The 66,039-nt window shown below is 38.1% G+C and overlaps 6 protein-coding genes across 12 annotated transcripts in view; 5 read left to right on the top strand and 1 right to left on the bottom strand.

The window, feature by feature from the left end:
• The window catches only part of LOC119553534 (collagen alpha-1(I) chain), a 12,986-nt gene extending 10,265 nt beyond the window's left edge, over positions 1 to 2,721 (top strand). For 2 of the 5 annotated variants that reach the window (XM_037863960.1, XM_037863959.1), the window contains exons 8-12: positions 1 to 71; positions 137 to 199; positions 264 to 323; positions 385 to 492; positions 554 to 2,721. The exon at positions 1 to 71 is cut by the window's left edge. In XM_037863960.1, coding sequence (XP_037719888.1) covers positions 1 to 71; positions 137 to 199; positions 264 to 323; positions 385 to 492; positions 554 to 2,127 — 1,876 coding nt within the window. In that variant the 3' untranslated portion in view covers positions 2,128 to 2,721. The remainder of the gene's footprint in view (positions 72 to 136; positions 200 to 263; positions 324 to 384; positions 493 to 553) is intronic. The other 3 variants (XM_037863964.1, XM_037863961.1, XM_037863962.1) reach the window with 3 other exon arrangements.
• Positions 2,722 to 5,367: 2,646 nt separating this feature from the next.
• Positions 5,368 to 7,407, top strand: LOC119553553 (shematrin-like protein 1). 2 transcript variants are annotated; one of them, XM_037863994.1, is made up of 4 exons: positions 5,368 to 5,504; positions 5,575 to 5,680; positions 5,926 to 6,225; positions 6,784 to 7,407. In XM_037863994.1, the coding sequence occupies exons 1-4, from the start codon at positions 5,472 to 5,474 to the stop codon at positions 6,807 to 6,809; spliced, it is 465 nt and encodes a 154-aa protein (XP_037719922.1). In that variant the 5' UTR covers positions 5,368 to 5,471; the 3' UTR covers positions 6,810 to 7,407. The 2 variants fall into 2 exon arrangements, with proteins under 2 accessions (XP_037719922.1, XP_037719921.1); XM_037863993.1 differs by lacking the exon at positions 6,784 to 7,407 and having other exon boundaries at positions 5,926 to 6,451.
• A 4,698-nt stretch (positions 7,408 to 12,105) lies between these two features.
• On the top strand, positions 12,106 to 31,202 carry LOC119553541 (RYamide receptor). 2 transcript variants are annotated; one of them, XM_037863978.1, is made up of 8 exons: positions 12,106 to 12,486; positions 23,721 to 23,925; positions 24,815 to 25,017; positions 27,120 to 27,268; positions 27,348 to 27,469; positions 27,541 to 27,767; positions 27,853 to 28,044; positions 29,775 to 31,202. In XM_037863978.1, exons 2-8 carry the CDS (start codon positions 23,853 to 23,855, stop codon positions 30,450 to 30,452), a joined length of 1,644 nt encoding a protein of 547 aa, XP_037719906.1. In that variant the 5' UTR covers positions 12,106 to 12,486; positions 23,721 to 23,852; the 3' UTR covers positions 30,453 to 31,202. The 2 variants fall into 2 exon arrangements, with proteins under 2 accessions (XP_037719906.1, XP_037719907.1); XM_037863979.1 differs by lacking the exon at positions 12,106 to 12,486 and adding an exon at positions 18,429 to 18,566.
• Positions 31,203 to 33,023: 1,821 nt separating this feature from the next.
• Positions 33,024 to 42,296, top strand: LOC119553540 (fatty acyl-CoA reductase wat). The gene is made up of 11 exons (XM_037863977.1): positions 33,024 to 33,108; positions 33,484 to 33,857; positions 33,973 to 34,101; positions 36,211 to 36,330; positions 36,959 to 37,057; positions 37,536 to 37,692; positions 39,037 to 39,226; positions 39,887 to 40,030; positions 40,478 to 40,597; positions 41,740 to 42,003; positions 42,152 to 42,296. The coding sequence occupies exons 1-11, from the start codon at positions 33,084 to 33,086 to the stop codon at positions 42,261 to 42,263; spliced, it is 1,734 nt and encodes a 577-aa protein (XP_037719905.1). The 5' UTR covers positions 33,024 to 33,083; the 3' UTR covers positions 42,264 to 42,296.
• Positions 42,297 to 47,444: 5,148 nt separating this feature from the next.
• LOC119553548 lies at positions 47,445 to 48,791 on the top strand. The gene is made up of 3 exons (XM_037863986.1): positions 47,445 to 47,611; positions 47,703 to 47,777; positions 47,925 to 48,791. The coding sequence occupies exons 1-3, from the start codon at positions 47,581 to 47,583 to the stop codon at positions 48,716 to 48,718; spliced, it is 900 nt and encodes a 299-aa protein (XP_037719914.1). The 5' UTR covers positions 47,445 to 47,580; the 3' UTR covers positions 48,719 to 48,791.
• A 16,287-nt stretch (positions 48,792 to 65,078) lies between these two features.
• Positions 65,079 to 66,039, bottom strand: part of LOC119552549 (mucin-5AC) — a 21,527-nt gene continuing 20,566 nt past the window's right edge. The window contains exon 3 of the mRNA XM_037862169.1: positions 65,079 to 66,039. This exon is cut by the window's right edge and continues 96 nt beyond it. Coding sequence (XP_037718097.1) covers positions 65,079 to 66,039 — 961 coding nt within the window.

Genomic DNA, 66,039 nt, shown 5'->3' with positions numbered 1-66,039 from the left:
CGGCAACGGCGGCAAAGGAGACGGCGGCGGTGTAGGCCCCGGCGGCCCAGGCGGACCTAAGGGACCTGGCGGTAGAATCCTTGCTAGATATATAATCTAAAAACATTTTTATTATAATTTTAAAACCGCTTCTCAGGCCCCAAGGGACCCAACGGACCTAACGGACCTCCCGGTCCTCCCGGCCCACCCGGACCACCTGGTAAGTTTTGGGGAACTTTTGATGGAAACTATTAGCATTAACAACCTGTATCCTAATCTTCTAGGACCTCCCGGACCCAAGGGACCTACTAAGCCCGGACCTTTCGGACCTCCGGGACCACCCGGTAAGTTAAAAATTAAGTTCTTTAATAAACATGTTTACTAACTTTTTGAAAAATATTTCAGGCCCACCTGGACCAACCCGTCCTGGACCTTATGGACCTCCCGGCCCACCCGGTCCCACTCGTCCCGGACCACCCGGACCCCCCGGCCCCACTCGTCCCGGCCCACCAGGTAAGACACCTTAAAGGTAACTTCCTCAAACTGATACTTAAAAGAAAACCGGAAATTTCAGGACCTTCTCCCAACGATCCCCGTTACTCGGACAAGGAAACGCCCGGCTACCTGCCCCCTCAGCAACCGGGTAAAATCTCCAAACCAATTCCATCCTACTCACAAGTCATTGAACCACCAAAATCAGTTTTTAAGCCGAATTACGAACACAACAATGATTATGTTATTAAGAAAGAACCCGTAACGACAAAGCCACCACTAACCTATATTCCTCCTTCTATCCCAATCACTCCGAAACCCTATGCTCCCGTTCCCGCTCCTGTTCCTCAACCACAACCGCCATCCCAAAAAATAACGACGACGATCGTACAGCCAAAGCCAAAGGTCCCGGCTATCATTATTGAGAAGGATAAGCCACATAAGAGCGTTACGACACCGCCAGTGACAACGGGTAATATTGAAAACCACACGTACCTACCACCACCACCCCCGACTCCGAAATACGTGACCAAGACCCCGACTCCGACCCCTAAACAGACTCCCATTCCGATTCGTTATGAACCCTCTCCACCAAGACCTTTCGAAAAGGTGGTGGTTACCTCACCGCCACAAGTCCAATACCATACGCCACAGGTCCCCGCCGTGGTTATCCCCAAACAACCCGTGACTGTTCCGTACAAACCCGTGACACGACCTCCACCCACTTACGTTGAACCCAAAGTAACGCCACGTCCATCTCCCCCATTGCATGTGCCATCGATATCGATCAGCGATCAGTCCTGTGTTTGTAACGCCGATAAGACGCACTCATCGAAAAGCACCCTTACCTCAACCAAAAGCACCACCACCACCACGAACTCCTATCCCAATCCCGCCTCCGTTGACTTTAACAAACAATTTTCCGGCTTCAATGGACAAGCAAACTTCGGCAGCATAATAAACGCCATGTCACTGACCCAATTGCCGGTGATACCTCAGGCCCCTGGCCAGCCGGCCTTCTATCCGCCGGACAAGATCCCCAAGGGAGCTATTATCGCACTAATGCCCGTGGTGATCCTGCCGCAGGAGTACTATTCCAACTGTGATGAGAATTCGATAAACCAACACTCGAACATCGATCCCTTCCCGCTGGGCGTTCAGCCGGGTGCATCCTTTAGCCTTCACTCGGTGCTGACGGGTTCGGCGCCCAAGGATCAGTGCATGTGCCCATGCTCGTGCACCCAGAATCTGCCGGGAAGACTACACAAGAAACGCGAAGCCAGCGATGCTGAGTCTCCAGTGGAGGTTAAGCCCGAAGCTGCTGCCTCCGAGGAGGTGAAAACCCTGATCGATCCCATTCCAGGCGCCTCGGAAGAGGTCAAGGTAAAGGTCGAACCTGTGGCCGCAGCCCCCGAGGTTGAACCCAAGCCCGCAGCCTCCGAAGAGGTCAAAGTACAGGCCGAGCCCGTTCCAGCAGCCTCCGAAGAGGTCAAGGTACAGGCCGAACCCGTTCCAGCTGCCTCCGAAGAGATCACATCTAAAGTTGAACCCGTTCCAGCAGCCTCCGAAGAGGTGAAAGTAAAGGTTGAACCCCAAGCAGAGAAAATCCTGGCTGACCCAAAACCAGAAATCAAGGCGACTAGCGAAACGAACTAAGACAAGGACAAGAGAGAAGACCACCCCAAATCCCTATCCCAGATCCCGGCTTAATCCCATCCTAACCCAAATCCTTCCTCTCCCAAGAACCAGAAAAAAACCTAACCTAGTCTAAGTGTTTTTAGTGTCTGCCAGGCAGGGCCAATCAGCATTTAAGAAGGGTAAATCGAATGGAGAGCCCAGCTAATGTGTTCGCTTTCTTGTGTTATCTATATGTAATTCGAGTTCGATGATATTGTTTTCCCACACTTTTGGTAAATGCACTCCAGACCGCCTGTCCACGACGAGTTTCGGAGCTCTCTGTTGTAACATCTCCTTAAAACACTATTTGTAATCTAAAATACTTCCTCTAAGAGAGAGCACTGAGAATTGGCAAGAGATGAAAAGAAAAGCGAAAATTGTTTTGTGACATGTTGTTTATTATGCATTTGTGTATGCTTTTTATTTTTTTATGATTTTGTTCAGTTTTATTTCTTTATGATTTTTTATCAACTTTAGTTCTTAGTTTATTTAATGTCTACTCTAATAATGATTGAGACGGAATAATGAATTGTTATGTCAAAAGAGAAATATTGAAATTAAATAAAAATTAAGAAAAAATGCATCACGGCTTTATTTATTTATTTTGCGGAAAATTGTCATTTCTTCGGCGCCTGTTATGCTTCGATTGGATTAATTTGGAGAAGAAAGCACTGGGAAAATTGGCCAATTATTTATTTTGGGTAAATGAGGTGACCCTCATCATCTCCTTGTGAAACCTTAGACGAGGCCCAAGGTCTGACCTACATATTTGTCCACGAGCTCTTAAATAAAGAAAAATGTACACATGCTGCCATGGACAAATTGACTTGTGTTACAGATTTGATGCCACTTTGTAGCCAGGTTCCGAAAAAAGAATACCTTTACCTCAGTCACATTTAAAAAGAAAGCCTCGAATATGATATACCTACGGCGCTGTTACCAAATATGTTGCATACCTAAAAGGCGTATGGTTAATTTTAAAATATACAACCTACAGAAAGTTTGTTGTTATTCAGTGGCGCCACTAAGTAATTTTGGGTATCTACAGTACTGCTTCACAGTTATGCCTAAAAGTATACTGACATAAAGGAATTAAGTAGTTATCTTTAGATTCTGATTTGGTTTTAAATTTAAAAATTGCATTGGCTTTATTTAGTATCTATATGTTTAGTAAACACAATTGAATTAATTTTAATGAACTCTTGTACTCATTTTCCAATTTAAAAATGTAAATTTAATATATATAAATATATACTTCTTTTAAATGATCATTAAAGACTAATTGTAATGTATTTTAAAACAAATTTTTATCCTGTCTTTAAAGATTTAGTATCTTAAAAAAATCCTTTTGAAGTTGGATCAGAACCTAATTCATATTTATTGCTTAAAAAGCACGCCTAGAAAGCCCATCAGACCCCAATTTTGTTTTTATCAAGATTAATTCTCCGTCTAAACAAGTTCAAGAATCCAATTTGAAAATGAAATCTTCATAAAAAAAATAAGTGAAAATAATGTTCATTATGACTGGTGTATGCCGCAATCATCGGCGTTTGGCATCAACTAAAAGGTATCAAGAGGGTATATATGACTTGGAAATTTTTGTTAAATATTTTCTGGATCATTCATAAGCTCAGCTTATAAAGTCAAATTTTCCAGGGTTCAGCCAAGTCGACTCCTGCTAATTAGATTTATCTGTCGCTCAAGTTGCGTAAATGGCTGTTGGCAAAAATATCTGCTAACGAAATTTCCCGTTTGCAAATATGTAGGTATAAGGCTCTTTTCTTCTTCGATTTGGAGTGGTGTTGAATGCACGAGCAAGTCAGCTCCTGGAAAAGACCCTGAAATCAATAGACGAAGAAAAACAGGCAGTGAAGCCAAAGTGAGATGGAGGCCTTTGTTTATTTTTTGTTATTCTGCTGTTTTGGTTCTTTGTTGCTTTGAAAGGCATCAAATGGCGTTTACGGCAGTTAAATACCTTTAAGGCTTGGAGGGCTCGGCAATGTTTGCCTGAAGCTTTAAGGAGACAGAGGTGGGATACCTTATTAGCATTTATTAAATTACTTTTCCTCAGAAAATGGAATTTAAATACAATTCCACAGCAAATGATTTTCTTGATATTTTGACACGTGGATCTCGTTAAAGAAATATTTTGTCATGAATGCAAGACAAGATGAGCTGAACACATTTTTGCTTGTAACAATTTTACCTTGAGTTAATGTGTAACCCAGTTTTGGGATCAATTTTACGACTCTGTTAGGTAAATAGCCAAAACGTTGCAATACCCGCATGTCGCAAAATACCCGATACTTTTCACACATTGCTATCTTTAACTTTAGATGTGAACTCTTCAGTTGACTTAGGGCTTAGCTGGAGGTCAATATTCGGGTAAATACAAATACATTTTTAGATAATTTCCAGGCTTTCTAGTTCGAGTCGGAACTTTGGCTTTATGAATGAGACCTCAAGGTCTCTTTAAGATTATGTAATATTTTCGGTTCTGTGGGTTGTTGTGCCACGATTACCGGCGATTCTGCTAGAGAATAGCGCTAAAAAGAGTTCACAAAGTCAAATAAGTTAAATATTTGGTCAGCAAACTCTTTGTGGATAATTGGAATTAAAGATATACTAAACCAACACGAACTGGCCCGCAGCGTTTACGTATTCTCATTCATTTCGGGATGGCGGTAAAACTTGAAAGAAATGCGATCTGTGAACTAAGGGTAAATATTCAATGGTTTACCGGGGCGGGGCTTTTCTCTGTTTTTATTTTTGTTTGTATTTGTTAAAGTTTTGCAAAGGCAAATAGGTTAAATTAAACTCAACTCACGCACTGGCAAGATGGGGCATTTATTTTGTCACCTGCCTCGTGTAATTGAGAATAATACTCGTATTATTTAATAATCATACATAATCACTGGCATCTGACTGCCGCTCAGAATGGAGTAGAACTCTTTAGGGCTGGAGTCGATTCCCACCTGTAGATTCGCTTTGGCCACACCAACGTGTCGTATGAGTAATAAAACCAAGCTTGGCTTCCAAGTGAGATACAAAAGTGCGAGAAGTGCGAGAGTTGGGGGCTTTGTTTGGTTTTTATTTTTGTTTTTTTTCGCTTTTTGTCTCAACAACGTCGACAGCGACTTCAACTTGAGCGTAGCAACTCAGCCGGAAAATGAAAAATATAAATTGGCCCCTCGTCTGAGAAACAGAATTATTTAACGTCCAACAACCGGGCCAAGTAGTTGTCTTGGTTTCCAAAGCTCTCCGGGAAGTAACTCCGCTGTATTCAGATTGTTTTGTTTTAAAAATAGTACAAATCATCCGGAATGTCTATCATCATCAAGCTATTTACTCTAATGGTGAGTGCTCTGAGCGATATCTAATTTGCGTAAATACCCAAAAACAATGGCCCTTAAAATGGCATTTCAGTTGGCCGTAACCGGAGTCTGGAGTGCGGCCCTACCTGAAAACCAAGTGGCAACTGCGGCCAGGACAACCTCCGGGGATTTGGCCACCGCCGAAACTTCAGCCAAGTGTGAGTATGGGAAATTGAACTTAAATATTTATAAGGAAAAAGGTTTTAATAAGAGTTTCATATTTATTTTACCTGAATTGCTATCAAAATTCGTGATAAACTCAGTGGTCTTGAATTAAAATGGTATAACATTGGTCGTGAACAACTTAATATTGCTGCTTTCTAAGAATATCGTATACCTATTTCTTTCATTGTTTTTAAAAAACCTTACTGATGAATATTTTCGTTCATATTTTTTGTTTTAGTGCTAAATCTTTTTGGAACTGGGGCTGGCTCTGGCTACCCCAACTACGGCTATACCTACAATCGCCCGACAAACGGGTATTATCCCGGATATAATACAAACTACTATGGTTCATCCTCCTCGGGCTTCTATCCTAGCACGGGCTATGGCTCAGCCACCTATTATCCCAACCAGGGGAGCTATGGATCCTCGAATTACATCCCAACACAGGGATATCCCCAATATTACAGCAATAGTTACCCCACCACGAACATTCTGGGATCCCAAGGAGGCGGTTACGGTGGATATGGCGGTTACGGAGGTAATGGAGGTTTGAGGCAATACTCGGGCTATTGGCAGCGGGATTATCAGGGCCAGCGGAATCGCGGTTATGGCTACTATGATGATACAGATCGTTTTGGCCTGCCCTTTTCCAGAGACCGTGGTTATGGCTCGAACTCGTATCGTGGCTATAACTAAGTATCTGCTTTCTGTCTGTCCCTTGTTAATGAATTTTTGTTACCGCTTATTCCTACTAATAAAAAAACACTACTATATCTTGACTGCTACTAATTTAATGTGTAAGTTGTCGCTGTGTAAGTTTGCTTGGCGCGTAATTAATTTGCTTCTAGGTTACATTTCCATGAGGCATTCAAATTACAAACTGCGGACACGCCCAATTGCACACTCAAATTTGCCCATTTGTCATTCGTTCATATTCATGCTCTCAGTGCGGCTAAAAATGTGTTTTGTTGTCTGAGCCTCAACCGAAGCCTACAAATTAATTGCATTTTTGCAGCTTCTACCCGAAAGTTGACTATACTTATTTTTATTTGGCCGCATCGCGTTGCCAACTTTTTTCTGACCTTTTCATTTACAGGCTATGTGCGCACCACTTTCGGCTAAAACCGCCAAGAACTAAACCAAAATGTTACACTCCAGCAGCACGCATCAAAATCAACACACAAAAAGATCGTAAAACTTATATAAGCCATTTATTAGGAACCACATCACAACTCCAAAGACGAAATAACCTCTGAGCCGGAATATTTGGCGAGCCACTTAAACATTGCACCGCCGCCCAAAAAGTCAAGTCTCCTCAAGTTTTTGCGGGGGAACAAAGTCTGTGCAACATCTTGACTACCAAGTCTTAAATTTTAAGTAGAGTAAAGCCATGTTTATGTTTTCCCCTTCGGCAGCTTCTGCAAGCTCGTAAATGCAGTGGAGCGAACTTTTCGCCGGAATTTTCTGGGGAAAAGTGCCCGAGTCCCTCTGCCAGTTGAGCGTGTGTTGAGAGCAATTTGTGATAAGCTAATAGATTTCCCTTGTTAAATAAAGCAAAAATTCCAAACAAATTTATGTGGGGCCATGAGAAAATTAATTAAGCTGACGAAGAGGTGAAGATAAAATTTCAACAAAGAAGCAAAGGAAATTTTCTTACTAAAGATATAAGGCTTCTCATTGTTTTGGTTCGAAAGTAACAAAACATTTCAAAAGAAAACAGAGTGTTAATAAAAATATATGCAAACGATTGTCTTGTTCAAAGCAAAAATATATAATTATAAAAAAAAACCATCAAAAGGAATTCCTTTTTTTAATGGGTATGAAAAAAAGGTACTTAAAATGTAAACATAAACAAGCAGCAATGACAAAAGGCTCTGAAAAGAATTCCCTCACATGCTAAATTTTTCCATTCATACAATCTATGATTTTTTAATCTATTTGTTCTTTCATTTGTCTTATTGGCTGGTTCCATTGAATGCGCTGCTTCCTTCCGTGCAGTCATAAAAATTAAAACACGAAAAGAAACAAGAGATACAAGATACAGATACATAACTCGATGTGTAAATACGAAGTAAATAAGCATTTCATATGGGATTTTTCTCAAATGTATCGCCAAATTGTTTAGAATAGGTACGGAGGCACAAAACAAAGTTCCCCAAGTCATTAAAGAACACAAGTTATGATCAAATGAAATTGAGAGAATACGATTTTGTTTGTGTTCTCAGTTTGTTTTGTTCTTCATTTATTTAACACTGTTTATTATGGCAGTGCGCTGAGCTCCACATTAAAAGCAAATAGAAATAATTAAGCGGCGCAAACTACAATAAATAAAAATAAGAAAAACCGATAAAAATATCTGGCCCGCGGGGGCAATGAAAACATTTATTTGCCGCGCGGATTAAATGCCGCAACAGGCATTGAAATCTAATGTTAACAACATTTTAATTAACGAGCAATGCCAGCAAATAATGCAAAAATTATTGCACATAATTGCTGGATATTGGTTAAATGAGCACCGCGTCAGTTTGTTCAGGGCAAATATTTGACTGGCATATATATACCAATTTTTTCGCCACTACCCGCCGACGCAAAAAGAGGAAAACAAAAGAAAATTGCAATTTCTGTAGACATTGCTTACACAATCGACTCAATTCCCAAGCTAAATATTAAAGGGTGAGGGGAAAACTAAAGGAAGTCCAAGGAATCTTCCAAGTGGAATCAAAAAGAAAAGGGTCCACTTATAGAAATTGTTGTATAGCTTAAAAATTTCACCCAGCAGTCAGCAGAAAATAGTCTTAACGAAGGGCGTGGGTTTTCGCCACGTTCTTATCAGTCCCGGGGAAAGTCTTTCACTTTCCTTGCAGTGTGGGTTGCGGAAAATGGCGCAACTTTTATATGGCAGTTCATAACTTGCCACAGCTGCTGCTGCTGCTTGAAACCAAAACTAAGACCAAGTGTGGTAATTACTTGGCCAAACTTCCAGCACAAATAGCGTGTGAAGGTGGCAGAACCCCAACGAAATAGTTCTTAAGGGACAAAGTTTCCTGCTTTGCCAACAAAGATTTTCTATTCTCGAACTGGGTTCAATGAAAAAGTTAAATCAAGATCTTAATCCACACCTTTAAGTGCAAATAGCTGTTAATGGGATTTCATTGGAACTCATTTTCATGCACATCAAAAACACTTGGCAGGTTGCAAATTAAATTGCCCAAAAATTTGATAGGCAGCTAACCTTTTAAGCAAATTCTTGGTAAAAAAGGGTGAAAGGTCGTTCTTTAAAATTTATTATGATCCCATATGTACTTAGGCTTCCGTTTCGCAACTGCAGAAAGGGTTGGCATCAATTTGTAAAACAGAATTATTTAGCAACTTTGTTGGGCTGCATAAAATAGATATATGGCAAAGACCTTAAGCCCCTGAAAATTAATGGCTTTTCAATGCCAAGAACAAAGAGAAATTTTGTGTTTTAAGCACCAACAAAATGGATACTTTTACTGCCGCCATATAAACCAGTGCTAATCAATAAGTATTTGCTTTTTTATTTCTGGGCGTTGCAAAGCTTTTGCTTTAAATTATCTATAGTATAACCAAAAACTCGCTTTCATCGGATTTTTGTTTAGATCGTGGATTTTGGCTAATTTTATAAAGAACGTGCCCAATTTTTTCACCTAAAGCGAGTTCATTATATGGCATGCTTAACTATTTAGCACCTGAAAAAGGCGCCACGTGCTTCAGTTATTAATCCGAAAAAGGTGTAAGTCCAAAGATCACAAAAACACAGCAACCAACCATAGGTTTCCAAGGGAAAACGTTGGAAAACCCATTTTAGCCGACTGATAACCCCGCAAAAAACAATCATATATCTGCAGAACACACAATCCCCGAACCCAGTCTCTAATGATAACTTTAGCACGTGCCGTCGGAAGGAAGCCAGACTATAAATGATTCAAAATCATTATCATGTCGCACTCTCTTTTGTTTGTGTTTCCCATTAACAGAAAACAAGGGGAGTTAGAAGGAGAAGGGAGATCGATAAACAATGTGCAAGCGAGAGGCAAAATCGCCACTGGCTAAGATTTAAGCTATGTAATTTATTACACATAAATCAAAACAAATCGCTTGTTAACATTTGCCATTCGCAGCGAAGTGGAATTTATGCATAAATGCATTTAATTATATGCGTAAAAAACGTGGCCCCAAAACGAAGAAAAAATCAATGATTGGTGGATTTCATTGGCGATTTAATGGGGAATCCAAAATGGATAAACCTCAATTTTGGGGCATTTTCGTTCACTCGATTTGAGGAAGAGTGGAGGCCATAAAAAGCACACTTCACAGGCCAAATAATCAAAGAGCAAAGCCAATGCCAGACAGGTGAATCAATCAATTTGTGTTGTGTACATAAAAAAATGTGAAAAATACTTTATATACTTATTTATATTGGATTTCAATGATACTTCGACGATGCCAAAATGAAAATGTTTTAAAACAGCGTCGGTGGGCAATTTGCAAATATATATAGTCGGTATATCAAGTAAAGTAAGCCAAAATAAAGCTAGGCTATAATTAAATTAATTTAAATAATTAACAGACTTTTGGCTAAGCAAGACCTGTTGCTTAAACTCTGTTTTGCGAGTCGAAGCAAACTTTTGTCCCGATGATAATGCGAATTTAGCTAAATTAGTTTGTATTTAATTCAATTCGCACACGAGCTCTAATGGACGCCATGATGCCAGCGACTCGAAATCTGTTCAAATAACAATCTTAAGTATGTGTGGAACCTGGCGCGGGAACTTCGGATGTGATTTTTGTGAAAGAAAGGTAAACTACAAAATATTCAATTTTTTTTCAATGGTTTATGGGCGGGGAAAAATCTAGGAAAATATAGTGGTTGAATGGGATGCTTAAGCAACCTTGTGCCGAATTGCAAACCACTTTCAAGTAATTGAAAGGCAGCTAAGATGACTACAAATTCATTTGTGGACTGAAAGGTAAATACACTTTCTGTACTTTCTCTGCAATTCTATGCAAATTTCCCTTTAAAGTAATTGAAAGGCTTTCCTGGCTTGGGAAAGACTCATCAAATATTTAAGCACTGTTTAAACCAAAGAAAGGCACACATTTCCTTTGTGCATTTAACCTAAAATCCTATTAACCTTTGGCTTCCATTACTGGTGGCTCTTAGGATTTTCCCCATTCTCGTTTTCTATCTGCGAAAATCATTGCCTTCTGGCCTTTCTGTCTTCTCTATGCGAAAATCACTGCTCGTTTGGAAACCCAAAGGTGGGTCAATGATGGACATTGTCTTGCATGTGTCGGCCCTGATGAGTTTTTGTTCTCAAATTCAATTTGTTCAGCTTTAAGGGCATTTGGCTACCCAGGAATGTGCTGGGGATATTTTCAGACCAAAATTTCCTGAACGTCAAAGAAAACAAACGAAAATGTTGCAAGCACACATACCTAAAACAAATATTTCAAAAATTATTAAAGGTAGAGAAATATTTGTATAGTATCAGAGCTATTGGTATTTATCCAGCTTATGACCAAAATATAGATGTCTTAAATTCTGTTTCAAGAAAGCTAATACCTTCTTTAAACTTAAAATGATCAGGATATTTATATATATTTTTATAAATATTTGTTAAGCATCAGAGTTCCTTTATTAATTTTAAAAGGTAGTTGTATCTTAAGTTGTATTTATAGCCAATCAAAACATCCTTTAACATGCTTCCATAATCACTTTTGTAACCCAAATTTGACTTAGTTGTAATGGTTCTGTCTGCCCCCAAACCCTGAAAACAATTTAATCATTTAATGCCAAGTAGTTGGTCTAATACTGGCAAACAAGACTGCTTGTCTGGGAGCGATAAAATCAGAGGGCGGGGAAAACTCCACTAGAAAGCCACTTAATACAGAATTAAATGGTAATTACTAATTCAACAATGCGCAGACATTGAAACTTTCACTTATCTGTATCAATTTTGCCGAGGGGGTGGCAATAAAATATTTAATTATTATTTTTTTCTTTTTTTTGGGTGGGTGGCAGCTCTAATCAGTGAACAAATATGCCAGTGAAACAGTCGAGACACGCCCAGACTCCCAGCTGAATTGGTGTTGGATTTTTTATTGATTTATGTTAACAGCACCGCGAAAACAAGGTAAATTGATTAAGATTTCTTGCCGGGCTGCACCTGAGTTTGAGTATTATTTTGTTTGGTTTTTTTCTGGTCATACCTACTCTGACGTATGCGTAATTTCTTCGAGAGATAAAAATGAAATAAACTGGGGGCTGTGTCGGTGTGTGCGAGTGCGCCTGCCCCTCTTTTGTATCTGTGTGGGAATCAATAGAAGCCGGCACGCAAAGAAAAAAATTAACAGGCTGCCGAGTTCCCATTGCCATTCAGTTGGCTCCGGGAGCTTTTATCGTGCGGTTGTATCTCGCGATCGAAACTGTATCAAACAAATAATCAAATATTCGCGCGAATCGCTGGCCATAAGTTTTAAAATTCAATTATCAAATTTGTTTAACTCAGCCATAAGTTTCACAATTTTATATCAAAGTTAACCCCTTTGGAAAATGCGTTTGTCTGAAAGTATAAATAATAATATAAACATAGATACAGTTCTCTATTTGCTCGCCTGCTGATTATGACTGCGGTGTCAATATCAAAATAAGCAGAAAGCTAATTGCATTGGACAGTAAAAAAAAGGACCGTCCCATCAAATGAGTATTAATTAATGTATGCATTACACAAAAAGTGCATTTAAATACAGCAGAAGAGTAATTAATTTTTGTGGGGTAAGTTGAGTATGACACGCTCATCAAATGGGCTTCCGTTGCTAAAAAAAAATGGTTAAAATTCCATTATCATTACAATTAAGAGCATTAAATGCACACTTTGTTGGCATATTAAATACTTATTCAACGATGCCAGTTTGGGCTCGCCCCAATAAACAAATAAAAAATCTATTAAAACCCCATACAACCCGTCGATTTGTTTGGCAATTGAGCAATTTAAACGTTCTCCCAGTCGTCTAGTAAATTTTTGTGTTGTCTGCGAAATTTATCAATGAAATTTTAGCATCCAATAGACTTTGATCACGTGGGACAATAAAAAGAGCGTTGAATATAAAGTGATTTGTTTACTTGCGATAATCAAACATACTGCTTGGAAATGTTCTGCTGTACCTGGAAATCATAGGGTGATATGTGAATGATATGATTCTCAATTAAACTGACTGAAAAGGCTAAAATATTTATAAGATTGCGAAAGAGGAAGTCTTAATTGAGTATACAATTTCCCAGCACCCAGTTGGTAAATAAAATATTTCCTTTGCCAGGGCAGACACAATCCTTTTTTTGGTTCCTAATGGTTGTGCTCGTCATTGAGTATCTCAAGTGTCAGATAAGAAAATGTGGAGCCAGCTTCCTTAGCTGACTGTTGCCTTTCCCTCAAATGTCCGGCAGCTGGGTAAAGCTTAAATTTTTCAACCTCGACTCATTCTCAGTACCCATTACTTATTATACCTTGTTCCCAGGACCAGAGAATTTCAATTAGAGGTGGCACAAGGTTATTACAGGTGCGACAAACGCAGCCTTGGCGGGAAAATTAACCAGCAACAAAGGTAAAACAACACGAATAATAAACAGAGCAACAACCTTCTCAGTTAAAAGTGTAAAATGTTTATAAAACTTAAAAGAGGTCGCTGTTATTTTACAGTCATTTTATGTGTCTCGCAAAGGGTAAACTCACTTTTGAACATTTTTAAGCCAAGAAACAAACATGAAATATCAAAAATTGCAGGTGAGAGGACACAAAGAACAAATGGCCTTTTCCTGTTCTGTTTGTGTTTTCTTCTTGGTAAATGATGATAAAATGAAGACAAGGCATTTACTTTTCTTTCTTAGCCAAAAATGTCTACCATTTCTTTTGCTAGGTATTTAACCCTTTGGAATTCGGTTGCTAATTGCTAACGCACTAATTACTAAAGATTATTATCATGTCTGTTTATAATGTTTTTCGTTGTTTTTGTGGCCAAAGTGTTTGATTAAATGTATTTATCTCAGGTTGGCTTCTGTTATCGTTACCCAGGCAGCTTTTCGGTATATCGCATAACACAATTAATTACATTATCCTTGGAGCTTAAAGGTCTGAAAATTCTGTGGCAGCCCCTTGTTTTATAATTTACAGGGTTTATTAATTTCATTTCGCAATTATGTCCTGATTGAGCTGGCAAATTGAAAAAGAGAGTGCTTAAATTCCCTGGGGATGATGCTTTTAATTTTCACTATGTTAAAGGGCTTTATATAGTCTACTTACGTGAGCTGCAATATGGAATTTACTTTAAAAAGGCAGCTTAATAAAGGCAGGCATATTAAAAATATATTTGTTCATTCATCCCTTTGATGGGCTTTTCTCCGCATATTTTCCCCATTTTTTATGTATTTTTCCCTTAGCCTTTTGTTCCAGTATTACCAATATTGCCATTACTTCGCCACACAGGAGATTTGGTCATTTAAAGGAATTCCAACAGAACCGCTCATCAGATAATGATGCTTTGTCAGGTTTGCATCGCTTAATTGGACCATTGGGAGGGGATTTCCCATCTTCGGGGGCTTTGTTGATTCACCTTTTTTTGTGTGGGACCTCTTGACATTGCCATTGTTTGGCGAAAAGGTCAAGGCACTGTTGGAATTTGCAATGGCAAATTGTATTAGATGCGAATGCCTGCTCAAAAATTAGCCGAACTTCTGGTTCTGAAGAAGTTCAATTGAATGGAGCTGAAGCTCAAGATTGTTGCAAGGTTCACTGAACGGGTAGCAGATGCTTTGGGTAATTAAAGAGTTCACTTCAGGGATTCAAGATATGTGAAGAGGGCTTAAAGAAAAGTTTAAAGAACTTTCAAGGGCAAGTTTAATCACAAGTGCACAGATCTTCAAGTGGTTGCAATTTTACAGATTTTCAAGTAAACTTGAAAACTTTGGAAAGTCCTTAAATTAATTTGTGCACTTTCTGGAAAAGTTTTCAATTGCGGGTTTCTTGAAGCTTGACAACTTTGTGTCTACTTTGTTTCGGTCGAAAGTGTTTAGGGGCTATTATGGTTTTTGAAAATTAAATACCTTTTTCAATTGTAATACTTCAAACCGATTTTTCTTATTTATTTATGAAAGTTGATAGTAAAGTTTACAAAACTAAAATGAGCAAATGGGGTTGTAAGTACATTGAAATTAAATAGTTTTTCAATAATCTTAAAGATATTTTATATTTTTTGTTTTATTCTAGTAGATAAGTACAATTTTAATCATTTTAAAAATATTATTTTCTACACTTTCCTCCAAGTGTTTTTATCTATCAACAGGCTTCTGTTTACCGTCTGTCAAAGTCCCCGTATGCACATGCCAACACGAACTTAGCCGCGTAAATATTTCTACTTGTTTCTACGCTTGTTGACTTTTATTGGAAAATTTTCATTTTTCGTTTTACTTTAGCGCTTTTCGAGAGGAAGGGTTTTTTCCTGTCAAGCTGAAAAAAAACACATTTCGTTGAATAGAGCTCTTGAGCAATGCAAATTTTTCACCCCCTCTGTACTCAGCGAGACCCAACTTAAAATGTCTGCAAATTGTAATACAGCAATTATTTGCAAATCTTTGACATTTTCGTGCCGGGGATGAAATCTTTTCATTGTCAGCAGTAGAAACTTTTACTCGACGCGTCTTTTCTGCATAAATTTTTGCTATTTTTAGTCGAATGAAAATCGCTTTGAGCAGCTGATTGTCTTTAAGTTAAAATAAACTTGGCCTGAAATCCCTCAAGTGACGTCTTCCAACTTTCTTGAGCGGCAGGCAAAGCCTTAGCACAAAAGTAAACAGAAGTGCATTTTAGCCTGAATTTATTATGAACAGCCGCAGTCGTTATTATTAATACATATTCAATGGATATTGTAAGATACTAATAATAATAAATATGCCAGCTGCCTTGACGTTGATAGACAGCATAATAAAGCTTATTTAAAAGGGCCCAAAAGGACATTTGGGTTTGGAGAGCAGAAAGTGTAGGAAAATTGAAATTTAATCCATGCAAAGTGCTGCAGGGCAAATGGAATAAACCAAATGTATTACAACCTGTTTGTAATTAAGACATTTGTGGTTATATAAGATATGAAATGATTCCTAAAATCAACCTTAAGAGCTTTCCTTTCTATTTACGGAAACCATTATTTCCATCAAGTGATTATCTTCCATAATTAAATATTTATGGTGAACCATGTTAGGCCCAGGAACAGACGTATTCATTGTTGATATCATCAGTTAATGACTTGATTCGCCAAAAGAGAAAGATCCATCAGGTCTAGACAGTTCGAGAAATAGGTTCTATTAATATTTATAACATTAGGACAATAATTAGTTTCATTGAATATTTATATTGTGTGGGTGTATTCGAGGGTACAAATTAACCGACAATAGGCTGTGAAATTTGTCTTTTGCCTGCCTGTATATGGCTGTATTCCACAGAGGATTGAGTCTGGGGTACCTTTTCGTCACCTGAGATGTCCGATTAGATATGGGGATTTTGTACGGACATTTGTTTGGCTTTCTGGCTGGGAAAACCACGTGCAAAGTGGTGTCTGTGCCGCTTATGTGCATTTATATGTGCTGATTAACTTGATTTAGGTCTGTCACTGCCATTGCAATCCCTTGTCTGGCCAAAAGTGCTGTGAACTGTGAACTGTGAGCAGGCCAAATTAGATGCACTTCAATTGCTTCGTCGATTGCCAAGTGGTGCAAGTAATGTGTGCCCGATATGCAAATCTGTTTGAGTCAACAAGAAATCCTTACATACACAATTTTCCTTATCAATCAAGTAAATCCCCAATTCAATTAACTGAGCAACTAGATGTTAGCATGTGTGGTAGTCAAGTATTTTTATAATACTCCCTTGCAATTCCAAATATTTTAATTAAATTCTCTAGAGCTTGTGATTGGCATGTTTTGTGTACAGTATTTTCAAATTATCTTGCCGCAATAGGAATTTGTTTCACTCGGAATACACGAAATACCAATCAGAATGGGGTAATGGGGGTCAAGTCTGGAGTATGGCAATCTCATGCTGAGTGGGTGTGAAATGAAATGAAATCAATTTTTATCGGCTCAAATATGTTTCAATCTAATAAGCACACTTCAGCGGCAACATTTACGGCCTATTTGCACCTGTCGTGTGGCAATTTCGTCGGCTAAAGCCAAAAAAAGATGCATTTTAATATGGGACATCAGACACTCCCCATAGACAATGATTTTCGTTTACCCCGAATCATTCTAGACAGCCCATGATTGCGAATTTGTGTCATATTCATTTTCAGACCTGTCCAATGTTAAATTATCTTTAAAGTGCGCTCGCAACAGAACCTGATCCTCATCAAAAGGATTTCTATTTCGTTTGATTAAACTAGAGAATCTCGCACGTGTGCCCAACTTTTTCGTTTCGCTTTTTTACCCAGCCTTCAATCCCAAACTTTTACCAATTTAATTAAGAATACATGTCCTTTTTTTTAAAGGGTTTCACATTTTAATGAGTTGCGAGCAAACGTGTTCTGCTTGACAAAAATGTTCCACCCCAAAAGAGGATACCATACGAGCAAAAAAAAAGTTATTCTAGACATGTGTTTAAATATGGCTAAAAATGTAAAATAAAACCCGAAGCTACATGAAAGAAAATACATATCCTGTTCAGGGAATTGATAATTGCAATCAAATATTTCCGCAGATTTCCGCAATTGATTCGAAATGATTTCTCGCCCCCGCAGTTGACATTTATAAATGGGAATTATTCTGTTGTGTGCAAAGGAGCACTTTTCAGATTATCTGTTTTCAATTTCCGCCACATTTTCCACAGAATTTGCATATGTTTCGCAAACACAACACAGAAAAAATGGGAATAAGAATGGTACAAATTTTGGCATTTTCCTTCCGTTTACTCAGCATGATATGTAATTTAATTCCCATTCAGAAAACGCGGGCGTGCCATAAAAGGTGTGCATATACGGTGTGTATGCAAATCAGAGTGTGTTCAGCCATTTGGATTTAGTGGTCGACGTCAAGGTGAAGGGAAGCGTTAAAGTCGATGACATGGAAATGCTGCGATAAGTGGAAAAATGAGAAATGAAAAACAAGCTATTTTTGGTAATACCAAATTTGTTTGACTTATTTTTCTGTGAGGGTGTGGAAAACGCTCCTTAATTGCTTATTACTTTTCTTGCTAATTTTTCACTTAGCCTCATCAGCATAAACTTGTCGGCTGAATGGAAATGAGCATCATAAATTTATAGGTACTCTTATATCTATAAGGAAGGGCAAATACTCTTTTTTAACCTTACTTTAGGCCAACTTTAAGGGCCAAAAGGAACCTGTTCGATGGCCAACAGGTTTGAAGTGCAACTTGTTGTGTTTTGAGTGCCAAAATCCCCGACTTGAGTTTTCCTTTGTGCCCGCCCCCTCGTTTTCTTGTCCTTTTGCAAAATTCCGGCATCGGCTGGAGTTCGTACTTTGGGGTTCGTGTGCGTGTTGCCAACAGTTCAACAGTTGTTCCAGCCGAATAAGAACCTGCTGCCAACAGTTGATAACGGGAACTCGCGCGGTCTGGATGCTTAGCTGCCATCTCTAGAAGGAAAATATATTAGAACACCCTGTGAAAGTGAATTTAAAGCCCAGGAATAGCGTAATATTCAACCCACTCGCCTACGGACTTTTAATTACGTTTTCACACGGAAAAGTTAATTGTGGCCCAAGGCAATGTGCACCGAAATAAAACTATATTAATAACAATTTAACCGGATTTCTGGTTGGAGAGAGTTTCCTAACTTCCGGATTCCCAGCACCTGCGGGTAACACACACATTTATTACAATTAGACTTTTCATGCCGCAGAATGTGTCCCCCTTTTCTCTCATCTTTTCCGGTTTTTGTACTTTCTTTCCTATATCTTGATGAGGGGTTTCTTTTATTGGATTATATTTTTGGCAACAGGATGGTTGCGTGACTTGGAAAGGGTAGTAAAATCCATAGCATCAAAAGTTTTGATAGTGTTTTGCTAAGAAAGATTCAAGCAGGACTAATTTTATGTATTGCCTTTTATAGCCAATTAAGTATACATTGATGTGGATTATAAGAAAGTGTGTTAAGAACTTTTTAGGGTTTAATGAAAGACACCTTTATAGTGCAATCCAGGCCAGAATAAGAATTGCAATTCAAATGATAGGGATCGATAACAAAGGTTGCAACCTGCTTAAAAACATTCGGTATTTTATCAGGATAAACTACTATTGAAAAACCGCTAAAAATAAGATATAAAATCTGAATCTTTTTTCCGCCCTAAAAAATCAGTGTTTTGGCTGGCATGATGCAAAAAAAGGTCAAAATAAGGAATGTCGTACCTCATTGAGCTCGTAATTTAATTTCCAATCGATTGACACTAAAACCTGAAAACTTAAATTTTTTGACATTTTTTGCAAAAAATCATGATGTAACCCCTTATGAAAAATGCAAAAATTGGTCAAAAAATAAATTGCCCAAAAAATGATGGGCATCTTTAGCCTGGGTTATGAGCTGCTCAAAACAGTCGTTCCTTGGGCGCTCGGTCTTGGTTTGACTAAAATATGACAGAAAACCCGTATAGAACAGGTAATTTTTGACCAAAATCAAACTCCTTATTTATAGCAATATTTTGGGCGACACTGTGCGAAATAGGGTCGGAAAAAGAAGTGGCCATAACTAGGCAGCGAAAAATAAAAAATAGCTCGATTGAGGGTCCTAAATTATCTTTTTATGCTCCATTGAAGGGCCCAAAAATGCCATTCCTTATTTTTTTTAGAAAAATATAAATCATAACATAATAACGATCTGATAACAAATCCCTTGTAATTTTCGAGGTACCCTTTATAATGCTATTCTTGTTCATTCAAAGGTCGTGACCTGTTCAATAATTGCTTACCACCTCCGTTATTTTTTACGGGCCATGTATCCAAAGGGCCAAGACACCTGGGACTCGTTCTTTTTACAGCATCTCCATCCTTACCTATAATGCGCAATTACATGCCGGACCACAAAAAGCAATCATCGGTGGTCAGACATAATTTTGTTATTAAATTTAAAAGAATTTGAGGCCTGCTAATTTTAGTATTTGTAAAATGTCTTTGAAAAATGGCAGGGCAGCCGCAAAAGGGCGCATAAAATTGACAGGATATTACGCAAAACAATGTCAAAGGACGGACGACCTTAATGGGGGACACTTAACAAGGTCCTTTGATAGACACTCCCGGGTGAGATAGCCGAAAAGAGGAGAGGGGAAATTGTAAGCGGAGCCAGTTAAATGAACTGTGGGGAAGAATTTGCCCCCCAACGGCGAAAACAGAGCACTTTATCAAGTGTTTCCAACGAATTCTTAATGTTGGGCGGCCAGCCTTTTTGGTCAGCGATTGTGCGAAAACATTTTATCTTACTTTGCGCAAATTAGTTGGCAGTCTGAAATCATTTACCTGCCACCCTAGGGCATTATGCTAAATTAATTTTTAATTGATTCGCCTTTGAGTCCAGGCGACAACCAAGTTTCAAGTGGCCATCCATTTGCGATTTCCTTAACAGAGGGTCAAATAATTTCCGGTCTTCGTCTTAAACTTGAAAATGTCAATCCCAGGAAAATTAAGTTTAATAAGCCTAGCGCGAAAGAAAGGCTTAGATGTCCTTCAAAAACAATTAAATTAAATAAAGCCAGCTCAGAGAATTTCCATGTCAAGGGCTTATCTGAACCTTTAGTGACATTTTCCAAAGCGGCTGAAATTTATCACCACTTCTTTGACACATTAACCAAGAAAAAGTAGCAATCTTAATTACAATCCTCGCTCAACCAAGTGATTATTTATTAAAATAAGACTAGACAGCTGAAAACATTTGTCCCAAAAGACCAATCAAACCCAGAATCCGTAAACACACGCCGTCTAAGTTCAGGCTTAAGTCCAAAGTCCGTTGGCATTGTAAACAAAGAGACACACACGACCCCTGGAAGTTACACGCTCAGTTCTTATGCCAAAAGCCAGGCCCTTTACCTCACTCACAGGTTCAAATAAAATATATAAGCCAGAAAAGGAGGTACATTCGTTGGAAAGAAATTGGGGATACCCTTGCATTTAAATGGCTCTATTAAAATGGGTTAAAAGTGCCCCCGACATCTACATATGTATATAAAGCTATCCAGGAGAAACACATAATCAACGACCAGCGAAACATGCTAGTTATAAGTAAAAATGTCTTTAACTTTTGATTATAATGATGCATTTTAGTTTTAGTGATATATTTTTGGCTCGTTTTCTTTTCAACCTTATATTTTATTTTAAAAGTATAGATTATTTTACATATTTTTGGTCTAAAATGCTAAGAACTCACCATTCGTTAAGTCTAACACAAGCTTAACTAGTAAAATTAATACTTATATATTTTAATATAAAATAACCAACTTCCTGACAAAGCCAGTGTACCCTTAGAAAAAGTGTTATCAAGCGTTCGCCTACAGTTGCGCTTTTATTGGACATGTTGTCTTTTCATTTTCTTTTCCTTTTTCATTATCTCTGATGCCTTTGCTGGGCTATGGTACATATAATCCTTGCCATAATGTGGCTGTAGTTCCCCGGCTTATGCGGCGTATGCGCAATGTTTGTGCTATTTTAAGGAACAGGACGTGGTAGCTGCGTTTCCATATTACATCGTTGTCAACTGGATCGCTGATGGGCTGAAAGCTTAACGCTGCGCTACACGTTGCTATCCAATATGAATTTTCACTTTGATGTCCTACGCCCCACTGTCGGTCTAATAGGATACACTTTTAATAATATTCGCTGCTTGTACAACAATTTCCATTCAAAAATTTGTTATTCAATTCACCAGGCACACCATTCCTCAGGTTTCACAACTCGCACGCACGTGCGACCCGTGTTTCTTGTTTGTGCCAAGTCAAAAGTCTGTAAATTTTACAAATTAATGGTTTGGTCCTGGGTGACATGAATCCCTGTTGCTTTGTTCTCGAGTGTGCTTCAAGTGAATTTCATGGGAAATCTACGGCAGCACTTTTCATGCCGTCTGGTGTTTCCAACACGGAGAAAAAAATTAAGCCAATGAACGATTTCATGAATAGCAGGTAATATTTATTTTAGTGTGACCATGTACTCACCATATTTTTAACCACTATATCAATACTACATCCACACTGAAACCTTTTTAGTATAGAATTAGTATCAAGAGCTTTTGTCTTTAATATTGTTATTGGGTAACCATTTAAAAATTTTGAATTGCCATTCTTTTTTTAGGTGTACAATATCAAAGGCGTATATATACCAACATATACGTCAGCTTAATGACCCGAAAATCTTTGGGTCTCAATTAGTTGACCATCAAAATTCAAGCCAAGCTCAACCGATACAAATAAAGAGCGATTTTGCTTTGACGTTAATTAGAAAATCTGGGCGTCTCGCATGGCCAGACTAATTGCACTCGCTGTAAGCATAAACGGTTCCGACAGTTTTCCCGATTTTTCCTCCTCCTTTCGCCACTCGAGCCACTGAAAAATTGTATACAATTTTTCAAAACAGCTCGCAGCGAGTCTTTGCATAGGACACCCACACAAAAAACCACTTTATGGTTTGTCCTTGAATATGCGCTGATCCTTTGAGCTGATGAAGCGCCAACTAAATGAGTTAGCGGTGGCTGTGGTGGTATACCACATACACAAAACAGCATATGGAAATTTCAACAATGAACGACAGTCCCCATCTAGTTTTCAGTCGAAAAATCATATTAGGTCCTAAGCTGGCCTATTTTCTACTGCCTCCGGTTAAGCTTCGTAAATGGTTCTAATTTTGGGATTTTGGGCTGGCAGTTAAAGAGGATTAGAAAGCAAAATTTAATTCCAGTGAAAGGAAGCTTCTAACTTATACTACCATCGAGTACTGCCCATAATACCTTCGAAAATATGCTCACATATGTTAGGTGCAACTACAAAAGAAAACAAATTTACGAGTGGTTTTATCAGAGATTTTGTGGTCATGCTTTAGGGTAGTTCCTTGTAGTTTTTGTGGCCGGAATAATAAAGGGATAAAGCTGTTGCCTGAAACGATATAATTTTCTATGCTATGCTGTATTTATAACAAAAAATAATATTTAGCTCTATATATAACTTTATGTATTATTCAAGAATTTTGTAGTCTTGAATATTGTTTAGATGAAAAAATGTTTATGTAAATTTGGTATTGCCACTTTAGATAAAACAAATTTACAAACAAATATTTCTGTATTTAATTTTTAAATTTTATAGTGGTACCTACAAATTTGCTTCAACTATCGGAACATCATTCTCTAACAATTCCGTCAGACGTTAAAATAAACATTCAGTTGCCCAATTAATTAACAAGTCTTCAATGTGTTTACACAACAGAAGATTTATTAACAAGTCGCCACGATGTTAACAGTTCGATAAATGGCCAATTAACCGCGCTGAGAATCCCATTCACAGTCATTCAATGAACTTTGTCAGTTCTTGTTTGTTTTTTAGGAACCACCTTAAAACGGTTCGTCCGACATATGAGCGTTGGCGTGACTCTTCAATAAAAACATGAAAATATTATTGGTGATGGCAAGGGGGCAAACTGTTTTCATAAGAAACAAAATGCTGTTGCACTGCCCACGGTAACAAAGCTGGAAATGCCGAATTCCGGTGCACTTTCAATTATACAAAACAAACTTTTGGCATGTGAAAGCTGACAGGTGATTCCACCTGAGCCATTACTCATGTCCGCCCACCTCAAATTGGTCAGTTCCTTGAGGGAAAAACTGAGATTGCTTGTTTGGCTTTTCGATGTTATGGTTGATCATTTGTTGTGCTTGCTGTCTGCACTCTTGATTTACTCCGACCACCGGAATTGTGGGAGATAACTTTTTACGAATTTTCCGGATACTTTAAATTAATGTTGTAATTTATAACTCTCTCTCGTTTAGATTGAAATGCTGCCCAGAAGCCCCTGAAGATGTATGGCACTACATAAACAAGGAAAAGTCGAACTAAAGTGCAAGGTTTAGAGGATATAGTGTCCTCGTTAGGATAGATAACCGAAACAAAGGGCTAGTGCCATGGCAATGGATCTAATCGAGGAGGAATCCCGCCTGGAATTCTTGCCCGGGGCCGAGGAAGAAGCGGAATTTGGTAAGCACTTCCCTAATCCCTTTGAGCAATCGGGGACACGACTCATCCAACTGGATTAAATTGACTTGACGTATCATCAATCAAAAACATTGACAAGTTTGTTTTTGTTTTGACAGCTCGCCGTTAGTTCTTTGATCTTGAATCATTCATGAGTTTTTTTGGGGTGGCGAATTAAATTCTAAATTTGGTCACTTAAATTGACTGATGTTTGATGTGAGGTAATGAAATCCATGTCAGAGCTAAAGTTCGACTATCAATATTTCATCTAAATCCGAACGTGGTTGGCTTTATAAATTTTCCCTCTGGTTTTATAAATGCGTTTCAATTTCCTTGACGTTTGCCACTCAGCAGCAATGTCAATGTCGTCTGCCCTGCCACCAAACTGACTGACAACTGACACTTGAATTAATCTGCTACTGTCAGGCCAGCGGGATTTTTCACAAGTAAAGCACTGAAAATCTAGGTTCTATAAAACCAGAAGCCCGAAGGTTATTCATGCTTAAAGATAAGTAAAATGGTCAATCCGTCCTCAAAGTAAGAATAATGTAACCTGAGGAATGCAAATTTAACAAGGAGCAAGATTAAAAGGAAAAAACGATTGCCTTTAGATTTTCAATTCCAAACCTATTTATAAGTACTAACAATTGTTTTTAATAATATTGTGGTCATATTTTTTAAATGAGAAGTCTTTATAGACATATATATTATACCATAGACACATACATTCTTTCTATCAATTTAAATTGGTTTAATATTAAGTTATTGACAATTTCGTAATCACAGAAACATACCTAAAATAAATATATTAAAAAAAAAATAGTTGTTTTTAAATTCTCCCTTTTTTTCTGAGTGGAGATAAACCTAAAGCCTAACTATTTTTCATTCCCAGAGCGATTGTACGCGGCTCCCGCTGAGATTGTGGCCCTGCTGTCCATCTTCTATGGGGGAATCAGCATTGTGGCTGTCATTGGCAATACCTTGGTCATCTGGGTGGTGGCCACCACGAGGCAGATGCGAACTGTGACGAATATGTATATCGCTAATTTGGCCTTTGCCGATGTGATCATTGGCCTCTTTTGCATACCATTTCAGGTGAGTTGCAGCCGCCATGGTAATTATATTACAGGTAATTAGGCTTATTTTACCAGGGTTTAAATTGCATGCATTAAACATTACGTATACGCAGTGTTGAGCTGGTAAATTCATACATGCATAAATCACACAAGCCACCAGCATTAGCATTAGTTTTCACATATTTTCGCCCTAGATTGGTAGTCCTTAATGGACTACGAAAACACGCAAAATTTTAAACCACACAGGGCGCCAGAGAGACATCAATTTCAGCCTAATCCGGCATCAATTTAATTTCCGGACAGCGAGCTTCCATGTTTGGAATTAGAAAATTGGCACAGCCTCATACCCTCTCGTTTAAATGGCTGCGGTAATGGAATATTACCTACTTCAAATTTTAATGCGATTTTCGGTTTATGTGTTAATGGGATTAGTATTCCGTTTAAGCCACTGAAAATAAAGTGCTAAAAGCCAAGTGAACAATTTTCTAAGCTCTCTTTTCTGGCGGCAGGCAATGAAAGCGATTTGCATTTGTATGTGATACAGGGAAATTGTATAGCCATTATCATGGTGTTATTGAATGCGAAACGTAAACAAAGTTTGCTTTGAAAACGCTGTTTAAGCGGAAAATGGTCAGAGATCAATAAGCAACTGAAATTTGAATGAAATAATAGAAACATTACTTAGTATTCTACCCGTTTCTCAGATTTTCACACTTTCATTCAAAGCACGATTTAGGGGCGAAATTTTTAAGTCAAACACGGTTGTAAACTGGCAAAATAATTATTAATAGGCAATAATTATTATTAATTGTTGATAAAATTGTAAACATGATTGAAGACTTGAATATAAATTAAAAGTATAATTAACAATACTATTATTGAAATACATATTAAAATAAATAATTTTCTAACTTTTTACTGAGTTAACAAGAATAAATAAGAGCATATTTCCTTGTTACTTTGAGCACTCTTTCATTCATCATTAAATCTGGCAAGTTAATTAGGCACGCATAATAAAATATGTGTAATTTTTAATTCAATTCCAGACATTAATATTACTTAAGAGAAAGCTCATTGCAAACAATATTTACAATCTTAATGATACTTTTTAATAGACCACTCAGAAAACCTCTAATGAAGCTCCCTTCCAGCATTCCTTTGAACTTTGAACTTGACTCAAAGTCAGTCTTCACTTTCCGCACTTAATTTATATTAATCGCGGAATCAAACAGACTTGTGGTCCTGTCATAGCCGCCAGTGAGTGTCATCAATAAGCTGGCGGGAAAATTGCAATTTGCGGCGGGCATTGCGCGGAGTGAAAGAAGAAAGCGCTTTCCTCAAATATCCGCAGTAACCACACACGTTTTCGCCCACTCCCACGTGAGTCATACCCCAACAACTGAACGTAGATTTTGGCAATTTATTTGCCCACGAAATGTTAGGACAGGGTCGAAACAAAACACCCTCCACAGGTTCCTGTTGTTTGCGGTCCAGTGTCCAGTGTCCATTAATGATGTTTGCCATGTGACTTGAATAGAGGCGCAATTTGGGCTTGATTTAATCATCGCACATCGCACCGACAGTCACACGTGCCTGCCCTTTTTCTGTGCACTGAAAACATAATTGATGACTGAGAAAATAATTATATTAGCTTTTATTTGGTAGAGAATGTCGAGGTATTTTAATAATCTTAATCTACTAACTTTTAATATTCAATTTTTAGACTGATCAAAACGAGTTAATCCATTTATTTCAAAGCTTTTATTAAATTTAAATTTTGAAATATTCAAATATAGTTAGTTTAAGCATTTATAACTTCAACTTTAATATAATTATTGTTCTCATTAAATTAAAAAATAATATCTTAACCTTGATACAAATATTATATAATAATATCATGCATTTCAATACCTATAAAGTAATGAAATCTCTTATCAAGGTACCTAAAAGTATGCTACAATATATTATAACTTCATACTTTTAGAACTTATGGTATTTTAAAGCACCTTATAAAGCTGTTCAAGAGTATGCTACAACATATTTTATACGCGAAAAAACGCTGGTTATTTATTACCACTTGGTTCTTTTAAAACTTGTTTTAATTTATATTTTTAATTTCAGTTCCAGGCTGCCCTGCTGCAGAGTTGGAACCTGCCGTGGTTCATGTGCAGCTTCTGCCCCTTCGTCCAGGCCCTGAGTGTCAATGTATCCGTGTTCACGCTGACCGCCATTGCAATCGACCGACATCGGGCCATCATTAATCCACTCAGGTGAGTCTGGAGGTCGAGAAGACCTCCAAAATTCAATTCGAAATCGGCAGAATCATTATAAATCGGCTTACACACCCAGGGCACGTCCCACAAAGTTCATATCGAAGTTCATAATCGGAGGAATTTGGATGCTGGCTCTGCTGTTTGCCGTGCCCTTTGCCATAGCCTTTCGGGTTGAGAAGTTGACCGAAAGGTTTCGTGGTAAGTCAATACGATTTGCATGGATTCAACGGCCAGGACCCAACCAATTTTCCCATCGTTTTCACCCGCAGAGAACAATGAGACCTTCAATGTGACGCGGCCATTCTGCACGAACAAAAACCTATCCGATGATCAATTGCAGTCGTTTCGGTACTCCCTGGTCTTTGTTCAGTATCTGGTTCCATTCTGTGTCATCAGCTTTGTCTACATCCAGATGGCTGTCCGTTTGTGGGGCACTCGTGCCCCGGGCAATGCACAGGATTCCCGGGACATAACCCTGCTGAAAAACAAGAAAAAGGTGAGTTTTTCAGGGGGTTGCTAGGGGGAATGCGAATGCAAATCTGGTCGCAATTTAATTTCCTCTTTTTCCGTCCCACTCGCAGGTCATCAAAATGCTTATTATCGTGGTCGTTATCTTTGGACTCTGCTGGCTGCCACTGCAGCTCTATAATATTCTCTATGTTACGATCCCGGAAATCAACGACTATCACTTCATTAGCATCGTCTGGTTCTGCTGTGACTGGCTGGCGATGAGCAATAGTTGTTACAATCCCTTTATTTATGGCATCTACAACGTAAGTGAGATGATGATGGTGGTGATGATGATGATGCGGATTGTATGTCCTGTTTACCGGGCTCGAATTTGCATTTGCCCGCCTGGGTTTTGATTGAAGTCCTTTGGCTCGAAACTGTTCCCCAGGGACACGTTTATTGGAGACGCACTAAAGGGATTTGAGTCTATAAATGGGAACTAAGTTTGCCAGGGAATAGTGGGGATTGATGGGGGATTTAAGGCAGTATTTGGTTAGTTTTCGGCATCTAAGTTGGGGGAGTCAAATATTGACATGAGATATTGTGAAAAAGGTCTTTGCACACGTGAGAATACCTTTCAAAGTTTGTCTCGATTTTGCAGACCTTTTCCTTTGTCAATACAAGTGTCATAATGCCTAAGTGTTTTCTATCTTTTATTTTTATAAATGAAGAATTTGACATAGTTAAAAATTACGTGTTCAACAATCATTTCAAAATATCTTGAGAACTAAATCCTGTTTGGATCCAGGTGTAAACAAACAACATATTTCCCAGAATTGCCCAACTTGGCAACTTCTATTATCTCATCAAATCGAACACAAACATGGACAAAAAGCAAAGAAAATGTTTATGAAAGTTTCAAAGAAGCGTCGAAATGAGGAAAATTCGCGTCACTTAATTTTTATTGTGCACAAATCGATTACTTTGTTGATTTTTCGAACATTTTTCATTCCACTGATTTATTAGCATCCGCGTCACATTTTACCAAATATAAATTTAAGCTTACTTTGAAACAATTTTTAATTTCTTTTTGCTGAATGCCAAAAATAGCTGACACAAAAAAATACTTTGTCAAAGTTAATTAAAGCATCGCTCCACTGTATCCAATAAGCAAACACCTACAGTCTGAGCCGCAGGAATTGTGAACCGCAAAATGTAGGCAAATCCACAAAAATCTTCGGAATGCCAAAGTGGCAAACCGATAAAGCGAGAAAAACCCAACGGCTGTTTGCCTTGACACTTAAATTGTCTGTAAAAGATAGATTGAGAGCGAGCTCTGCGAATGGTCGTAAACTTTTTCCTTTGCTGGGTGTGCGTGAAAACTTTGTCAACAAATATTCCATTTTACTGTCAGCAAAGACAAATGGCATTCGGCGGCGGAGGTGGAGATTTTTCTAGACCACGTTCATTAGGCAAAAAGTGGCAAGTTTCGGCTCTCTTGGCCATTTTCCTGCCACTCCAGTTTTTAATTAGCTAGAAGGAAGGCCAGAAGTTGAATTTTGCTTTCGCAGCGAAAATAAATATCGAAAAACTTGAGATAGCTCTTATTTTTGTGGATTTCATAAAGTTTTTAAGGAAGATAAATAGTTTATTTTAGGCATATATTTAGATTGTCACTTTTGTTTAACTATCATAAGAGTTTACAGTGGTTTGCTAACAGAAAATGCAAAAGTAATATGGAAAAGTAAATAAAATAGTCTTAAGCACACATTTTAAAGTAATTATAATGGTATTTGTTTTATAGTAATAATAAGGCATTAAAGGGATTAAAATTGTAGAGGAACTAGTTCATACAGATGCTCACAGTTTTCATTTTAGAACTGAAGGCTTATTGCATTAAATTCATATAAGCCGTTTAAATTCCAAAGATGTAGTTGCTGGAAAGCTGTTAACTATTTGGAAACACTACATGCGAAAAACCTGTCCGGCTTCAAAAGAATCCCCCATATATTCAAATTTATATTTATACTTGATGTTTTTATTCTCTCTACAGGAAAAGTTCAAGCGGGAATTTAATAAGCGCTTCGCCGCCTGCTTCTGCAAGTTCCAGACGAGCCTGGACGCCCACGAGAGGACCTTCTCGATGCACACCCGCGCCAGCTCCATAAGGTCCACCTACGCCAACTCCTCGATGCGAATACGGAGTAATCTGTTTGGTCCGGCCCGGGGTGGGGTCAACAATGGGAAGACGGGTTTGCATATGCCACGGGTGCACGGGAGTGCTGCTAACAGCGGGATTTACAACGGAAGTGGAGGGCAAAACAACAATGTCCAGGGTCACCATCATCCGCATCAAAGTGTGGTTACCTTTGCTGCGGCTCCAGGTGTTTTGGGCACGGGAGGTGCGAGTGCTGGTAGTTCTGCCTCAATGCCTCCGTGGCGCAGGAACAATTTTAAGCCCCTACATCCGAATGTGATCGAATGCGAGGACGACATGGCACTCATGGAGTTGCCATCGACGACGCCGCCCAGCGAGGAGATGGCCTCCGGGGCAGGTGTCCAGTTGGCCCTGCTAAGCAGGGAGAACTCCAGCTGTATTTGCGAACAGGAGTTTGGCAGCCAGACCGAGTGCGATGGCACCTGCATCCTCAGCGAGGTGTCACGGGTCCACCACCCGGGCTCCCAGGCGAAGGAGAAGGAGGGAGGCAAGAGCCTGTGGCAGCCGCTTTAATTTAAACTAGAGTGATTAAGTTATAGCCGTGTTCCAATGACACATTCTGTGAAAAAATATAGGTTGAGCAGGGCTAAAAATACAAGCCCCATAGGATACGCCATTCATATCCCCAAAGAATTCAAGTAGATTGTAGAGAAATAGCTAGAAAACAACCGTCAAAGTCATATGCCTTTGTGTATATTTTTCAACCGAACAAAAAATACCTTCTAATAAGTAAATGTGCCATTGGAACATGTCTACTAACCTCTGTGATTTCGTCTTAATGAATTGTGATTACAAGTCCCATTGCTGATAATTGGTTCGCAAAAGGATATGTATTGAATGAGTGTGAATGCTGGTCGTCAGCCATGTACAGTATTATAAATAATTGCAACTTCAAGTTACGTTCCTTAAAGCATAATATGTATATTCAAATTTTAAACACGCAGAACTTTGTCCAAAAACATTGTGTTAAATCGATTGTTTAACGTTCTGTCAAAGCCAAGATTCACCAACTACCAACAAAACTAACTTAAATAAGCACCGGAAATCAATTAAGTAGCATTAAATTAAATTATTAAAATAGTTATTTAACAAAAATTTGATTATGTATTAAAACAAAAGCACGCAGCTGGAAGTACGCAAATGGAATGTACAATATTTGTCATTAAAAAAAAAACAGAAAGGCTAATTAATGTAATTATTATTGTATTAAATTACCAACCGAAAACGAATAAACATTTCGAGTCATTAAGCAAACCAGTAAAATATACGAGTATCTCTCTTTTGTTTTAATTACAATGCAGCACCATAATTACTGTTTATAACTATGGGCCATCAATTGTATACATTTAAATGGGTTTATATTTTCAGTTGAATTCGCTACACTTAAATTAACTGCCAGAGGAAGCTTTTAATCCTTAAGGAAATTGACTTTTGAATTTAATTTGTTTGACTTGAGTGCTTTTTACTTGAAAGATTTCCAGTTAGCGGAGACTCGAACCGGAAATGGCCAATCAAAAGCACAAGATGGTCCAAAAGCGCAGCGAAGGCATAGAAGAGCTTTAACCCTTAGGTGGTCCCAGTGCTGGTGGGAGTTTTATATGTAATGTAAAATTAAAAGGTGTTTTACTTCAGGTTTGGCAAAGCTTTAATACCCGAAAGTGGCTTTGATAAAGTAACACATCTTTTCAAAAACAATAACTAAAAGAAAAAAACTTGAAACAATTCAAACAACTTTATTTAAGACAATAGCTGCAGAACGTTTTCTTAAAGCTATTAAACTCTAAGACGTTTATCACAACTTAATAAAGTTTGATTGGGCTCTTCACATCTCGGCGTAAATGCTTTTTTTATGTTCCCAATCCCAAATGCACGTTTGAGTTTTTTAATTTTTTAACTTGGCGTTAAAATATTTTAAGCAACATTCTTCATTTACCCAAAAAACATTTTTCTTATTTTGGTTTATTACAGTTACTGTTTAATGTTCGATAACAATTTGAAGAAGAATTCAACATGCTAAAATGGTCCCATTTTATTTAAATTATAACTCTTTAAAATGCCATAATCAGCCCTTTAACGATTTGACCAACCGTTTTCCCTAATGCCAACGCAAACAATAGTAGACTGAATGTGGACAATGACAATTTCCCACAAATATATGACGGCTGCAGGAACAACCACAACTAAGAACACGCAATGAGGTATGTAGACATGTGTGTGTTCGAACAGTGAAAAAAAAATGTTAAAATACGTGTAGCATATGTCTGCAGAAACTTTACTATACTTTCATAATGAAATTCTTGTTATAAATATACGACTATTTTTATATATAAATACCTATGTTAATATTAAACTAAAGAATTCTTATGTCTTTATAAAACGTTAAAATACATTAATTAACAAATAAAAATTATGTTTATTAAAATAATATTTTTAAATATTTATCTACTTACTGTATATTACTTATAAAAATAGATGTTATAAAATTTCGATATTTCTTAATAGTTAACATAAATTGAAATTGTTATTTTGCAGTGAATATGGCTTAGTTGCACCTCATTTTTCGCCTGCAGTCGAACAACATATGCTGTGCACTCTCTCACGCGACGAACAAGGACTAAATGTGACGGAGGATACGGTCACGCACACACAGACAGGCACCTGCACTCACACACGGCCAGTTGGAAGGACACATGGTCACATGGACACAGCCGCATTGGCTGTTGATAATTGAATAATTAACATTGTTTAAAATGGCTCAACAAGCGGATGGAAGTGGAGTGAAAGAGCAGGTTGAACCGCCGTCTCCCTTTCGCCAGACATCCGGCGGTCCGGGTCAGGTCATCAGGTCAAATGCAACCACAATGTCAGCCATGCCCCGCAGCCCGCGTTTCGAAAAATATATACCACAGCACAGACTCATACACACAAATAGATATAGTGTAATTGGGTTAGAAAAGGTATATATCGTGTGTACTTCATATTAATATAATTGACTGACGGTGGGAAAATCTTTTCGATATATGTCTGCCGTTTATTGATTAAAATCCCAGTTTTTAGCCGCATTGAAATTGAAAACTTGTCAATGTGCTTTTTACCCTTGAAGTGAACGGTTCAAATTTTGGAGAAGCAATACCATTTTAAAACATGCCTGAGGCAAATCCTAATAAAAGTGAGTGAAGATATACATTTTATATCATTACTTTTAAAATAAATGTAGTTAGTATTTATAAGGAAATGATTTGATATATCAATAATTCTTGAAAACTGAAGATAGTCGGCAACAATGCGTGACCTAAATATAACGATTTATATTTAAAGGTTGGTTTATTGTTGATTTTTCCATCCATTGTCCCTAATTGAAATTCAAAGTTAATTTAATGTTATGATATGATATGACCTTAAATTCTAGTTTGTCTCAAATGAATTTGCTATAAATTGGAGAATTTGATATAAATAGTTTGTCAGAAGCAATCAATATCTTAATAAAAGCGCCTAAACGGCTGTTTTGGACTTAATAGACCGGTTAATATTTGATTTTTAATAGGTTCTCGCAAGGCCTTTTCCTCCACCAGCTCCTCGCGACGTAGCAGCAATGGGTGTGCTAGTGGCCATGAGGTCGAGGAGGAGGACGAGGAGGAGCTGGTCTTCCAGGAGGCAACCAGCAGTACAAGAGCAAACAGCGCCGATGCCGATGGGAGTGGTACACCTTTCACCACTGCCGCGGCTGTCAGTGCGACACCGGTAACGGATTTCTATAGCAATGCCACCGTTCTCATTACGGGCGGTACGGGTTTCGTGGGCAAAGTGCTAACAGAGAAATTGCTACGCTCGTTTGGATTGCGTAAAATTTACATGCTGATACGCAGCAAGGACAACATGAGTGTGCAGGAGCGCTTGCAGGGCTTTTTCAATGAATCGGTAAGTGTCAGGACAGGATGCGGGAGCCTATCAGCTCTCCATCCCATCCGAACCCGTCCTCCGGCCAGGACAATGTCGGATAAAAAGCGAACCCATCCAAAAAAACCCCCAACAGATATTCAATAGGATGCGCGAGGAGACGCCGCAATTGTTGGAGAAGGTGCATCCGATACGCGCTGATTACAGTGCCATCGACCTGGACATTGATTCCGCCGACCGAGCAATGCTCTCGTCTGAGGTCCAGGTGAGTAAGTTTTGTTGATGTTGCACCTGCCAATCCCCTGCCACTCCCCAATCACCTGTTTCACCACTACTCCTCGGTTGGCAATTCAATCAATGGGCTTTTTGTGTGAGAAACTTTCATGGGCCTTTGTTGTGTTTGCCTATCTGGATGGCTCCCCCGATTCCTGTCTGTTCGTATCTGTTTACACTAGAAAAACTATTATCTTATCTTTGAAATTACCTATAAGTAACTATTAGGGAAGTGACATTTCCAGGAACACCAACGGTTATAAATTAAGTATCATATATATAGTTAAACTATGCTTTGTTCAATAATCTATATCATTTTATTTGATTTGAAAAACTTCTGGATTGTGTTAGCAGTAATCATTAATTTTTAACAAATATCGTTGTATAAATATTAGTCCACAGGGTTTTTGAACAACAAAAGTAAGAAAACTAAGAAGTAGGTGGTGAATGATTTAAAATAAATGCATTATTCTAATGCATGGATTTAAGAAGCAAGGTCTGAGAAAATTTTAGGAATTATAGGAATTCCTAACTAGTAAATTATAGGATCCATAAACTGAGTTGTTCAATTTTAAAAAACCAGTTATAAATGTTTTTTATAAGATTAGGTATTTTAGGTTTGCTGCAAAATATTATCTCATTATAATCTTCAAGTATAAGGGAATTGTTTTAAGTTTTTTTAACCTTTTGAATTTGACATCTCAAAATATTTCTTATACAAAATATACGTTTAGGAATTAAGTAAATTTTAAAACGAAATCCTATAGATTTTTCCCAGTGCCCCTCTGGTTATCGTAAGCTTCCCCTCGCCGTCCCCAGTTCCTGCATTACGTATACGTAAAACGTGGCATGCCAAAGGCAGGCGCAATGTTTACGACAACACCAGCCATGCAGTCAGTTTATTTCTTTCGTTTCTCGCCCTTTTTTATTTTTTGCTTTGTTTTGCTGATCACAAGAGGCACAGGATATGTATGCATGTGCATCTATATAAATATATATATTCTACTTTTCAACAAAAATTGAAAAAACCCGCCGCCACGTAAAACTGTGAAAATGTATAGGGGCATCAGGCATCCTGGCGGTATTGCTCTGTTGCTCCTCCTGCTGTGGGTTATAAAACACAATATATAAATAAATGAAAATTCCTGTGCATGCTTCAAGTGCTCGGCATGCGCGAGCCATTGTCCTGCCATCCAGGAGCATCCGCATCCGCATCCCCATCCGCATCCGTTGGTCGTTTTTATTTTTCCTCAGTTTCCCGTTCGGCTTGCAAAACATTTTGCATACAAGTCACTCAGGCCTGGACGGTCTGCTTAGAGTCCGCTAGCACTGTTTTAAGCTGGAATTGCTTTGTTGTCGATGTTCAATGCACGCGTGCCACTGCAGGACTCTTGCAACCGCGTCCTGTTTTCAGGACCCGTTCAGGTCCTCGCCATCTGCCACAGCTTCTTTTTCTGCATTTTGTGTGCTGACTTTGAGGTTGTCGTAGCACGCAGGCCGAACATTCCCCAACGGATCGGTGCTTTGGCGGTTAGCAGTGGTGAAAGGGGTACGAAATTGGAACAGGAAATATAAACCACTTTAAAATGTAAAAAAAACATATTTTTAATACCTTATTAACATGGCCTATTTAGCTTTCACAAAAAGTCTAACCCCTTTTATTTAACTAACTATTTTTTTTGTTAAGTTAGTTTAATCGATCATGCTAATAATTAAACTAAAGATATACCTATTTACTAGGTACTATTGTATATTAAACTACTCATAACATCTGCCAGTTAAAATAACCTGATACATAATAATGTCAACCAATTAACAAAATTAAATATATAATCAATGAAAAATCATCAAGAAACCGATAGTACACTTATATTTCACCATTTAAAATCGTTGGAAAGTAAGATGAGTTTTTTGTTTCAAGAAGTGTACCCATTTAAAACTATCTATTGACTTGCCATCACTAACTGTTGCTGCTTTGTATGCACATCTGTTGTGCATGTTGCATGAGCATTTCTCTGCTACAGGTCCCTGTTCTTTTTGTTCTCTTCATTTTTAATATGCATTACAATTCGAGGGTCTGGTTTATCTTCTTCGCCCGTAGATTGTCTTCAACGTTGTGGCTTCGGTGAAATTCAATGAGAAACTAAGCGACGCCATTGACATTAATGTTCTGGGCACGAAAAAGATACTCGACTTGGCCATGGAAATGAAGCAGTTGAAGGTAAGATGTTGGAAAATTAAATACGAATTATCAAGATGAATAGGAATGACTAGGAATTTAAAGTTACCATTACAACGGATTGTGCCATTAAAACTAAGTTAAGGTAAAAAATACCAAAGGCCAAAAACACAAACAACTGATGTGTTTTTCGTCACTTTATAAAAACTTTAATGAAATTTGTATGTACTTATTTTGAAACCAACCTTAATGTACTTTGGCATTCAGTACCGATTTCACGCCAGTTTAAAGCCGATTAAAGACACCCTCGAACATTGTATTCCACCCACCTATCATGGCTGGCATTGACCACGTATCCATTAGTGAAAATAAACAACGGTGAAATAAAAGTTAAATATTCGCATATCGCGCTTTTAAGTAACCAAAATACATAATTCCGATGTCTGTGAATGTATGCAAAAATATTTGAGTATGAATTGTAATATTTACGCCCTGTTTTCTCTTTTTCTCCCTTTTTCCACCAACTTATTTGGATGTTGCATATTTTACGGCGTTGGCGGGCCAACAATTTCCAACACAATTCAATCAACATTCGACATGCGTGTTTCCCACCCGATTTCGGTGGTCCCCCATTTGCCATATACCATCTACCATCCTCGTGGGAACACAGTCCTTCGTGCACATTTCAACACTATACTGCAACTGCAATCGCAAATTCATCAAGGAACAAGTGTACGAGAACGAAATTGGCTACGAAAAAATCATGCAGGTTGGTAACGCTCACATAAAAATGAAATATCACCAAAGAACACAGGAAAAATGCTGAAAAAAACTTTTCGACTAAAATATATTCTGTAAATGAACTGCTTTTTACGAAACTTAAATCCGATTTATAGAGTTTTTCTTGAAATTATACTAAACTAAATGTTGGTTTTAAAATTTTAGGTTTCATCCGCCTAATATATTTTAATATTCATGATCTTTTAAATGAATTATTTAACATTTGCTGTCCTATATAACTATTTTTGGTTTTAGGATAAATGTCTCAGAGGACAGAAGCCGACATTATATATCTTACAATATAAGATTGGCATTTTTTGAAAAGCCTTTCGAGGTTATCAACCTTCCACATTTCCAGCCCCAAAATAGTACCATATATATAAAATCGCCATTATCATATTGAATATGTGCTATGATAGTTCACTTAAATAAGAAAAGGTTTTACCGAAACGCATGTATCTCTCCAGATCTATCGCACCTTCGACGACGAGACGCTGGAGAAGATGCGGCACTGCCTGATTGGCCAGATGCCCAACACCTACACGATGACCAAGAAGTGTGCCGAGAATCTGGTGAATCACCGTGCATTCCACCTGCCGGCGGGCATCTTTCGACCGCCCATAGGTGAGTACTGGAGGAGTGGGTGGGTGGTGTGCGGAATATTTATTGCGGTTGCAGACCCGACTTCACAAACTAATTGTCGGATAATTAGCACAAATACCCAGGGGCAGGCATTGTGTAAACAAAGGCACACAAGTAACATTTTCAGCATTTCCTTGCATGAACATGGATCCCCGGAGGATCTCTGGCAAAAAAGGAATATTTAAAATTTTGTGAAAAATGGCCAACAGAATTGTCTTCATGCGATAGCAGGAGATATATGTATGTATATAGAAGTGAGGGGGTCTTGAGGTTTACCAGATAAATGCATGTGGAAAAAGTTTTTATATTTCGGGTTCTTCTATTTTTTTGTGATTTTGTTTGCTTCTTTGTTGGTGCCACTGCCACTGCTGCTGCAACAAAACGCAACGTAACGTAACGAACGAAACGTAACAAAAAGTCAGAGGATAGCTGACTTGGTTTTCCCATCGTCTCAGTGCTCAGGGGAGGGGGGTTGGATATAGGGATCCTGGCTGCCGAAGCTCTCGAGGAACAAAGCACAAACAAATTTTCATTTATTTTAACACAAAAATGCCAAAGCATCGTCCTTATGCAGCTGCAACCTAAGCTGCCTGGCCAAACGAGAATGGCAATAGAAAATGACCATTTTCGGTCGATCTGGCATATGAAAAATACCCTAGCTTTATATAGAAGTATTATAACTAAGCTAATTTTGTAGAAATGTTAGAAATGCTTTAAGTAAAATTTAAGGCCAAACCAGTATTCATTTTAGAGATTATTAAAAGTATAAATACATTAGATATTTGGCAGAATATTTCATGATTCCTAAGTATTAAAATTATACAATTTGTATTTAGGAGATTTATAAAAATAGTTTTTTATTTAATACAAAACACATTAAAAAAAACATTGTAAGTCTATTTAACAGAATATTTTTCAGGGCTTAAAAATACTCATATTTGAAAAGAAGAAATCTTTATAAGTATCCTAAATATTTATTTTAATAAATAGTTTTGATACTTCCAAAATTTGATATACTAACATATGAACACAATTTACTAAGGGTATATTGTGAAAAAATCAAGTGCAAAACTCGCAATTGGGAGTCGGGCATATCAGTTAGCAAATAGGAAATGGAATGGGAAGTTCGCTATGAGTTGGCGGCGGATGGAGATTGGGATAGGGATTGGGATCGGTGGCATGGAACTGAACCACCATTATCGCTTTGACGTTGGCTAAAGTCAACATGGAAACTCCCACAGTCGCCGTAGTAAAAGTGCTCCACTTCGTCTGCGATTCTCGCTGGCCGAGCGAACAAAGGAGCCATTAATTCTTATTTATTCGCAGTAATGTCAACGTACAAGGATCCATTTCCCGGCTGGACTGATAATTTGTACGGGCCATCGGGTTTATGCACTTGGTCTGCCCGGGGACTCGTCCGTTGCATTTACGGCACGGCCAGCTGCAAGGCGAATATGGTGCCCGCCGATTATGTGGTGAATGCCATGATAGCAACCGCCTGGGATATAGCTCGAAGGTTAGTCCACAAACACAAACACAGCGCACAGCACACAGATACAGCTCACAAACAACCTGCTGAAGCGGTGCCACAGGATGTGTAAAAGTTGTAAAGAGTTCCACTGAAAGCGGATAGGATTTGGTTGCTTGCAAACGGCAGGAAGAAGGTGAAAATTTGTAAATACCAAGAACAGGGAAATTAAGACGACCAAAGGTCGCCGAAGATAATGTCGAGGGACTGTAGGAGGAATGTGGAAAAGGTCACTGCTTTCGAGATACAGATTGGCTGCCTTTATTTACCACCTTTAGATTTTTTGTAGAAGTTTTGTTTAATTATTTTATATTTTATTCAGCATTGGTATTGAATATATTTAAATAATTACAGGTACAATGCATTATACCAAAGAATACTAAAAAATGTTGTATACGATTGTCAGTTCCCTAGGTTATCATTCAGTTTCATTACAAAATGAATATTCTTTGTTTTTAAGTTAAGGCAGCTAATATGTTAGGACACAAAAGGGAATATAGTCTGTAATTTTTTATTTGTATGCCATTAAAGAGGGGCTTAAAAACCTGTTGATAGTCCTACTAGTCTGCTAGTACTTATATATTTAAGCGTTCCTAACATAAATACTATATTTTCAACCGAAATGAGACCCCAAATTTTTTCCTGCAGATTTAAGCTCCGTGAAACCAAAGCGGATGGCAAATCGGAGCTACCCGTATACAACTACGTGTCCGACGTGAACAATATAACCTGGGGCCAATATATGCAGCTGTCGCGCAAAGGATTCCACGAACCTTTCGACAAGGCGCTTTGGTGAGTTTAACCTACATACACATTCACACACAATTCTACATTCCCATCTATGTGGCATTAAAATAAATATTCTTTATTGAATTTTTACCACCCCGATAACAAAAAATCAACACGAACCGCTGCCGTATTGTATGCATGTCTAATCCAATGCTTAAATATTGCCGAATTTTTGCGAATGGAAAATTTATCTATGTTCTGCTAATACCTTGAAACAACGAAACCCAAACGAATTTCTGGACAAAAAATCGGAAAAAACTCGGTTCAAACAACGTTTAAAACCAACGTACACACACACACCAACTGCAAATACAAAACGTACTGGGGATTGCCAACTAAACCAAATCGAAACCAAATGCCCCACGAAATCGCTGGAATCGCTATATCCACGACCCCTCGCAAACACACATGGATGTATATATCCTTCGATCGACCGCATTATTGTCACAGGTGCTTCTCGTACGTTATAATACCATCGAAGCCTCTGCATTGTGCAATTGCATTTTTCTTGCACAATATCCCAGCTTATATTTTAGATTTAATTGCCATGGTCACCGGACAAAAGCGCATGTAAGTACACTCACACATCGATTCAGCTGCTCTTACTCAAACACACACACACAGACACCAAACCCTTTGCCACGCCCATCCCCGCCCCCAAAACCCATTGAGAACATGCTGCCCAAGGTGGCAAGGTGTTGGTGTGTGGGTTTCTGTGGGGTTGTCTACATTGAATGGATTTTAAATGGTACATGGAAAGGCAATTGAATGACCTGTTCAGGGTATCCATTGGGGACTTATTTTTTGACATCGATTTTGGTAAGGATAAAGGGGCAATCAAGGGAGATTAAAATGGCAAAAAATATTGTATAATACATATACCCTCCATTTATATCCATTTTAATTTACAAAAAGAGTCATAAACTCTGCGAAATTTATTTTTATCAACCATCAACACTTTAAAATTGTAAAATCCTTTAGAAATTTTTAAATTTTTATGAATTTCATAAAGCTAGTGCTAGATATATTAATCTTAGTTATTAATCATTGTTGTTTTTACTTAACCGAATAGATTTTTTTATTTATTGAATATTTTATTTGTGACCATTTAACTAACATAGATCAAGAGTAAAGGCAGTTCGTTATTTCCATCAAGTTGACCCTCTTGGCAAGCTTCTTAGTTTCTAGCGTATACGTAATATTTAACAAATTGCAATTAGAGCGCATTAGCCTCAGCATTTTGCCATTTATTTATGTGCATAGGTGGACCCAACCCAGAACACATAGCTCTCACCAGCTCTACCCAATTAGCAAACATATTGACAACGAGCTCTGCATCCTCTGTTCTCATTTGTACATCTTTTCCCACTTCTGGGATTTTTACAGAGAGAGAAAGTTGTAAAAGAATGAAATATGTGCTTAATATTGGTCATATAGACTAACATATATTATTCGAAATTTAAAAACGGCTAAAGGCTATACCTAATAAATTAAATAAACCTCATCAATATCCATTGCAAGGTAAAAATAATTTAGAAAATTTTTGAATGTTCCTTTAATACATTTTTTATTACATTTTAAAGCGGGTATAATTAAGTAGCTAGAATCTTAAATAATATTTATATATTTCCTATATTTTGTGTATTTTTTTAGTTGATAAATTTTAATATTTAAGAATGTATTCAGATTCGTTTGGTTTTCGCTCTCTGCAGCTATGTCAAGGCGTACAGGAAGATCTCTCGCATAATCGACATGATGGCTTGGTTCGGATTGAAGGAGTGGCAGTTCGCCCATCGCAACATTGACGAATTGAACGAGCTGCTGCCGGCGGAGGAGCGTTCGGTGCTGCAGTTCAACATTGCGACGATTAATTGGAGCGAATATTTCCGCTCGTACCTCAGCGGCATCAGGCGCTACTTCTTCAAGGATAGCGCTAACGATAATAAATTACAGCAGCGCAAAACTATTTATCGCAGGTGGGTCTGACTCTCCAGGTGGGCCGAAAGGGTGGAAAATGAGATGGCGGGGGTCCTTGGTCCTTTGCTAAGTAGTTTTTAATTACACTTTGTTTACTCCCTTTTTGCATGCTGCTCCTGCGATGCATCTTTAACTGGACTCGCTCAGGATGCTCCTTTTGCACACGCTGCTGAAGACGACATTTGGTCTTTCATTAATTATGTGCATGCTCAAAGTTTATCTCAGGATTTTCAAAATTATGCCTAAGATTGCGCTCTGAACGGGTCTATAGTTATAAGAAATTATAATCAAAAGCCTGTATACTTAATAAAATTTCGTGCGATTATTAAAGCATATCTATATCTGTTGTGTGACATTACTCATACGCCGTGTGGCGCAAAACTTTTGGCAACTTTTTTCCCTTGCTGGTTCGCTTCTTTTCGCGCTGACAGACGTCTTAGTTGGCCCCTCATGGTGCCAGGTGAGTAAAGTTACCCTTCCCAGCGCTATATGTAGTATTACTTATATATATATTTGGTTGTCACGCTGAGGTCCGTGAAATATGATGCAATTTCTGGCGCGATAAAGTTGCAAGGACGCCACGATCTCGAAGCGCATCAAAATATGAACTCTATGTGTTGACTTTGAGTGCGGGAAAGTTAGGGGTCCTTGTGGGTAAAGTTGCCAGATACCCTAAACCAAAGTGATTTACGGAATAAAGGATACTCAACTAGGGATAGAAGAAATATATTTTAAAAGGAACTACATTTTTTCGGTTTTATAAGAAGTCCTTAAAAAGACGGTGTATAACACATAAAACTGGAGTTGTTTATTCTTGGAACTTTAAAAATGATGGAAGTATTATATATTTAATATTCCCTATTTTTAATTTTTACAAAACAACATTAAATATATTTTGATTGAGCAATCACTATAGTATCTCCAATAGAGTTATAATAAAAGCCCTGTTTAATAAATCATGAAGCAGCAATCCAATTCTTTAGGGTATTCCTGCATTAACAAACCGCTAAAATATTTTGACTAGTTTCGCAAGAAAGAAATATGGCCCAGAAGTGAGCGTAAACAACATGACAAATACAAACACACACCTACCATTGGCAACATATGTAAGTGGGTTTGTGTGCGCGGGGTCCATATACATATATAATTTTAGTTAAAAGTTTTATTTCTCGCATATTTCATATTCTTGGCTGAAACTTTTTCCACCTCGAGCTTTTCCTTGTTTCATATTTCATCCCGAAAAAAGAAGGACAAAGAAAGAGACAGCACAGGAAGCGTATTTCCCAGTGAGAGAAAGCGAGAAGGGCGCTGCGGCGCATTCATTATTGTGTAATATTTTTACATTATTTTATTATAAATCAACAAAATGCACTCAACGCGGCAGAACAAAAATAAAAACAAAAATGAGTTATAAAAGTTGCATCTACGTCGACGCCGGCAGAGACTGCAACTTCTGCTGCTGACAGCAGAAACACATTAAACGTCATAAAATGCACAACGCAGCGAAAAGTCGCCGACAACGAGGGGGCATTCGGGCCCTTTTCCTTTATAATTTATTTTTGCTTGAATTAATGTGAATACTTTTTACCACTTGGCTGCACCGAGTTGCCCCAGCTACCTGATAGTGGAGCATCCAGCTCCCAGTTCCCAGGCTGTGCCTCCTGATAAGGTAAGTGCTGCAGGAGGGCCCCCGAAAAATACTTAAAAATTATCATAAGTGCTTCGGGAGAACCCCAAAAAGAATTACGAGTGAGGGTAACTCACATCGGAGTTGCTTGTTGTCTACAAGGGCATGTAGTATATCCATTCCTGCTAATTTAGCATTTTGTTACATTCTTGTATAGGGGAAACAGTTTATAGGAAAATAGTTTCACTTCAAGTATTTGTTTTTAACTTGGATATTCTAAACAAGCTATTTAAAATAAACTAATACCAAAATCTTAAATATTATTACTGTACAGATTTTATTTTTATAAGAATTTAAATTGTATAATAACTAAAATGCTTAAGACTATTAAAATATTCTACATTTTTAATTATTATATTTAATTTTATGTAAATATCTGCAATGGTTGAGTACCCATTTTAATGAATATATGTTAATGAGGAAAATGCTAAACTAAAGCATATAACTGTGTAATATACCTGAAAATATTTTAGAAAGAATTTCCCATATCCTGAATTTATTGTTCTAATGCTCACTTATTAAATATATGACTAGTATAAATATTTGTTTCAACTTGTCGAGCCAGGCAAAAAATAAGCAACATAAGCCCCCTCCTATAGAAGCGCATGTTTAAATACCCATCTGAGTGAATGCCTTTTCCAGAGAAATACCATATCAATTCTAATTTCCGGGCTTCACAGTCAGCTTTGCATAATTAGCACGGTCATGCCAGCCTACGAGAGTTGGACAGAGTGTAGTCAAAAATGGACCGACCAGTGGGAAATGTGCAACATCATCAGCTGTCAACTGCCAGCTGCAACATGCTGCATGCGGCATCAGATGCGAACATGCAAGTTGTGCAGCAACTGTTGATAATCAAGTCAACATTAGAGAATATCCGCTCATGTGGACAGCGAGCTCCGCAGGTCGGGCAATGCGGCGTATGCGCAATATTCCCGTTGCAGCAGAAGAAGCACAAGCAAATCTCGTACAAAACCAATAAAATTATTGAATGGAACCCAGGCATAAATCACAAAAATTCCTCACAAGCATGTAAAGAATATTTAGCATGTTGCTTGCTTGCTCGTTCTGTGTATTCTTGCGTTCATATAGATTTTTAATTTAAAACAACCTGGCCGAAGGTAAGTCCGAGCACCTGTGACCAGGAAAATGCCCTCGAAGGCCATTAGTTGTTTGTCCAGGGCCCAGCCTAATGTCCTCTTGTCAAAGTCCGCACTCAGACAGGGGCAGGACCCTCACACTCACAGAGGAACAGAAAAACATTGAGAAGAAATTCTTTTTTGAAAGGAAAGTAAGAGCAAAATGTTATTGAAGAGAATAAGCAAAATACAAATTTGAATACATTTTTACACAATAAAATATCTGACAATCTTTGTATTTGGATATTATGTTTAAATTTATACTTAAATATATTATTATTATTTGGTCTAATTTTTTATCAGTGTGATAGGACCGCCTGTGCATGCAAAACGTAGCAGCAATAAAGAAGATTTGTGTCGCCGTCGCATTTTGCGGATACATTTTTACCCCTTCACGTTCTCTTCTCATCTGTTACTTCTAGTACTGTCGTTTTTTTGCAAATTCTGCAGAAAATCTCGGGTCAGAGTAGAAGTCAAGTTTGGTTTGGGCTAATGACCACAGAATGGCTGCTGGCTGCAGTCACTCAGGTTGGTCCAAAGGACAGGTACAGACCGGGTTTTGTTGGGCTTTTGCATATGTAACTTGGCCAGAGAAGGATTGTGACAGGCAAAGGGGCAAAGGGAAAGTTTCTGGCCATGTTTTGCACAGGTGATGAAGGGGCCCTACAAAATGATGACCGAAAATGAATTGTGTTGACTCATTGTTCATGATAAAATCGAATTAACCAAGAATAAAATTAGATTGCTTGGTCAAATACAGCTGTTTTCCATTTATAATGTGTAGTTTATCTTTTAAGTGATTCAAAATGATTTCTTTGTTTTTACTCTTCGTAATTTGTCTAGATAATTACCTATTCATCAAGAATTTAAAAATAAATTGACCTATATTTGGGCCAAAAGGCAAGCGATGGTTCTGATTTCAATTAGGGCATAATGCAATTAAACTCCCACCGTTTCAATTAGCATTGTGCAACATGTGGCTCACATCCACCCAAACATTATCGATTGGGTTTCTCTATACCTCCTGGGGCCTCTCCACTCCCTTTTTGAGTACCGAACCACTCGGTTCCGTTTGAAGCCCATTAAATTCTCAACTCAACTTTCAACGTTTGCTCCCCAAAGATTACCGCAAATGCACAATGGTAAAATAATCATAATTGCATATAAAATGTTAATGGGCAATGGACCACGACCCAAACGACAGCAAATGTTTGGCCAGCTCCTCGCCCTGTTAAAACCAAAAAAAAGAAAATGGGAAACTTTTTAATACACCAAAGGACACATTTGGGCCCCGCTTTTCCACTCCGCCCATCGAATGTGCGCGCCGCAAAATGCAAAAACAATTACGAAAACTTTGTTGCCGGGCACAGGAGCTGGGAAAACAAGGGAAAACTCAACTCCAAACCAAATGTGGGAAATTTGCCAAGCTCAACTTTATGCTGTTTTCCTTTCGCCCCCAACTGGCTCGTTGCTTGTTGCTTTTTATTGGTTATTTGTTGGCATCTTTTCAGCGTTTTTTTTACTTTCGCTGTGTGAATTTTTGCTTTCATGTTTTCATTGCTCAAAAACGGGGAGGAGTGGTAGTGGCCAACACTTAAATTTACATAATTTCCGCTCCAAGTCACCAATGTAAAAGCTTTGGCCAGGATCAGCTGCTGTTCGTCCAAAGGCGGACCTCCTAACTTTCCCCTATTTATTTTTTTGGTTTTTGCTCTTTTAAAAGCGCGGAAATGTTGGCAATATTTTAACGCTTCTATTTTAGTTGAATTTTGCCCCGTGTTTTCTGGACCGAGCTCTTGTTTTTGTGGTAGACCCAACACGTTGCTGACTTTTTGGCCTTTGGCAAGTGCACGAACCAGAAGAGCAGCCCAACTTGTTGTGGCCCATAATACACCGGGGGTAACTTTATAGACGCTTGGCAATTATGGCCACGCCAACTATTTTATCCCCTTTCCCCGTTTTATTTTCTGGCCTTCGAGGCACGTGAGTTTTGTGTCCATTCAGTGGTTCAATGCTAAACGGTTGGGGGTCCTGCGAAAGGGAAAGGGTAGCAACCTATCGATCTGCTTGACCATTTCAAGTGTAAAACACTGCCGCGAGTGATATAAACGTTTAAAATAAAAGCCGATCAATTGGGCATAGGTTTGTATTAGTGCTTTGGAATGCCGTGTTTAGCTACCAGTTTCGTTTAACTAAACTTCACCCAGAACTACGTTGTAGAGTGGAAAGTCTTACTGCGATATTAAAAAACATAAAAAAATACTTACTAAATTTACTATCATTAATATTTACCTAGTTGTACCATTGCTTACCAAACTAAAACCGATTTATATTTTAATCAACACTTAAAAACTTAGAAAGTAGAAAAGATTTCGATTACTATGACTTTAATGAATCTTACATTCTACTTTTAACTTAACTTCTAATTTATATATTTTTAAAGAGAATTTTCATTTCAAAATATACACAAACCTACCTTACAGTATACTTTCAGGCCAGGGCATGGTTTATTTATTTCGATATCATGTAAGTGTTGTTAAACTAAAATAAAACAACGACATTATCGATAATCGCGTCGTTATTTTCTTAACCTGTCACGGTCTTACTAAACTTACTAAATGTGATAGTCATTCCTTGACATTACAAAAGTCCTACAAGAAAAGGGAGAAACGAAAAAATCTAAGCTAATACAGAATATTCCGATTTCCTTCTTGATAAAAAGAAAACGAGAAAGCTGCGGATTTTCCATAATGGATCGCTTACCGCTTCTTCTGAGCTCAGGTGAGATAGATTATTACCTGAAAATAATTCGGTAATAAGATGACTACGACCAATTGCTATCAGTATTGCGATGTTCTTTTGGCTATTCCAGATATAAGCTTTACTGATAACTCATCATCGGGGGATCAGGAACAGGGTTCCCAGGAGGGTACAGCTTCGGCGTCAGGTGAGATTGAGTATTCCACACTGAAATAATGACTACTACCTAAAATTGCGAAAAAAGTGGTCTCGATTTCTTAGATATTAAAAAAGAAAAGTTTTAGTGTTGTATTCTCCGTATTAAGATTCACATATAATCACATTCCTGATCTAGACTCCATCGATAACCCATGGGCATGGCAGGATGAAGAAATCGAAATGCAAGCTGCGGTGCCTGCCTCAACCACCAATGGTGAACTAGCAGAGACTTCTGAGGAGGAAACCTCCTCTGGGGAGCTAACCGACTCGCTCGATGAAGGCTCGGTGGGTTTTAGCGAAGATCCGAAACAATGGGTGAAGAGACTGATTCCCAAGGATGCCATTGCGGTGGTCAACGAAATCAAGGAAATGTTCGTCAACAACAAGACCATAAAACGCAGTAATGATGGCAAGATCACGGCCCTTCTGACTATCAACTCGAAGCAGTTCGAGGGCCAAGGGTCCTCGAAGTATGCGGCACAGTCAGCTGCCTGCGAGAAGGCTTTGCGCGATTTCTTCTGTGCAAAGCTAAACACTCAAACATGTCAGCAAGAAATACCCGTACTAAAACTGGCCTCATTTGCAATTCATAAGCTGTACGAGGAGTGGCAGATCGATTATAAGGCCAAAGTGAGTGCTCCACAGAGAGCTCGCATAGCGATTCCCAGGATGCCGTTGGTACGCTCGCAATTGCCCGACGACTGGAAGAAAATACATCCTACTTCGCTGCTAAAATATATGCGCCCGTTCGCCATCTTCAATTATTTAGGATGCACAGGTGTATTTCCATACCTGCTTTTCAATATGGGTACCAAAGTGGACAACCAGGAATTTAAGGCCAATGGAAACTCTAAGAAGAAGGCACGCCGCAATTTGGCCGTGCTGGTGTGCAACACACTGTTTGGAACCGACTTCATTGCAATCCGTTGAATGGAAAGAATCGCTGACTTTTTAAGTATTCATACCTGCTGCAACTTACGTGTTTTCAATGAATGTAAAACTCAAAAATAACTTATACATTTTACATTATACACACTTGACTGAATAAATATTAATTTGCTGTTTAGCCTTTAATTTATATAGTTCTCATGAACTCCTAGCAGAAGTTTAGAATTGGTTTAGTACCCACAATTACTGAACCCTTTCTAGACAATTTTAATTTCAATCTCTTCTCATTACATCCCCCAGAACCAATCCAATTATTTGCATTCATATTTCAGTCTTCCATTTTTCCCCTGTCATCATAGAAAGACAAACAAAAAAGCGAACCGACAAAGATCTTGGATATTGAATTTAATTAAAAATGTTCATGACAGTTCAGCCAGCTTATTATCCTGTCACACTGACTGAGCAGTGCAAAAAAACAGAAAGGGTTGTAAAATGAAAATGGAAAATAATTTCCACAAACTTAATTGAATTCGAATTGGAATTGTTCCGCTGGAATTGCAAGTTCCTCTAGATAGACAGAAAAGGGACAACGAAGAGTGGTGTTAATTTTATTACACGGTTCATCAATATCCAGCTCACTTCCGATTGGGTTTATTTATGCCTTCTCCCCCTTAATGGTATGGTTATCCCAGCCCCCTTTAATGACAATTAACATTTTTCTAATGGCCGGCAATTAGAGGGATCCCGGGCTTTAAGCAAGATTTATTCGAGTGAAGGGGGACCACAGCCACAAGTCGAAGAAGCCAAGTTCTCGCACAATGTTGGCCTTATTATTACATTGTTTATGAGAGCGACTTCGCCTTGGCTTTCTTCCCGCTCAATTTATTGTTTTGTGCTGTGTTGTTCTTGTTGCTGGCTTGTTTTACAAGACCGTCTCGCCATGTTTACTAGTGTTTGTCCCAGCCAGCCTCCCAAAAACCCCCTGAGCCACCCCCCAAAACTGCCCAAACCACCCCATTTTGAGGTCGCAGCATCTTGCGGTTCGCCTCAAGTCATATTTCCTTATTATCAGGGCGGTTTTTGGCTTTGTTTTTTCGCCGCCCCTTGACTTTTTTGCGGCTGACCTTACGAAAAAATGGAATTATTAATGGCCTCGTCCATTTGCTGCTAAGTGGCGCAAATTGTGTGTTTGTTTATATCATTTGGCAGGCCAGGGAATCTTAAAGATTTTCTTTTCTTTTAGATTTTCGGTTTCTTTAAGTAAAATTGACGGTGGCAGTCAACTGGGTGGAGAACAGTTTATGGAGCGCATTGAACCGTGCACTTTTTTATGACCCTTAAAGCTGTTGGGAAAAAATATTAAAGAAAATTATTTATTATGGTGATATTGGAGGATATATTTTAGAAATGAATTATACACTGGCCTTGATAATAATTCCGAGTTATTTGGATATAAATCGTCAGTAGAAGAATGGTACTCTTCCAGTGTAAGCTTCTTAAAGGAAGGTGGAACTATTATTACAAGAAACCCCTTTTGTAAAGTAGCTCTATAAATCAAATAGCTTTTATTAAAGCGAACTAATTAATAATAATCCTCGAGCCTTTGGGCCACAAATACCAGCTTAAAGTATCAGGCATCCCTACCTCCTCTCTTGCATAACCTGGTCAATACCTCAGAAATGGCCAGCACCTTTCATATAGCGGTAACACAAGCCTTGCGTAACTTTCTCCCCGCCCACTTTCCCCAAGCAGCCCCCATTGCATTAATTACCGCATACTTGGAGAGCATCTGAAGGGTGGAAAGGGCAGGAAAATCTGTGGCTGTGCTAAATTGCACTTCAAAACGAGAGCAGCTTCCCCCGCTGGATGAGGATGTGGATGAGGTTTTGGATGTGGATGTGGATGTCCTGGATGTGCGGCTCCTGTAGCTCTACCTCGATTTCTCCTGCCCCTGCAAAAGTCCCTGTAAAGTGTTTGCACGTGAGTTTGTGGGCGCCAACATGCGCTGATTGAGAGTTCCTGCCCCCAAACCCTATGCACTCACACACTCGCACTGGGGAAAGGATAAATGAAGGACGACGCTTAGATCTGACGTTGAAAAAGAGAGCAAACAGCTCAGCATTACTTTCTTCAGCACTGAGCAAAATATAATGAACTAGAAATTATTACAAAGAAATAGTTTAATAATTTATCTGTATTTCAGAAAGCTAGCTAAACCATTTAGGAGAAATCGAGAAGGAAGTGTCGAGATCCTTTTCTAATTTTATTCTCCTAGTAAATTTTTTATATTTACAGCCCAAAAATTATAAAATGGCCTTTAAAAAAACCATTCTTTATTATTAGATTTTTGAATCTGCCAGTAATTGTACTTAATAAGATAAGATACTTTCAAACATTTTATTTCTGTGCAGCCCTGCATTTTTTGATGCGCTTTTTTGAGGTTTCCGGCGAAGTGTTGTTCAAGCGCTTTGTCAAATATTTGATTTTAATTTTTCCAATTAATTGGTTTTCCATCACAAATTTAACGTCCTACCAGGTCCGATTAATCTATTCTTTTTTACCCACCTCACCTATCTGGTAGTTACAAAAAATTGCAATTTTGTTTGCTCGTTTTCTCCTGTCTGACTTTAAATGTCTGACTTTAAGAGAGACCAGGACGAGATGGTGGTGTAAACACAAAAACTTTGTCCTGCAACCGCAAAATGTTGGGGGCGGTGGGGGCGTGGCAAATGTCAACTACAAGAAAATTGTCACTAATGAGTGGTAAAAAGAGCGAGTCGAGAGCAAGGACGCTTTGTTTGCATAGGCCGAAAGAGCCGGAAATTGGGGGAAAAACTGAGGGGCAGCTGGAAATTCTATAAAGCGAGTGTCATGGCGTTGGTCCACTGTGTACAGTCAATATTGGCAAATGTGTCCGTTGCACTCAGCTTTGAGGTGGGCCCCAAAGCGAAAGGGTTGCTGCGGCTTATGAGCAGCAAAAAGCAAAAGGCCAAACGGGTGGGGATAATGAAAACCACGACAAAAGCGCAAAAGTTACCCAGATGCCAAGTAGCCAGAAGTCCAGAGGAGGACCTAAAGGACACTGGTCAGCCAGGACTCTCACACATTCGAAACATTAACAGCGAAATTATGCAGGAAAAGGGGGAGGTATGGGTGCAAAAGGTAAAAGGTTTCGGTAACAGATGCCATGCATTTTAATATACAAATCCTTAATATATAAACCCAAGTATATTTATTTATAATTTACATTGTAATGACAAAACTGTAAGTTGTAGCTTTGAATTAGAAAATGGGCAATTATAAAGTAATTTATATTAAATCGTAAAATATGTGGGGATCCTTTAAGATCCCAGTATAATAGTATAATATCGGCTTACATTTTAACCCATAAAATATATTATCCTTATCAATGAATGAAAAACTATTAAGAATTTGGAATGTTAAAGAATAATCCTTGTATTGCTTTCATTTACATTTCAGAAAGGATAAAATAATAGTTTATTCATCAAAATATATTGAATAGTTCTACTATGTAATTTTTATTTCAATAATTCTCTTTTTTTCATATTATTATCTCTGCTTCCCCCAAAAAGGAACCACCAGTGATGATATCCCTGGAAACCGACCCCTACCCAAAACTCTTGTGTTTCGTGTTAATAAGATAAGCATGCAAATGCCCTGCTCCGGCTTCAATTTTCCCGCCCATCCATCCTTACCTTTTTTATTTTATTCAGATGGGGAACAGAAAAGCGCTGGAGAGCGCTGAGCAGTCAATTAACCAGCCGAACTGAGCTGCAGGTGGATAACCATAACCCAGACTTCGGGATGCGGGGGAAAAGCTGCTCCGCCGCTCATCATCGTTTATCTTAATAAACCGCGCACTCAGTCAGACATTAAGCTGGCGAAACCAAAAAGCAGCCAAAAGTCCTTTGGAAAATTGCTTAATTTGCAGTTGGCACTCGCAGCCAGAAACAGAGTGGGAAAAATCAGATTCAGGGGGAACCACTCCGGCCCGGGGGCTGGGAAATGTGGGCGTGGCAGATTCAGTGCAGCGTTAAGACAAACTTGAAGCGCGGCACGTAAAAATGTTGATAAAACGCACAAAGCCAGTTGATGATTTCAATTTATATTTCCAAGTGGAACTCATCTTTAGTGCTGGGCGAAAAAGCGTGGCATTTCCCAGCATTTTCCACCCACCACGGCCCCCTCCCCCATTACGCGTTACATGTAGCGAATTTGCTGAAGCATATCACGTGCAACATAATTTTTCCAAGCGACTTGCCACTTGCAAGTGGAAGTAGACAGGGGCGTGGTAAAGGGGGGCTTAGCCTGGCGACTGACATGAATGCTCCACGTCACCCAGGTCCTTTTTTTAAATTACATTTGAGCACCAAAGGTGTGGAAACACTGGAAAAAATAAGGGAACAAATCAATTTAAGAAGGTAGCTTTGCCTAAGTGTTGGGAAATCTGGGTGCTGTAAGAGTTAGTATATTAGTATTAAAGTAGTATAGTGTAGCTTTATACTAGAAATCAACTAGTATCAAAATGTGGAATATTACGTTTTTTTTAAATCTTCTACAGGAAATGAACAAATGTTTTAATAAATGTCGAATACTTTTCTCATATTAATAATGAATACCAAAAACCAATACTTTCTTTATTATTTTACATTCACTTAACACAAGACATCAGGAAACTTCAAATTGCATTCAAATAACATAAAATTCAATCTTCAAGAGCCAGAAAAGTTTAACCTACATATGTACAAGAGAAATTTATACTTTTATTTCCATCGAAATGCACCTGGCCACCTTTCGGATGCCGTAAATATTAAAAAGTAGTTAAAAAATGCTAATAACCATAAAATAAGTTTAAAAACTTTCCACCCAAACCTTATGCGATTTTTGCGTTTTCCGACTTCATTCGTATTTAAAGTTCCCATCGAAGACAGGACCACGCCCACTTCGCAGCCGCCTTCTCTTAACTTCAACTTCAAGTTGAAGTTGGGAATGCATTTGGTCCTGGCAAAAGTTTTTGGCAAGCAAATGGAGCAGGAAACAGCTGTCCCTTCATATCTTTTGCATATCAAAAGTATCGACATAAGGAAGGGAGAATATGGGGAGCAGGATAAAAAGGACATCTTTCCAGCACCCTCTCATTCCCTCTCTTATGCACTCTATTGTGAAATATATGCGAAGTTTGCCCGGGACAGAGTGAGACGGCAAGACACGCGCAAAGACGCTTGAAATTGCATTCGACTTTCTTATGACGAAAAAATGGAACAGGATAGGCGATTTCTAGGATCGAAAATATCGTTACTCTTGTAGTGCCTTTGTTTTTTGGGTAATACTTAATAATAAGAATAGTAAAATATTTGAAGGTTCCAATGGTTCAAGAGGTTGCCATGTACAAGTCGTCTACAAATGTTAAATTGTAAATTATAGTTAATATATTTATACCATTTAAATATAACTATAAATATATAACTATAAATATAAATATGATTTTTTATTATTTTTAGTTAGGTTATCGATAGGATTTGGTATTTTCAAGGGTAAAATATTATAAGATATACCAAAATGGTCAAATATTTCCATTATATCCTGAGAGTGAGAGTATGAATGGGTGTGTGAATGTTTGCATAGATGAGTGCAAAGTTACATTCAATTTATATGCACTTGCCGAAAAGTTTACACCGAAAAAACTTTTAGCTGGTACGAAAACTAAACATTTTGTTATCGCTTTGATAATGGACTTCAGATTCCCGCCCACACACACACATACATTCATATGTACGTCGAGAAAAGGACATTTATGCATGCATGTGTGTATTTTTGCTAGACTTCCGGGAACATTGTTATTTTTGTAGATTTCCCGGCTGCTGTAGTCAAAGTTTATGGCATTGAGGACAATTGAATTGCCGGCACGAATTTACGCCAATTTTTCACTACTTAAATGCAATTTGCCAACTTAAAATGATGGAGAAAATATAAACAAGTTTTATTTTTTTAACACTTAAATAAAATTGATGTCTTCTCCATTTTTTCATCTGATGGAAAGCATAAAAGGGATAAAAAAGTTTCGTACAAATTCTAATTAAAAGTGACCGGTGATTTTATTCTGCAATTAAAAATCTCAAGTGCCAGGCGATCAAAAACGCCAGCCTTGACTTATAAACTTTGCCGTGGGCTGAAAACTTGTACTTTTCAAAGGAATTTAGCTACAACAAAACGAAGGGGCTGCTCCATGAAGCATGAAACAAAAGCAACAGCAATGCATCGATTATGGAAAGTCAGACATCAAAATTAATAATCTCAGTTCGCAGCTATGCAGCGGAAAAATGCCAGACGACCGAAATGAGTTGCTTTGAAGTTTTCCACTGCAAGAAAATGCAGCCCCAGGCAAAAGATGCAAAGAAGAAAGCACGCAAAAGGGAGAGGAAGGTGAAGAAAGTCGGAGGAGCCGTAAAAGAAGGAGAAGAAAGTGCGAAGCATTTTTACCATCATCATCTCCATTTCTAGGATGAGCATTCTCATCAGCGGCAGCTTCATCAATGTGGATTTTATTTCAGTCCCTCCGGGGAACATGCAACCACCTCCAACTCACAAAAAAGAAGGAAACTCAAAAGAAAATGTTATAAAATATTTTTAGTACCCTTTCTTTGAGATTTCAGATCTTTTAACTCAGATAAGGTAGTACGGTCAAGAGAATGGTCGACAGTTTTTCTTGAGTTCTTAGATCGGAAGATCTTGTAAGAAAATAAAATGTGTAGGAACTTTTATTTCTGCGTACCTATTTTATATCAGATCTTGTATAAACTTAGGAACTACTATATGGTTTAACATGAATAATTAGTGACTGTTTAAAGTAAACGGCAAAAGGTATTTCAAAATGCAAAGATAATATATAGTAAATCTAAAGTTAAGAAAATATTTGTTTGCTTGATAAACATAAAAAATTAAAATACCCTGTGCAAGGATACAACAAGAAGCTAAAAAACGGAACTAGCAACAGCGGACTGCAATTTAGGTAGCGAAAAAACAATGGAGCATGGCAAATGTTGTTATTGCCTTCAAACGATGTTCTCAGCAGTTTGCCTTATTTTCCCGATTTTCCCCAGATGGCAGCTTATTAGACATCGAAAAACTTGCCTCTAGCACTAATGCGCTAATACACTGAACCACCAAAACGTAGACCTGTTGTAAAAAGGTATGGAAAAAAGATGCAGAAATGATGAATTCCTTTACCATTTGCTTTCGGGTTTTCAATGATAGTTAAGGGGAATAAAAAAGTGGTGTTAAAAATAATGGTATGTCTAGCATATCTGATCTTAAATATGATATTGCATTATTTAATTTAGTAAACAAATAAGATATTGCCAAATTAAAAATTGAAAGGATTTACAATTCTATTCCAATGTAAGCCTTTTAAAAGATTTATTTCTTGAAATAAGAATTACTAAATATTTCTTCTTCTGTAGTTCTCAAATATAATATAATATTCTATGGTCCAAAAACGTAACTTTAAATGTAGTTAAATATTTAACTGAATAAATATCCGAGGGACCACTGTAGCTGCTCCATTGCAGCTTCACCGAAGCCCCCCTAATTTTGGATGTTCTCTTCAGCGGCGCTGCTCCGCTTGCATATTACTCATGTGTGCCTGGGGCAGTGAGTGGGTGGTGCTTTGGGTGGTTGGGTGGGGCAGACCCCATATGGTGGCGTATTATGCAGCTACTCCTTTTGTTCTTGTTGCTGGCCCGTGGCTGGTGCTGTACGTTTTTTAATAAATTATAAATTTCTGCAAATATATTTGCAAGCAGGGATTACATTTATCCCATAGCCATTCCTCTTTACCATCCGTTTTTCTCATCTTTTGCATTTCACAAGTTTTTGCCGAGGCCCCAAGTTTGCGTTGCCCCGCCCACTTTCCAAAAACCCCCCATATGTGCTTTTGTATGCACTTTGGAATTTTGTATTCATGCTTAAGTCACGTTTCGCACATTTGTTAAGCGAAGTTCTTAAGGCGATTGCAATGCCGCCACTATCCCTCTCTTTCTTTTTTTCGCACTCGGGCTGTCTCGCTCCCTCCTGTTTGCAAACGGAAATTATGTGAAAAGTCTTAAATTAACTAAAAGTGGCAAGCGAAATGCCAGGATATCGTTAGATCAGAGGGTTTTTTGTGTTAGCAAATATTGCGTAAACTGTCTCCGAGATGAAAGAACGATATTTTTAATCAATCACCGGTCCATCTTACTCACATCTTTTTTACTTCAGAAATGGGAAAACCACATTCAGGATCAAAAGAAGACATAAAACCCTAAGGTGTATAAAAATGGGGTAAAGTTAAAATACTTTCTTTTTTTAAAACATTGTTAAAAAGTTACATGGTATCATTTAAATTATTTTCATCACTTTGTAGGGGGATTATTATATTGGTACGTAAATCAAATATTTAAAATTTAAATGAAATATATTTCTGAGCTCGAAAATAAAAAAATATAAACGTATTTTAGCTTGACAAATTGGCTAAGCGCTGAACCCCTCATCAATAAATTTGTATTACGAAATAAATAAAAAATATTCCTGAAAACAAGAATGCATGAAGTAGAATAGAAATTCTTCTTAAACTGCCAAATACAAAAATTTGCATGTTCAAAACAAAAATTCCTTAAATTCAGCAGAGCTTGACAATAAAAATGTCATTTTAAAAATGATATATGTGGCCTCGTACTCTCTTTTCATACACACCACATGGAAAAGTTGGTATGCATGTGCCATTAAAATCACGTAGTAAATTTTCTTTCGTTAAACTTGAGCCGCTTCCGATAATTCGTTGTGAGTGAAACATTTTCAAAGGTGAAGTTTCCCCGCTTTTTTCGGATGCCCCGTATTTCTTTGCTGCATATTAATATGAAATTTGTAGCATACTTTTGAGCGACCGTAAATGTTTTTTTGTGGAGTATGTGGGGTGTATTGTATTAACAGAGCCATAAATTTTCAGCACTGCTGACAGTTTCCATATTTGACTTTTCCTATGCATGTTGAACAAAAATTGCTACCCCAAAAAAAACTGGGGATGAGGATTTTGGCGTGTTTATAGGGGATTGAGGGATTGGGATTGGGATTGGGTTCTGCACATGCATTCCCACCAAGGTGAGGAACAACTTTTCGTCTAAGTACGTCTTCGGGAATGGGGAGGAATGTTTTGCATATGAAATGAAAGTATTTTTGGTATTTCCCTATCAGACGAGAACTTGCTTTTGGATGTTAAGTGGGGGAACGGATTGATTTATTGCATCTGGGGAATCTTTTCGATGCAAAAGGGGATCTCCGAAGAAAGATATATCTTTTAGGAGCAGGTGTTTTATTTAGATATATGATTTTATGATTTTAGAAACGAAATACGTCAACATCTTTTTCGATAATACTTAAAACCTTCTGGTCTTAAGGCTCTCCAGCAAAACATTAACTTTTTGAACTCTCCGCCCGACTTCACCTTCTTCCATTAGCCAACAATCCAAGTAACGTATTTATCAGCAGCTGACAAAGTGTGTCAGTCATTCTTTCAAATTGACAAGCCAGAAACAGAATCCTGCTGCGAGTTCGAGCACGGAGGATTTTACCATTCGAATCTCAATCAGGGGCGCATTCAATCACACGCAGACATCCAACTAACACGGCCAAATAGACGCACAAATGTTTACTGAAATTTATTTACTCCCTTTACGGGTGTCGCATTGAATTACTTACATTTCCATGGGGCTGTAGGGGCTTTTCCGACAGCACGAACCGAAAACTTTTCAACTGCAGCTCCAGCTGCAAAGCTTCCAGAAAAGTTTTTACGCCATTTCCGGCGTAATGACATTTTTTGGCCAAATTGTGTGTGAAATTGAATTGCAATTGTCAATAATTCGTTGCCAAAAATGTATACACATAGGTATTGAATGCATCTTATATACTGAGATTCTGGCAAAGTTGAGTGCGTGTGCAATGCGATTACCGAAAAGTTGGGCCCAAGATGCCAACTTATTTTGCTAAAGGGACTCTAATTAAAATCCAAGAAGTCCCTCATCTTGATTGAATTCTGGAGTCCTCGAGTACCAGTTTAATTTTCAACAATGCCTCGCTCATCTAAATCATTTTCCTGCCTTTTCCCATTGCTGCAGTAATAAAAACCAATGACATGTGTTAAATTTATTTATTTTTTATGTGCTCACAACTAATGTCATGCACCAAAAAGAGGAAGAAAAAAGTTAGAAAGACACAAAACACATTGAACACTCGAGGTCCAAGGCAGCTGCAACAGCTTCGTGCCCATCCAAAGTGGCACGTACCGAAAAGTTCCGCAAAGCAATTTTTGAGTTTTTTTTTATTTTGAGGATAATGTGTGGGTATGATGGTTTGACGAGTTAGGAGGGTAAGGGTGATGGAAAGTGGTTCTCCAAAAAATAATCACAAGGTATAGGTATACCTGTGTCTTCATAAGTCAGGCATATGACAAATAATTTATAGTTTATCATTTTAGTTTCTTAAATATATTTATATTTAAGTTTTAAAAAAATGTATGTAAAATGTATTTTTCAAAGAAATGTTTTGTTAGATATTTGAGGATGTGTATATTTAAATGGTTTTTATTTTTTTCACTTAGTAGGTATCTGCAAATTGGTTCTATGAGTCTCACCTTTCTTATTTATTTTTCATTCTAAACATATGGGCGAATCCAAACGTTTGTGTGTGTCAGCCACAGTTTGTCATAAATTTTCAAAGGGGATAGAGGGACAGGCTGGGTTCCTGGGTGTAACTGACTTTGCTTTTTCTTTTGGCCGCAACATTTGACACCTGCTACTATTGCCCAACCCTCTTTTTGGCCTGGTCCTGTTTCGAATTTTATTGTTTGCTTAAATATTTACACAATGAAAACGAAGCGTTTTCCATGTGTGTGCCCTACGAACTACGAAGGGGAAGTGTTTGCGGTTCTTGCTCAACTTACAAATGTTGGGCCTGTGATTTATGCACGTTTGCTGTGTGCCCCTGCCTGACCCCCAAAGGTTGAACGTTATGTATTTATGATATTCTATATTGCACTCAATTGCCAATTATGAGCTGTTAAGGTACCTTGGCCATGATAAATGGGCCAGAGAATCGAACAACATCTTCGTCACCAATTAAAGTTGTGCCAGAAGTTTGGCCGAAAATGTGTTTGGCCCAAAGTGACTTCAGCAGCGACAGCAACACTCTTGCCAATTTGAATATTTCATGACATTTGTCACTTTCTGCAGGCAACAGACACTCGTTTCCTGTTTACAGACCGATGTGGATGACACAGCCAACTTTTGACTCCTTTTTTTCGCCCAACCTGCTCGTTTTTCCACCCGCCTACATTACTCGCGTTTTTCTCCGACTTTTCAGAACTTTCTTCCCTTCTTTTTTAGCTTGTTCAGCATGTCAACTGCGAAAACTCAATTTGCCTAAGTAAATAAACGGAATATGAATGTTTAATTTATTTTATAGATATTAAATAAACACACGACTCCTAACTGAGTTTTGAGTACACACATGCTGGGGATAAACTTTGACTTGTAGCTGAACTTCGTTGGGTGGCGAAAAAGAAAGCCAATTGCGGGTTGTCTGGCCCGGTTTGTAATAACAAAATTTACAATTTGCCAGCTTTCGCCAATTGAAAGTTCTTAAAGCAGAAAATACCTACATTTGGCAGTGGTTGAAGACCTCAAAGCGAATGCAGTTCTGGTTAGCAGTTTGCTTAATCGTTTACCCCTCCTCTTTGGCCATCGATCGAAAGGTTTAATTAAAATAGCGCCACGGGGAGTGGAGGAAATCATTTTAATTAAATTTGCACTCACTCTCGCTTTCTCCGCTCACTTTCTTCTGTGACTTATATCGGTCTCCATTCGAAAAGGCGAATCACCGACAATGGAATGTTCGGTATGCAAAGGAGGAAGATATAAAAAAGTGAACACAGTTCAGGGATTGGTTAAGCCAACGGGAACCACCTGCGGGCAATCTGCATTTTGTACTTTCCCGCTAATTAAAATAGTCCTTACTGCTACAAAAAAGTGTGTTTCCTAAAAGTATGGCAATCGCTTAAGACTTTTAGAGTCAGGAAAAGTATAAACTAAAATCCATGTCCGACTGGCAAGTAGGCTACCTCTATGAGTTCGCGTTTTAATTCTCTAATCATATAAATTCAAATATATCTGTTAAACGAGGGTCAAAGTTTCGACCCATTTTCATGTTTGATTTTTTCAGTATTTTCAGTATGGGAACCCAAAACTTCACTTCTAGATTCCATAACTTGTGTAATTTTATTCAGATTTGAAAGTGTGATACCTCTATGAGTTCGTATTTGAATTCTCTATTGATTTACATTCAAATATATCTCTTAGGCGAGGGCCCAAATTTTGACCCATTTTCATGTTCGATTATTTCAGTATGGGAACCCAAAACTTCACTTCTAGATTCCATAACTTGTGTAATTTTATTCAGATTTGAAAGTGTGAGACCTCTATGAGTTCGTACTTGAATTCTCTATTGATTTACATTTAAATATATTTCTTAGGCGAGGGTCCAAATTTTGACCCATTTTCATGTTCGATTTTTTCAGTATTTTCAGTATGGGAACCCAAAACTTCATTTCTAGATTCCATAACTTGTGTAATTTTATTCAGATTTGAAAGTGTGATACCTCTATGAGTTCGTATTTGAATTCTCTATTGATTTACATTCAAATATATCTCTTAGGCGAGGGTCCAAATTTTGACTCATTTTCATGTTTGATTTTTTCAGTATTTTCAGTATGGGAACCCAAGACTTTACTTCTAGATTCCATAACTTGTGTAATTTTATTCAGATTTGAAAGTGTGATACCTCTATGAGTTCGTATTTGAATTCTCTATTGATTTACATTCAAATATATCTCTTAGGCGAGGGTCCAAATTTTGGCCCATTTTCATGTTCGATTTTTTCAGTATGGGAACCCAAAACTTCACTTCTAGATTCCATAACTTGTATAGTTTTATTCCGATTTGTAAGTGTGATACCTCTACGAGTTCGTGTTTGAATTCTCTAATGGTTTAAATTCAAATATATCTTTTAAACGAGAGTCAAAATTTTGACCCATTTTCATGTCCGATTTTTTAAGTATTTCCAATGGGTTTCAGGATGGGAACCCAAAACTGCACTTCTAGATTCCATAACTTGTGTAATTTTAATTCTCTAATCATCTAATTTTTATTGTAAAACGTATTTCCAATTAGTTTTCTTTGATTATTCATTGTAACAATATGGCTGCCCACTGAAATATAAGCTATTTCAATTATAAAATGCGTCATTAGCCCTTTCCTGCTATCATCAATCGCATTGTATAAATTGTGTAAGACCCACACGCTGATTTTTAATTAAGCCACAAACCTGCACTCCACGCTCCGTATGTGCAATGTGGCCATGGGACAAGGAATTTCCTTTTTCATCCTTCATTTCCTCGAGTATCCTTTCTCGTTCCGCTCAGTTCATAAAATTTTATGCGTGACTCATGATTTTTGTCTTTCGCTCTTTTTTGTTGACTTGTTTACATGCACCCATGACAAATAATGATGAGTCGCTGCCTTTTATGAATATGAATGCTATGTGGGTGGTGGTGGTAGGAAGAGGCCTATCAAGGGGCCGTAGATGGGCCATAAAAAGCTAAACGTCTGCGTCGGAGGCGTTAAATTTGTAAGAATTTTGTTTTTATATGACCGGATCGTGTTATGACAACGCTTACATGCTGTTATCTCACAAAAATGGGAGTGGGGTTTTTGGGAAAAGTTGAGGTTTACCCTAAGTGGATGGATTGCTGTAGGTGTCTGATATAAGGGGTGAAGAGTAACACAAAAGTCCAGAAAACTTATACAAATAATTGATAATGTATTTTAAGATCTAAATCTAACATAGCTTTTAAAAGGTGATCTAATTCATGTTTTAATGAAAACCCATTTGTGTATAAGTCATATAAATAAGCCAATTTTGCTAGACATTAATAATTTATTTAAAAAGAAACATAAATAACTGTACAACTTTAACTAATACTGCGTATAAATAATCGAATAAATAGATTTTAGCAATAAAACAAAATATTTTTTTAAAGCCGAACAAGTTTAACAGTTCACTGAACTCAAAACCGAGAGCCAAACTAACTGTTAAGTGCATTTACCCCCATCCTCGTCTCAAAAAAAAAATAAAAACTCAGTCCGCTTCAGTTGAGTTTAGTTGCGTTTGCCCCTAACTGGCCATAACATTTGATTATGTTTTCATAAAAACTAGTAAAACATTTTTCCGGCTTTTCCATACCCATTCATTTTGCATAAGCTTTTTATGAAATTTCTCCCGAACTGTAAATATTTTAAAGTTACCAATTTTCGCAATGAAATTTTCTCTACATCCAGTTGCCATTTAATGCAACACAATTCCGAAAGGCCAGAACTTTGGCCAAATGTCTAACTGCTGGGCCATGCAACATGGAGTGAAATTCTCGCGGGAAACATAAAATGCATTTTACATAAATGGAAGGAATTGCACATTAATGTGAGCCAGCAAAGTTTCATAAACTAAACCTTTTTAGCCCCCGAAAATGCAAACGAGGGCAGATGGGACTGCCAGTGGTTCGGGAATGGCAATTTGATATACCAGCATGTGTCGAGTACTTTGAAAATGTTTTCGATGCGATTTGTCTCTCCTTCAACTGCAACGCTTTGAGATTTTGATAATTGTTAGTTATGTCTCTTGATATCGTTGCAATTCGAGAGTTCTGTGGAAGTTTTCCCCTTTTTGTCCATTAAGTTCCCTTCGTTGGGCAATTAGTTGGGGAATTCCTACCTGTAATTCGTTTTAAGTGTTGTTTATGCCCAAAACTTTCACTATTAAATTGCAGCTGGATTCTTGGCACAGATTATGCATACACTAAATGGTACATTTATGAGCTTCTGAATTGTTCTGGGCTCTTGCCAATAAAGGTTACATTGCCTTGAGGGGATTAATTAAAGTAAAATTGAGGTGACTTTACTCAAAACAATCTTTAAATTATTATCTTCAAATTTGAAATTGTAAAATATTTTTTCCAATTTAAAAATTTTCTGTAACTATCTCTGCATATTTCTAACAATTTTCGCTTCCAACTTGTTGGGTTTTGCCTGTTGCCTACATTTTTGGCAGCACTTTTCTTTTGGCTCTGATTCAACTACGTCTGGCTAGGCAAATCTAGGCGAAATTGTTTTTTTATTACCCTGCTTGGCATCGAGATTCAGCTTCCGACGACACCCAGCCAATCGGCATTTAATTTATGAGCATTTAATAAGAAAATCGCATTTCAAATCATCTAATCGGTCTGACTGTAGGGCAAAGTCATATCTTCAATTAAATGAAATTCGAGTGACTTGTTGCTCGAATTTGTGGGCTTCTCCACGATTATCCCTGTGGACACGAACTGAAATCCTTGTTTATCCTGGGGAGCTATCAAAGCGTTACAAATCACTTGAAGGAGCGCCTTCGCGCGTGTCTATCGTTTGAGGAGCGACCAATGGAACGCATTAAGTTAACATTATTGCCAAACAATTTGCTCGAATTGTGTTCATTTTGTGTCGTTACTGTCATTGCTTCTCACATACATAACTTGCCGTGGTTTCTTTTCCTCGATTTGTCCAACAACAACCGACACCAACAAAGCTGAACAACTTAGCCTGGTGCTTGTTATATTTACCCCCAGTTGTATATGTATGTATGTCCTGACTGCCACCTCACACTCCAAGGATAATTCCCTGGCAATTGTGTTTTTATGTGGCCAACCCCAAATCTGATTAGGCGGGCTTCCGAGGGTCTGAGCTTAGGGGCAAGAAAGGCAGTGGCAGTATCAAACTACGATAAATGGCTGAAACTTGTAAGCGAGCAGATATTATACGTGGCTTTGTCAAGGGGAAATTGCTTTTAGCCTGTTGCTAAAAGACCTGTCCCATTGAGGGTCTTCCTTCGAAATCCTTTGGCCAGAAGGCTCTACAATCCAATCGTCTTGTTACCTGTCGGGGGAATCGACTGTGTTAAGTGGTAAATTATCTTTTTTCCTTATTTGGTTTGGTTCGGCTTCGTATCGTTTCCACTTTCATTTTGTTGCGACAAATTACGGAAAAGGGTTTGCATGTAATTGATACGAAAACTGGTAAAATGCCTAGCACTTGAAAAAGGACTTAAGAAGCCCTAAAAGAGACGTATTGAAAAAAATATGTTAAGCGATTATGAAGTACTGAGCATTTGTGTATTTGGACAATTAATTTTTAAGGGGGTGAAAAGAAATGAATGTATTTCCCCACATTAGTAGTATTGCTGTTCGTTCTACTTTATTTATATATATTATTTAATAATCCATATATAGACACCTCTCATTTGGCATAGCTGTGCACTGAAGAAGCCTATCATCGAAGACAGTTCCCTCTTCGCACAATACAGCATATGGAATGGGATAATCACAAACGACATATCGACTGCAATCATTGGGATAGGCAAGCACAGTTCCTAGAGCTCGGCCACAACAAATGTTGGGGGTGTACGGATCCAGAGTTGTTGGGGGTGGCACAGTTGTTGTTGTCGATTCTGTTGACGAAACTGTTGTTGATTCGGTGGTAGTTGTCCTCGGAGTTGTTGAAACTGTGGTTGGTTCTGTGGTCGTTGTATCGGGAGTTGTTGAAACTGTTGTTGATTCTGAGGAAGTTGTCTTTGGAGTTGTTGAAACTGTTGTTGATTCAGTGGTGGTTGTATCGGAAGTTGTTGAAACTGTTGTTGATTCTGTAGAAGTAATATCGCTAGTGGTTGAAACTGTTGTTGATTCCGATGTCTGTGTTGTTGTTAAGTCTGTAGTAGCTGTTGAAACTGTTGTTAATGGTGTAGTGGTAGTTATAGGCTTCTTAGTGGTCGAAGATTCGGTGGTCAAAGTTGTCACCCCTGGAGTGGTTATTTTCGCACTACAACCGGCTGATTCGGGATCCATGCAATATAATTCTGTGGGACTGAACTCCAAACCATTTGGGCAGTCGTAGCCAACGGGTATCGGGTATTGGCACTTTATAAACTTGCTGCAATTTTTAGGATATGGTACCAAAGAGTTGTCCGTCTTTCCTTCACAGATTCCCTCAGAAGGTTTCGTGGTAGTGGAAGCTTCTGAGGTGGTTGTTCCCAATTCTGTTGTGGAAGATTCTGGCTCGGCCGTTGTGGAAGCCGTTGAAGGTTTTGAAGAAGTTTCTGAGGATGATTCTGTCGTTGACTCTGTCGACGATGATTCTGTTGTTGAATCTGTTTTTGATTCCGTTGTTGATTTTGTT

Source organism: Drosophila subpulchrella, chromosome 3L (genome assembly GCF_014743375.2).
Source record: "Drosophila subpulchrella strain 33 F10 #4 breed RU33 chromosome 3L, RU_Dsub_v1.1 Primary Assembly, whole genome shotgun sequence".
Lineage (NCBI taxonomy): Eukaryota > Metazoa > Arthropoda > Insecta > Diptera > Drosophilidae > Drosophila > Drosophila subpulchrella.
This window is presented reverse-complemented; position numbering and strand designations above follow the sequence as displayed.

Excerpts from the sequence above, each read along its gene's own strand:
- LOC119553548 (XM_037863986.1), top strand. The coding sequence starts at position 47,581 with ATGGATCGCTTACCGCTTCTTCTGAGCTCAG. Across the intron at positions 47,612-47,702 it reads ACCGCTTCTTCTGAGCTCAG|ATATAAGCTTTACTGATAAC; the intron begins GTGAGATAGATT and ends TGGCTATTCCAG. Across the intron at positions 47,778-47,924 it reads GGGTACAGCTTCGGCGTCAG|ACTCCATCGATAACCCATGG; the intron begins GTGAGATTGAGT and ends TTCCTGATCTAG.
- LOC119553540 (XM_037863977.1), top strand. The coding sequence starts at position 33,084 with ATGCCTGAGGCAAATCCTAATAAAA. Across the intron at positions 33,109-33,483 it reads TGAGGCAAATCCTAATAAAA|GTTCTCGCAAGGCCTTTTCC; the intron begins GTGAGTGAAGAT and ends GATTTTTAATAG. Across the intron at positions 36,331-36,958 it reads TGGAAATGAAGCAGTTGAAG|TCCTTCGTGCACATTTCAAC; the intron begins GTAAGATGTTGG and ends GTGGGAACACAG.
- LOC119553553 (XM_037863993.1), top strand. The coding sequence starts at position 5,472 with ATGTCTATCATCATCAAGCTATTTACTCTAATG. Across the intron at positions 5,505-5,574 it reads TCAAGCTATTTACTCTAATG|TTGGCCGTAACCGGAGTCTG; the intron begins GTGAGTGCTCTG and ends ATGGCATTTCAG. Across the intron at positions 5,681-5,925 it reads CGCCGAAACTTCAGCCAAGT|TGCTAAATCTTTTTGGAACT; the intron begins GTGAGTATGGGA and ends TTTTTGTTTTAG.
- LOC119553541 (XM_037863978.1), top strand. The coding sequence starts at position 23,853 with ATGGCAATGGATCTAATCGAGGAGGAATCCCGCCTGGAATTCTTGCCC. Across the intron at positions 25,018-27,119 it reads TCTTTTGCATACCATTTCAG|TTCCAGGCTGCCCTGCTGCA; the intron begins GTGAGTTGCAGC and ends TTTTAATTTCAG. Across the intron at positions 27,269-27,347 it reads GCCATCATTAATCCACTCAG|GGCACGTCCCACAAAGTTCA; the intron begins GTGAGTCTGGAG and ends TTACACACCCAG.